General features: G+C 37.9%; 2 protein-coding genes and 1 pseudogene across 3 annotated transcripts; 1 reads left to right on the plus strand and 2 right to left on the minus strand.

Annotated features, from left to right (window-relative positions):
- Window positions 1-347: 347 nt before the first annotated feature.
- Window positions 348-52,217, minus strand: stx7l (syntaxin 7-like). Of its 2 annotated transcripts, XM_066699218.1 has the most exons (10): window positions 52,129-52,217; window positions 36,638-36,760; window positions 21,589-21,658; window positions 20,289-20,379; window positions 10,241-10,378; window positions 9,673-9,725; window positions 8,398-8,494; window positions 7,968-8,040; window positions 5,248-5,330; window positions 348-1,708 (listed from the first exon to the last, which is right to left on the minus strand). In XM_066699218.1, the coding sequence occupies exons 2-10, from the start codon at window positions 36,720-36,722 to the stop codon at window positions 1,613-1,615; spliced, it is 786 nt and encodes a 261-aa protein (XP_066555315.1). In that variant the 5' UTR covers window positions 36,723-36,760; window positions 52,129-52,217; the 3' UTR covers window positions 348-1,612. The 2 variants fall into 2 exon arrangements, with proteins under 2 accessions (XP_066555315.1, XP_066555306.1); XM_066699209.1 differs by lacking the exon at window positions 5,248-5,330.
- Window positions 52,218-55,728: 3,511 nt separating this feature from the next.
- LOC136758731 (trace amine-associated receptor 13c-like) lies at window positions 55,729-56,777 on the minus strand (annotated as a pseudogene).
- A 2,029-nt stretch (window positions 56,778-58,806) lies between these two features.
- Window positions 58,807-59,771, plus strand: LOC136758738 (trace amine-associated receptor 13c-like). Its single transcript, XM_066713352.1, has 2 exons — window positions 58,807-59,242; window positions 59,683-59,771. Exons 1-2 carry the CDS (start codon window positions 58,807-58,809, stop codon window positions 59,769-59,771), a joined length of 525 nt encoding a protein of 174 aa, XP_066569449.1.
- The last annotated feature ends 12,318 nt before the right edge of the window (window positions 59,772-72,089 follow it).

The following is a 72,089-nucleotide window of genomic DNA, read 5'->3' on the forward strand; positions in this document are numbered from 1 at the left end:
CCTTTTGTTTTAAATGACATACCCCTTAGTTAAAACCCATTAAAAGAGGTTTCATAGACTAATACCTTGCATTTTGGAAATTGGTTACAACAAACCTAATTAATTATTTAAGGGTTATTCTTTGAGTGCCTTTTCCAAAATGGTTTATTCATATATTTTGTAATGTGCTTGAAAACATGAATAACCGTTCTAATCTAACTGGTAACAAAAAAGGTACAGCATTAGAAAACAATTACTTTCAATATGTAATTTACTTTTTAACAATAAGACATAATATTTCCATACTAAGACAGTGCTAATGTGAACACCATTGTAATAATGCTAAAAACAAAAAACTAGTGACAAAATTGAGTTGAAAGATTTGTTTTTATTGTAACAGTTGGCATTTTAAAGTACAAAGGCAAAAGGCCCTCATAAGTTACTTACAAATCACACCTTGATTATTCATATTAATATTATTTCATACATTCAGAATATTAAAATTTACCAAATACAGATGGAGCATGTTAGGTGGAAGAGTCGTGTGAAAGGTTCCTAACTGCACTTGTTAGTCAAACTAGTGTCACTGCATACAAACAAATGTATATGGAACACATTTTTAGTAAGTCCTCCTGCCCAGTAAAATAAAAATATGAATATATAGATATAAAAAAAAATCATGGAATTAACATTGTATTCCACCTGTTGCAATTACCACAGCATTAAGCAAATATGCTCATATTCTTATGGCTTGATACTTGTTATTGTTGAGGAAGCACAGCTAGCAAATTGTTTTTGTATTACCATGGCATCTGATTTTAAAGCTAGGCGTGTGTGAATACCACAATGATATAGTAACAAACACCTCCCCTGCACATTTAACATACAAGCACATTACACACACATAATGACAATCACATATAAACATGGTAATATTGCTTGAGACTTGGAATAATGACATGCATGGCTGTTCGTATGACTGAAATGTAATATATAACAATGGTGATAATCACAGAGAAGCAAAAGCATTTGAGTACTATTCACTATTCACATTTAAAAGAAAAATCTACATTCCATTAAATACAACAATGGTGATTATCTGAAATGTGCTTGACAGACAACCATACTTTAGTATTGATCACTTGGACAATACTAATAATTAAAAAAAAAAATTCTACATTTAATTGCTGAACAAATACGTATGCAAAATTGGCAATCTTCAGTCAATTTATGGCAGATACATTGAGCTGTGATAATTTAATCACTAACCAAGCAATGTGCACATTTGGAATGTTAGCACTTTCCCCTGTATTTTTATTTTATATTATATAAAACAAAATAACAGTCAAAGTTTAAAGTGTTACACTTGTTAACTTGTATTGGATAATCATATTTAAATCTGGAATCTCCTTTGCAAACTTTGGCTGCACTGGATTGGCCATAACTTATAAACTATGAATACATATTTCATTATAAAGTACAGTGATAAAAACATATATGGCTGGTTTCACAGACCTTGATTTGCACTAGTCTAGGACTACTGTAGCTAAAATAACATTGGGCAGTGCATAACTAGTGCCAATCTGGGTCTGTGAAACCTGCCCATAGAGTGTCAAATTGTAATTGAAAATCTTCACTTTCTCAAAGATGCCCAGATGATTAATCCAATCACCACAGCAAGTATTACGAGAACCACAACAAGAATACATATCTTCTTTCGTGACTTGCGCTGTAAGTAAACAAAAATCAAAACAAAGCATGTTAAATTATATTATATATATATATATATATAGGAACACACACACAAAACATTAATAAGACCATCCAATACCCTTCAGCATATAGTTAATTGTCTCCCGTTTAAGACAGTACACTATATAACCAGATGCTGATGCTACCCCAGACGCACACGCCAGCCAATTTACAAAAAGGCATTGGCTGTTGCATGCAAAATACATTTGGATGCAGGCCTTCTCTTAAAGAAACTATGTGCCTGTACCCGATAACTTGTTTTTTAAGAGATACCAAAGGTCCCTCGCTCACTCTCAAGAAAAAGCATGAAGTAATGTATAAAACAGAAATAACATGGATCATTTAAAATAAGAACTTGAATATATAAAAAGTCATTATAGGTGATTGATTAAATAATTAACATTAAAACCTGATGGATAATTGCCCTCCATGACCAGTTTCAGTGATTACTGCTTCATGGTAATTGTTCATCTTGGTTAATTAATTTAAATGAATTTTCTACAGCAGCACAAGTCCTTTGTAGCTAGAATTTAATAGGTAAGTATGTTTTGTAAATTGCCCTGGACAAGGGCTTCTGCCAAGAAAGAAATAATAATAATAATAAAAAACAAATCCTTATACAGTGCATCCGGAAAGTATTCACAGCGCTTCACTTTTTCCACATTTTGTTATGTTACTGCCTTATTCCAAAATGAATTAAGACTGTTAAACATTATAAAACAAAACAAAAAAAATATTTTCTAGGCTAATCATTAAGGTAATTAAATGCAATCAGATGTTGGGTGGAGTCCTAATAGGGTGAGACTGACAACGTTTGCCTTGTTTCCACTTCTGAAGTGGCCATAGCTGGCCATGTGCAACACAGCCCACGTTTGTGAATATTGCTGTAGTACTGCATTTCTTAATTTGAAAGCACAGAGGGAAAACAATATAAGTAATATACAGTGAGGGAAAGAAGTATTTGATTCCATGCTGATTTTGTACGTTTGCCCACTGACAAAGAAATGATCAGTCTATAATTTTAATGGTAGGTGTATTTTAACAGTGAGAGACAGAATAACAACCAAAAAATCCAGAAAAACGCATTTCAAAAAAGTTATACATTGATTTGCATGTTAATGACGGAAATAAGTATTTGACCCCTTCGACTTAGTACTTGGTGGCAAAACCCTTGTTGGCAATCACAGAGGTCAGACGTTTCTTGTAGTTGGCCACCAGGTTTGCACACATCTCAGGAGTGATTTTATTCCACTCCTCTTTGCAGATCCTCTCCAAGTCATTAAGGTTTCGAGGGTGACGTTTGGCAACTCGAACCTTCAGCTCCCTCCACAGATTTTCTATGGGATTAAGGTCTGGAGACTGGCTAGGCCACTACAGGACCTTAATGTGCTGCTTCTTGAGCCACTCCTTTGTGTGTTTTGGGTCATTGTCATGCTGGAATACCCATCCACAACCCATTTTCAATGCCCTGGCTGAGGGAAGGAGGTTCTCACCCAAGATTTGACGGTACATGGCCCCGTCTATTGTCCCTTTGATGCAGTGCAGTTGTCCTGTCCCCTTAGCAGAAAAACACCCCCAATGCATAATGTTTTCACCTCCATATTTGACGGTGGGGATGGTGTTCTTGGGGTTATTCCTCCTCCTCCAAACACGGCAAGTTGAGTTGATGCCAAAGAGCTCGATTTTGGTCTCATCTGACCACAACACTTTCACCCAGTTCTCCTCTGAATCATTCAGATGTTCATTGGCAAACTTCAGACAGGCCTGTACATGTGCTTTCTTGAGCAGGGGGACCTTGCGGTCACTGCAGGATTTCAGTCCTTCATGGCGTAGTGTGTTACCAATTGTTTTCTTGGTGACTTTGGTCCCAGCTGCCTTGAGATCATTAACAAGATCGTCCCGTGTAGTTCTGGGATGATTCCTCACCGTTCTCATGATCATTGAAACTCCACAAGGTGAGATCTTGCATGGAGCCCCAGACCGAGGGAGAATGACAGTTATTTTGTGTTTCTTCAATTTGCGAATAATCTCACCAACTGTTGTCACCTTCTCACCATTGGAATCTGATTGATTGATTGTTTCTGTGGACAGGTGTCTTTTATACAGGTAACTCCAGGTAGAGTGCTCCTAATCTCAGCTCATTACCTGTATAAAAGACACCTGGGAACCAGAAATCTTGCTGATTGATAGGGGATCAAATACTTATTTCACTCAGTAACATGCAAATCAATTATTAACTTTTTTGAAATGCGTTTTTCTGGATTTTGTTGTTGTTATTCTGTCTCTCACTGTTAAAATACACCTACCATTAAAATTATAGACTGATCATTTCATTGTCAGTGGGCAAACGCACAAAATCAGCAGGGGATCAAATATTTGTTTTACTCACTGTATATAAGTAATACTTGTTTGAATACTTGAACACCTATAGCCATTGCTAATGTTGCAATATATGAACATACATTGGTATTTCAGTATTGTGTTCCTTATATTTGCTTGCTTAGGAACAACTGATATTTGAATAACTTTTCAGAAAGTCTTATACTTTTAATACTTTTGCAAAGACTCCACTAGACCTCTGAAGGTGTGCTGTGGTATCTGGCACCAAGACGTTAGCAGCAGATCCTTTAAGTCCTGTAAGTTGCGAGGTGGGGCCTCCATGGATCGGACTTGTTTGTCTAGCACATCCCACAGATGCTCGATTGGATTGAGATCTGGGGAATTTGGAGGCCAAGTCAACACCTTGAACTTGTCATTCATCAGACCAGGCCACCTTCTTCCATTGCTCCATTGTCCAGTTCTGATACTCACGTGCCCATTGTAGGCGCTTTCGGCAGTGGACAGGGGTCAGCATGGGCACCCTGACTGGTCTGCGGCTACGCAGCCCCATACACAACAAACTGCGATACACTGTGTGTTCTGACACCTTTCTATCAGAACCAGCATTCACTTATTCAGCAATTTGAGCTACAGTAGCACGTTTGTTGGATCGGAACACATGGGCCAGCCTTCGCTCCCCACGTGCATCAATGAGCCTTGGTCGTCCATGACCCTGTCGCCGGTTCACTGCTTTTCCTTCCTTGGACCACTTTTGATAGGTACTGATCACAGCAGACCGGGAACACCACACAAGAGCTGCAGTTTTGGAGATGCTCTGACCCAGTCGTCTAGCCATCACAATTTGGCCCTTGTCAAAGTCGCTCAGATCCTTACGCTTGCCCATTTATCCTGCTTCTAACACATCAACTTTGAGGACAAAATGTCCACTTGCTGCCTAATATATCCCACCCACTGACAGGAGCCATGATTATCAGTGTTATTCACTTCACCTGTCAGAAGTTATAATGTTATGGCTGATTGGTGTATTTTCCAAGTCTGAGGTTTTGTCTAAGGACAATGTTGGTATAACTGTCCCTGTTATTTATGTTACAGCTGATGATGATTTCAAATACCACACAAAATACCAAGTTCATGAAGTGTACTTAATTAAAGAGTGGTCAATCTGGTAGTATTTACCTGGTAGTCTGCAGCTCTTGCTAACTGCTGTGTTGCAGACTGTACATGTACGTCAGCACACTCTACATTGGCCTCTATGCTGTCTGGGTAAAGAGAGAAAAGCTCACATAATTGACATAATATATTATTTTAAATAACCTCTTCAACTGTAGACAATGCCACTAAAGGAAAGACAAAAAATCTAACAAAAATATGTTTATCTTTCTTATTATTTATTTTTATAAAAGTTACATTATTATCTTTAAGATATTTTGTTTCCTTTCTTTAGGAGCTCATCATCCTTTGATACTAATACCAATAAACACTATTATACACTCACCTAAAGGATTATTAGGAACACCATACTAATACTGTATTTGACCCCCTTTCGCCTTCAGAACTGCCTTAATTCTATGTGGCATTGATTCAACAAGGTGCTGAAAGCATTCTTTAAGAAATGTTGGCCCATATTGATAGGATAGCATCTTGCAGTTGATGGAGATTTGTGGGATGCACATCCAGGGCACGAAGCTCCCGTTCCACCACATCCCAAAGATGCTCTATTGGGTTGAGATCTGGTGACTGTGGGGGCCAGTTTAGTACAGTGAACTCATTGTCATGTTCAAGAAACCAATTTGAAATGATTCGACCTTTGTGACATGGTGCATTATCCTGCTGGAAGTAGCCATCAGAGGATGGGTACTTGATGGTCATAAAGGGATGGACATGGTCATAAACAATGCTCAGGTAGGCCGTGGCATTTAAACGATGCCCAATTGGCACTAAGGAGCCTAAAGTGTGCCAAGAAAACATCCCCCACACCATTACACCACCACCAACAGCCTGCACAGTGGTAACAAGGCATGATGGATCCATGTTCTCATTCTGTTTACGCCAAATTCTGACTCTACCATCTGAATGTCTCAACAGAAATCGAGACTCATCAGACCAGGCAACATTTTTCCAGTCTTCAACTGTCCAATTTTGGTGAGCTTGTGCAAATTGTAGCCTCTTTTTCCTATTTGTAGTGGAGATGAGTGGTACCCGGTGGGGTCTTCTGCTGTTGTAGCCCATCCGCCTCAAGGTTGTACGTGTTGTGGCTTCACAAATGCTTTGCTGCATACCTCGGTTGTAACGAGTGGTTATTTCAGTCAAAGTTGCTCTTCTATCAGCTTGAATCAGTCGGCCCATTCTCCTCTGACCTCTAGCATCAACAAGGCATTTTCGCCCAGAGGACTGCCGCATACTGGATGTTTTTCCCTTTTCACACCATTCTTTGTAAACCCTAGAAATGGTTGTGCGTGAAAATTCCAGTAACTGAGCAGATTGTGTGGTCTGGCACCAACAACCATGCCACGCTCAAAATTGCTTAAATCACTTTTCTTTTCCATTCAGACATTCAGTTTGGAGTTCAGGAGATTGTCTTGACCAGGACCACACCCCTAAATGCATTGAAGCAACTGCCATGTGATTGGTTGGTTAGATAATTGCATTAATGAGAAATTGAACAGGTGTTCCTAATAATCCTTTAGGTGAATGCATTTCTGGAGTTCATTTTAATAATTTCCCACTATTTTAGTTTAGTACATTTAACATATTTATTTTCAGATTATTATAATATATTTTCGCATTTAATTTAATACTTAACAGAGGCAGAGTTTAGGCTTCCCTTCCCTTACAGATAGGTCCTTACAGATAAGAAAGGTGACAATGTATTTTTTTTTATCCCCCCATATATTCATGCATGTATGTCTATTACTTTTGTATTCAAAGACTTACAAGTTTAAGATCTATACCATAAAAGACAAAAGTTAACATCAGATAATTTATAACAAATTACAAGCTTGATGGTTTACATATATTAGCAGAACTACTTCAACAAACTCAGGGAGAAAGTTCAAAATAAATTTAAAAACCCCACAGGACTCTTTTCTCTAACAAAGGGCGCAGGCCAGCTCTTTGAGGACCCTTAATTCTCAGTGGGGTTTATTAAAAGCAATTAGAGATCTGTTTGTTCAACACATTTAATTGATGCATTTAGGACTGTGACATCATCAACAGTCAGTCTGACACTTCATTGTGTATGTGCAAGTGTGGCTCTCTCAGGGGGCCATCTGAACCGATTCCACACAGAATTCTAGTAATTAAATCATGCAGTCTGTCCAAAGTTAGTTTACTGTGAAGTCTGCATTTAGTTTTCAATGTGAAATGTAGAATACAAAGCACAATGCTCAGGGTTAACTCAACTTACCAGAGCAGTTATGAAAATGCATCTACATTTAAGTTACATGAAGGTCAATAAATGAATATAGAAGAAGACTGTTTTCATTCTTCTAAATACCTTTTTATATTTAATATAATGGTTCGCTTCACCTTTACTGTATGTATCTCCGTAAACTGAAGATAATTACAGGAAATTACGGAACACTGCACATAACCTGCTCTGACTACAATGTCTGGGTAAATGTATCTTTGCAAGAAATTAGTTTCAGATCACAACTCCACATTTAAAGGAATCTGGAACTGGAGAAACCACAAGATCTTTGCACATGAAAATCTTTAAATCATTACCCCCTCTTCAAAAATATATCAATTTTAAAATAAATAAAAATAACTGGTTCTAGTAATAATATATGTTTTAGAAATATAACTGCATTACAAAATGAGAAAGAACTGTCTGTAACATACCATATGATCATTTCTGCTTTTAAATAGATCGAGACAGTAAAACAGAGTCTTACCAATAGTGTCTCCCTGCTCGTGAATCATCATTCCCAAATCTTTGAAGATTTCATTAATATCCAAAATATCAGACTGATAAAAAAAAAAAACAGTTAAACATACCAATTTTATACTTTTTCTTTTCAGTCAAGTTTTGAAAATAATACATAACATATACTTTTTACATGATTTTACTACTATCCTACAATATGTGGCTAGGTAACTTAAAAGCCAATATAAGATTAATATATGCTGCAAATAAAACAAAATAGGCACCCCAATTTGTGACTGTGTCACATTATAAAGAGCAGAACTGTACTAATGTATAAGAATATTTCACCCACAAGGATATTAAATATATCCCAGAGAGGTCAAGTGAAATTTTTAGTAACCAATAAACTATTTTAAATCCACTTAAAGACAAGGATTTGACATGTAATCAGTATTTACTTCAAGTTGTCTGATGGTGGTTTCTCTTTCTTTGATAAGCATAAGATCCTCTTCTGTAATGGCATCTGCTTGGGTTTGTACATAGGAGGGGGGTTCACTGTTGTTGAAGAGAGGGACGAAATATATTAATTCAGAAAGCTCATAACATTAATACAGAGCAATTGTCATATCTTAAACTATATAAGTGTCAGTTCAAAATGATATTATACTATATTAACATTATATTTTGGCATTTTATATAACATTTGATTTTTAAAATGTATTTATGTATGCAGCCATTAATAAATGGCAGGGACTTTAAGACTGGGGCAGGGATTAAATCAAAACTTTGACCCATACACTAATAGAAAACTACAGCAGAACTGTATTCAGTTGTGGCTTAATTTTTAGTTAGATGCCACTTTCTTCTAATTATAAATGTAACCGCTATGATATACAGGTTTGTAGTTTTCTATTAGTGGGTGGGTCAAAGTTTTGATTTAATCAGGCCCTGGATCACATCAGTAACTACAAATCAATCAATCATCCTCACATGCCCTTCAGTTTCATTAAGGCTCAGTCGTACTAAAGATGGAGGTGAGGGCAGATAGTGTTGTGGAAACCTGAGTTTCTAGTATCTGGACTGTTTCAAAACCAGAAAGGAATGCTTAGTGTTTCAATGCGACAGATTGTTTTCTACTAAATTTCATCAATCATTTAAAAAAAAATTATTGTACTTTTTTATTTTGTAATAACAAATATGCCTGGATCAGAAACATTAAAATACACATTTAAATGTTTACTGTATTTCTCAACGTACCACATATGTCTTCAAATAATATCTATCTTATAAACAGACATAGAGACACAGAGTTAAAAACATCAATCCTTTGAAACTGACCTTTGTTATTGAATATAAATGGTGTGTGTATGTGTTGGGGTTTTAAATTCACATAATAGTTTCTGCATGGTTAATCCATGTAATGAATATAATTTTTTCTTCGTATTGTTTTTCTTTTGTCACATGCTTCTGGGCATTTCACTGAGGGAACACAAGACTAAACTACATTTTCCTCATGATGTATGTTTAGGTAAACTTATCATGAGTAAAATGATCAAACTGTTATATGACCATTTCATGTTTTTGAATAAGACTCAGTCTTCCTTTGCAAGGGACATGTTTACTGTATTTTTGTTAAAGTATTTTTATGTGAAGCTAAACTGCATTCATTATATATTCTGCCAGCAAATATTGAAATGTGTGATCGAGCAGTTTGTACATGCGACATTGCTAACCTCTCAGAGGGTAACACATTTCCTCCTTTGAAGCCATCATCAGGAAAGCCACCCTACACACAAAAAAATAAACACTCATTAAAGGATGACTAAGGCCTAAAGAAACTACTTTTTCTTACCCTGAATTATAGGTGTCTTTCAGAGGGAACAATTAGCTGAACAGACTTTTTCCTCCAGCACTCATAAATCACACTTCAACACCTGATTAGCAACCATTTGCTATCCTGTATATGTGAGGAAACTCATTAAGTTGTTTTTGAACATAGATGTTTACTCTCCATAGATTGCTTGGGTTCTCTGATCTCTGTGATGTGGTACTATTACTACATTGTATGACCTGCTGTTTTGATGATAAAAAAGCCTTATAATTTCAAATAATATTGTTTAAACGTGTGTTAAAGTAAGTTCGTGTGTAATACCTGTGTAAATAAATTGGTGATATGGCATTAAAAGCTTATAGCCCGTAGCCTCTGAGCCTATTGTCTCTAAATATACTACTCTCCAATGCTTAAACTTTGTGATGAACAAGCACAATAAAAATGATTTAAAACACTCTTTGACAACTTACAGATACCCTTGAGCTGGCACGCACTCTGGCAACAAATTCCTTCTCTTTCTGAGCAGCTTGCCTTTGAATTTTTTGGAAGATGGCCAATGTATTTGAAAAATCATTAACAAGGCGATCTTTTTGTATCTTTCTCTGGCGCTGAAACAAAAGGCAAAAATTATCAAATATCTTATAAACATGACACACGTCTCTACCTGGTTTAAAGAACAATCATACACTAGTTAGTGTTAAGGATTATGGTTACAAGTAGCTTTTCCTTTACATTATTATTATTATTATTATTATTTCTTGGCAGACGCCCTTATCCAGGGCGACTTACAACATAAGTGTAATACAAAGTGCAATAATACAGTTAAGTACAAGGCAACATTGTACTAATTTAATTCTTAATATAAGTTTAATTTAACTATCTAAACTGTCTGAAATCTTTAAAATAAATTACAATTATTATTTTAACTTGTTTTGAAGTCTTCACAGGTTTCTGGAAAGACTAAGTAACAAGTAGGCCTATTTTAATATTGCAGAAGATAATATTCTAGGTATACAAAATGTAAAAAAAGGTTTTATAAATATGTAAATTACAATACTTCTTACAATACTACTAGTGTAAATTATTTTCCTAATTGTTGTGCAATGCGTTTTATTGAGTTGTTTGTCAAATGGAATGGAATAATTATTAATTATTTAAGTCCCACATTCTTCCAATGTGCACTGCATTTACCATTAAGAAATTTAGCTTTTCTGTGCCTCAAGGTTTCCTGTTAAAAGTGGCCACAGCTACAAAAACAGGAAATTCAAGTCCTGTATTCCTCAACTAACTGTAAAGTGTGGAGTTCTTGGAATACTCTGGGAAAAATAAACACCAATAACAACACAGCTGTGAACAACACATTAACCTTTTCATGTACTCATCCCTTTTCACATTTTTCTATGTGAATTATGGTTTAGTGAGGCAGTTTCTTAAATAATTTCAAACTATATGAACACAGAATTTGGGAAACAATATGACATATTCAGTTTTCACTTAGGCCTACAAATTCCCCTAAAAATAACGGGAATACCCAATCTTATTAATATAGGCTACTGTACAAAAGGAAGAATCAGACAAAACAACAACTACTGATTATTATATTTGATTATTGATTATATTTCCATGTCTAAGGGCCCTTTCGTACCTAGCTCCTTTATGAAAATCTGATTTAGAATTAACTAGCAATATATATATATGATTTCAAACCAGATAAACTGAATTTTTCCTGCAAGTTCAAATTCCCTTTCACACCAGAATGTGTTTGTTTACACCCTGCTTGTTCCAAATGAATCTAGATATGGGCCTGGACCAAAACTTGATTTTCCGGTCAATGCTGAGACAGATTTTCAATATAGTGAACATTTAACATGAAGGTCTCTGCAAATATTATGGCAAGCTTTTTTCATCAACATTTCAATGGGTCAAAAACCAGCACACCAGTTTCAAAAGCTGATATTTATATTCAGTCTGGCTGTATGTTTATTGTAATTATCATGTTCAAAATCAAAGTCGTCAACAAAAAGTACTCTAAAGAATAAAAGCAAATTATTCTAGCAGACATTTTCTTTTTTGCATTCCATTTTGAGAAGGTTTATACACTTTTGCGGCTTGTTATTTTCTTTACGGTTTCAGTAAAATTGTGCAGGTTGTTTTGATGAACAGCCAGGACTGAAATGCTGCTTTTCATTTTTAACTTGGCTTCCTTTATGTAATTAAAATGAAAATGTGATCTATTAACCTTGTGGTGCTGCACTTCTGATAGCATTAATTTTAAACGGAAGCTCGCAACATCCTTTCAACAGAGCTGGAATCGAGTCAGGTTGCTCCAATTTGTGTTATGGCCTGCCTCATCACCAGAAACGAGCCCCAGTGAGTACACACAGACAACCCTCCATCAGTGCCAGGAAATTAATACCTATTTGCAGACTTCCTAGGACTCCTAAAAACAGTACTGACCTGTAAACCCACAAACCCAGACTGCAGATCTCATAATTTTAAGCAAGTTATAATTTTTGGGTGCTCTCTGTATGCTAATCACAGGGAATAACATAAATGTGGTCTTAAGTATTTGATAATATTTGGAAATATAGTATATAAAGTAGTCTAACATTATGACATGTTTTAAAAGGTGTATCAAAATAATAAATATATTTATTAAAAATAAATGTATAAAAATCACACAATGTGTTAATCAAAATATATTGTGTAATTATAGTTAAGTTTGAATTAAAGTTCAAAATAAATACATAAAACAACATAACAGGAACTTTTCCACATGGTTCATATCTAATCCTGTTTGTAGCCTTCATCACATAAGGTTAAGAGAAAAAAAAAAAAAAAAGTTGCTCTTGCAGTGTGGCTTTACAGTGAGGGGAAAAAGTATTTGATCCCCTGCTGATTTTGTACGTTTGCCCACTGACAAAGAAATGATCAGTCTATAATTTTAATGGTAGGTGTATTTTAACAGTGAGAGACAGAATAACAACACAAAAATCCAGAAAAACTCATTTCAAAAAAGTTATAAATTGATTTGCATGTTAATGAGGGAAATAAGTATTTGATCCCCTCTCAATCAGCAAGGTTTCTGGCTCCCAGGTGTCTTTTATACAGGTAACGAGCTGAGATTAGGAGCACTCTCTTAAAGGGAGTGCTCCTAATCTCAGCTCGTTACCTGTATAAAAGACACCTGTCCACAGAAGCAATCAATCAATCAGATTCCAAGCTCTCCACCATGGCCAAGACCAAAGAGCTGTCCAAGGATGTCAGGGACAAGATTGTAGACCTACACAAGGCTGGAATGGGCTACAAGACCATCGCCAAGAAGCTTGGTGAGAAGGTGACAACAGTTGGTGCGATTATTCGCAAATGGAAAAAACACAAAATAACTGTCAGTCTCCCTCGGTCTGGGGCTCCATGCAAGATCTCACCTCGTGGAGTTTCAATGATCATGAGAACGGTGAGGAATCAGCCCAGAACTACACGGGAGGATCTTGTTAATGATCTCAAGGCAGCTGGGACCATAGTCACCAAGAAAACAATTGGTAACACACTATGCCGTGAAGGACTGAAATCCTGCAGCGCCCGCAAGGTCCCCCTGCTCAAGAAAACACATGTACAGGCCCGTCTGAAGTTTGCCAATGAATATCTGAATGATTCAGAGGAGAACTGGGTGAAAGTGTTGTGGTCAGATGAGACCAAAATCGAGCTCTTTGGCATCAACTCAACTTGCCGTGTTTGGAGGAGGAGGAATGAGCCCAAGAACACCATCCCCACCGTCAAACATGGAGGTGGAAACATTATGCTTTGGGGGTGTTTTTTTTGCTAAGGGGACAGGACAACTGCACCGCATCAAAGGGACGATGGACGGGGCCATGTACCCTCAAATCTTGGGTGAGAACCTCCTTCCCACAGCCAGGGCATTGAAAATGGGTCGTGGATGGGTATTCCAGCATGACAATGACCCAAAACACACAACCAAGGCAACAAAGGAGTGGCTCAAGAAGAAGCACATTAAGGTCCTGGAGTGGCCTAGCCAGTCTCCAGACCTTAATCCCATAGAAAATCTGTGGAGGGAGCTGAAGGTTCAAGTTGCCAAACGTCAGCCTTGAAACCTTAATGACTTGGAGAGTATCTGCAAAGAGGAGTGGGACAAAATCCCTCCTGAGATGTGTGCAAACCTGGTGGCCAACTACAAGAAACGTCTGACTTCTGTGATTGCCAACAAGGGTTTTGCCACCAAGTACTAAGTCGAAAGGGGTCAAATACTTATTTCCCTCATTAACATGCAAATCAATTTATAACTTTTTTGAAACGCGTTTTTCTGTTTTTTTTGTTGTTCTTCTGTCTCGCACTGTTAAAATACACCTACCATTAAAATTATAGACTGATCATTTCTTTGTCAGTGGGCAAACGTACAAAATCAGCAGGGGATCAAATACTTTTTCCCCCCACTGTATATACACTAGGAGGACACTGTTGTATTCTAAAATGAAAAAATACCTTTCAAACATTCAGTATTGCACCAACACCATATAATTTAATCAATTCTAACATAGGCAGACCTAATATAATATACAAATAATAATATGTATTATAAATAAATAAAAAAACAACACTGGTAACATCTGTTCAGACTATACCTGTAATACAGCAGCCTGATCTGCTGGGCTGCTCAGCACTCTTGTTTGTATGTACTTTCTTATTAAACTATGCTTCCCTATGATTCTGATTACCTTTGAATTGTTATGACAACCTCTCCCTTAGCACATACTTATTACTTACCTGTATTAGGTCTGCACTTGTTAGCTCATTGTATTTTGTACTATTTCACTGAATTTGTAATGCTTTGAAATGTGTATTGTGTAAACTGTAAGTCACCTTAATAAGGGTGTTTGCCAATAAATAAATACATATTATTATGATTACACATAACAGAATATGTGGTTTGTGTTCCTTTAAATTGTAACATTGGGAAAAACATGATGGTGTCATTTCAATCCAGTTCAACCAAGCATGTAACTACATTGCCACATAATTAAATGATAATTGTTATTTAGTTAATTTTAATCTCTCAATAGTAACACAAATGTATCGCACCAATTATTGTTTTTTGTCAGTCTGTGGGGTTGTAAAAGAAAAAGAAAACGAAAACATTTTGACATTAGCAGCATCAGCCGGCTCTGTGGCTCTCAGTGCAACATAGTCAGTAGCACTTTCCACAGCAGCGTTTACCCTACCATTATGCTGCCCCTCCCCCCCTACACGACAATCTGCCAGCAATCCCCGCCGGCAACAATTCAGTACCAGACCACCTGACCTATGCATAATTTCTGGGGGAAACACAGCAGCAGTCTAACACAGCTGGGATTTAAAAATTTTGCTGGAAGCTAAATGTGTGCCTCCCCTGTCCAATAATACAATGTTCTCATTTGTATTGTAAGGTACTCTGTTGCAGAAGCCTCTACCATTCACTATAATTCTTTGAACTCTCCAAGGACTTTTGGTTGGGGTGGGGGGGTGCTACTATTTTAAGAACTGTTTTAAATGTAGGCTTGTATCGACTGATCAGTTTGCCAGTTTTGAGGTGCAGGTATTTAAAGTGGAGCCGACTAGGCCGGACATTTGTGCACTTATTTATAGACTTCCAACTTATTTACTGAACTACAACAAGGGGTTAATTGGGGAATTTTCTGAATTTGTATCTACATTGGTTCCTTGTTGTGACAGCCTTGTCATAGTAGGTGATATTAATATTCATATCTGTTGTCCTGATAAGCCTTTGGTACAGGATTTTGTAGCGTTAATGGATTCGTTCAACCTTACTCAATCTGTAGTAGGGTCTACGCACAAGCAGGGTCACACTCTGGACTTGGTACTGTCCTGGGGTGTCCCGGTGTGTGAGCTGGCTATAGAAAATATTGGGCTATCAGACCACTTTTTTATTATGTTCAATGTGTCTTTTGTTGGCCTATTCCTGACCCTGTGACAGCTGGCCGTTGTGTTCGGTCCATAAATGCTCTGACCGCTCTTAAGTTTTCAGAGGTGTATTATTCTCATGCCCTTGCCGCTGATCTGTCTCCATCTAGTCGGGACCTAGATGAGCTGGTAGCCGACTAACACCGTGTGTAATGACATCTTGGACTGCACTGCGCCAGTCAAACAGGTAAAATCGAAAGCTGTATCTCAGCCCTGACTCAATGTCGAGAGTCGATCTCTTAGACAAAAATGGAGACAAGCGGAAAGGAAATGGAAAAAAGATGAATATGTCAAAAACACAATGTGTCATATCATTGGTATGTAGACGATACCCAGCTGTATATACCTTTGAAAATGTAATAACTCCACACTTGTATCTCTGCTTGCTTGGTTGAGATAAAAGGGTGGATGGCTTCTAGTTTCCTACAGCTCAATGAGTCCAAATCTGAAGTGGTAATCTTTGGCGCCTCCAAGTTACACAATCAGCTTTCCCGTCATCTTGGTCCTTCAGCCGCCAATGTTAACACTAAGGCGAGAATCCTTGGGATGATCTTTGATTCTGAGCTGAAATTTGATAAATCAATGACTTAGTGAAGGGTAGCTTCTATCAATTGAGGGGTATTGCAAAATTGAAAGGCTTCTTGTCTTAAAGATATGGAAACTGTGATTCATGCTTTTATCTCATCCAGAATGGACTACTGTATTCTCTGTATCTGGGGCTATCCAAAAAATTGCTTTTGCGGATGCAGTTGTTGCAAAATGCAGCGGCCAGACTGTTGACTGGCACAAAGAAACGTTCCAGCATCACTCCGGTCCTGGCTTCTCTGCACTGGCTTCCTGTTGATTTGAGTTCAATACAAGATTCTGTTAATGGTGTTTAAAGGCTGACATCGACTTGCTCCAGTTTATATTTCCAGTCTATTGCAGAGTCATCAAGCTGCTAGATCCTTAAGATCGTCACAGAGTTTTAAATGTCCCTAAATCCAGATTAAAAACCAAAGAAGATCGTGCTTTCTCCGTGGCAGCGCCTCGCCTCTGGAATAGCCTCCCACTACAAATTAGAGCAGCTGACTCGACTGAATGTTTTAAATCTATGTTGAAGACGCATCTCTACTCTGTTGCATATGAGTGTTCTTAGATGTATGGAGTTTCCACTGTGATGCATCTGATGAGTTTTGTGTTCTGTCTATTTGTGGTTATGTGTTTTTTGGAACACTTGTGTTGTATTTAAATGTGCTAAATGTTGATTGATTTATTGATTGATTGAAGGTAGGATTAGGACGTACATCTGTGTAACTAGTATTTTTTCTAGACCTCAGCACCTTGGCTTATTTCACCCATTTTATTTTTTTATTTACCACAGTGGCTTGTAAAAGAGGATCACCATTCTTTTAATTTTCAGAGTTGCATGTCTTGGTATACTAAAGTTCCTAAGCTACAGCTCTAGAAAAAATTGAGAGCACTTAACATTGATTTCTGAACTTGGAGTGGTCTCTTCATTTTTTCAAGAGCTGTAAACGCAACAAAACCTTTTCCAAACACAACAAAATGCCTTTCCACATGAAACAAAAATACGTTCACAATGGAAATGAGGTAATGGAGAAGGCAGAACAGCTGCTGTGACATGCGAATGCCATTTATCAATGCTAATCATGTAAAAATGCAAACTCTACAAATAAAATAGTTTTAAATTTGATATACAAATTATTACACCATGTCAACTAAAGACACCCCCGGCATTTACAACCTAGGGCTAATTGATTTCTGGAGAAACCCTTATTTCCCATAGGCACAATGTTATAAACAATGGTTTTGTACACCACGGTTTTGTGCATGGGTAATTACTTATGCATTCAATTATTGTCTCTTTTGTATTTGTAATTAATTGAGAACAATTTGCAGATTATATTTTTCACTTTTCACATTTTCTGTATTGATCAGTGGCAAAAACACCTGATTTAATCCATTTTGATTTCATCTTCAGATTTTCATGTAACACAATGAAATGTGGAAAAGTCCAAGGGGAGTGAATACTTTTGAGAGCCACTGTATATACAGACGGGTGTGAAATTAAAAGAAAAACCCACAAAGTGTCTCAGTAAGGTGTTGGGCCACCATGAGCCACCAGAACAGCTTCAATGCTCTTGGCACGTATACTTTGAGTCTCTGGAACTCTAATGGAGGGATGGAACAGCATTCTTCCAAAAGATATTCCCTCATTTGGTATTTTGGTGATGGTGCCAGGCCAGGAAAATGCCCCCCACAACAGAACAGAGCCTCCGGACCCCCTCACTGTAGGGGTCAAGCAGTCAGGCCTGTACCATTCTCTTGGTGTCCCCACACATGCACTCACCCACTTGTTGAAAATACTAGCTAGTTGAGCAGTCTTTGTGACTGAAGCTCCTGCCATTCGGGCCCCAATAATGACCCCTCTTTCAAAGTCACTGAGATCCTTTCCTCTTGTCATCTTGATCCAAAATCAGAGCATGATAGGATGTTAATTGCTTTATTGCATCATGTAATACACCTGTTTGCAGGCATCTACATTCGTTATGTTTCTCCACTCATTTATTCAGGTTTTTCCTTTAATTTGTCACCCGTCTGTATCTCGAAATACAATTTAAGATATCTTAAACCTAATTGCAGATATCTCAAACTCCAGTTCAAGTTATCTCAAATTCAATTTTCGTAAAGTATCAGTTGTCCACTGTCTAGGCGTCCACTAATGGGCCTATTAATATTGTAACAGTTTTGCAAACTGTCTAGGTTTCAAGCATGAGAACACACTCTTATTACAAACAGGAACCGCTTTTTATTCAGTAACCATATTTACGCCACTCTCAAGGGGCTTTCTCGCCGGACGTGGTGCAGCAGAGGGGCAGAGTTAAGAACTGGCAAAGCAGATCGGCGTACAAGAAATAAAATATTTTCAACTTTCGCCATGCCACGCCTTGAGGTGAGCCATCAGCCAATTGGAAAAGAGTAGCAGGCTCAAAATAGATAAAATGGAAGAAAAAGATCAGTGACTATTTTGATATTTAATATATATATGAAAAATATCAATACATTGAAAATCCATTCAACTTGCAGAAGCCAATAGTCCAAAAAGTGATGTGAGCAGCAGGTTCTTAAGGGAGCTTTTCAGGATTGCAGTTCTAGCGTTAACGCTAGAGTTCAATAAACTTTTCCTTGATATTATAATGTAACCAATATATTAAAATAATAACAAAGTGCTATATCCCGACAAATGTTTTGTGATAAAAGACTATGGGTGCTGACCACTGCCATGGCCACACAGTCAACCGAAAGTCCTGAGGACCACTCCTAATAATCCTTGCGCCCCACTGATGCTGGGTCTCAGCCTGTGGCCCTGGGTTACACTAACGTTACAATATTATTCATACATTACTTGGTCTAAAGAGAAGCAGCATGGAAGACAGATTCAAATAAATTGTATCATTAGTAGAACAAGAAAGCTTTGTGTTTATATGACTGAACATTTGTAACAAAACATAAAACAAAAACAAAACAAAATAAAAACTTAATTTATATTTTAAGATAATTATGGATATGAAATAAGTATTGCTTCATTCCAAAAGGTATTTTACAGTTGACATACTGTAATAATTTGAATGAATCAAATTAAAAACTATTTAGTTTGTGTTTATGTAAAATTATTACTCCCTAATTTTCAGTAATTTGCATCTCAAAAGTTTCTCCAAAATACATGGATGGTTTCACACATGAGGGTGAAATTTGCTATACATTTATCAACTGAACTATTTTTTTAAATATGTGTATAGTGGATTTGAGATTAATGTGATAGCATACAGGATGAAATGTACTACAGACTGGCACCAAAAGTGCTATGGACAGGCAACAGTTCACAGGCACAGGCTGTTTCAGAGCTCATATAACAAGAGCTGGGGTGATAAACTTGCTCCAGTTTTAATAAAGTAACCCATTAACTAAGAGAAAGATCCCAATTTGTAAGATAATATTAAGTTATCATAGTTGCTGCAATAATCCAACACAGCACACAAGTGGTGTGTCCTCAGGGGCTAGGATATCCAGGGACTGAGCTAAGGAAGGTAAATCAATCAGGTATATCAGACTACATAACTTTATATAATTTTGTATATTGTACTTAATTTTATTTACTGTTGAACTGCTTTTTATTTTTACAAACAAAAATGTATTTCACTATTAAATCCCAAATAAAATTATAATTAGCACTATATGCCTCATATTCAAAAACTGAAGTAAACTATAAATACTGCTTACTGATAAACAAGATTGTTTAAAAAAAATCTGTAATTTTTGTACCTCTCTTTTTCCCCAATACTACAAATTAAACAGTGTCTGTAGTCCTGTTCCCCTCCCACCGCACCACCCAAATGTTTATATTCCATGAAATACTCAGATAAAAATTAGTGGTTTTAAGAATGCAGTTACCTTTGTTTATTTACGTGTGCTGGAAAACTGCTGGTTTAAGGAAAAGCTTTATGAGATGCATTTCAGAATAAATGTATATATGTGCACCTGTTCAGTTGTCACAGGCAGTGAACCAAACTCCTTCATAAACCGGTCAGTTTCTTTCGCCAGCTGGTTTACAGATAGCTGTTTCTGTTGCCTAGAATTTAAAATGGAAAAAACAGGATCATGCATTTAAGAACTGTGATACATTTGCATTCATATTGTTTTAAGAAATGTTTGATTTGTGATTAAAGGTACTGCACTGTACTGCACATTTATTGTCATTTCAGGAAACCATACTTCCTTTCGAAACACAAATTAGAAAAAGGGCAACATTAAGAAATCTACAATGCCAAATGTCAATTTATAGTATACAGTGTTGGGAGAGTTTGTGAACCCCTTAGAACAGGGGTGCTCAATCCTGGTCCTGGAGATCCTCAATCCACTTACTCGCATAGGTCACCCTAAATCACCAATTTCTTAATACTGGGAACACGCAAGTTATTTGTCAATTAAGCAAGTCAACCAAGGGAATTCTTCCCTCAGGAGGCTGCAGGTATTCAGATAATTGCTCCAATAGTTTCTAAAGGACTGAATTTACCACACCACCTGCTTCATTGATTAGGATGAAATACTTCCAGGTGTTTATAAATTGTTGAAACAAGGGTGACCTCGAAAACCTGCTGGATAGGCTCTCCAGGACCAGGATTGAGTACCCCTGCCTTAGAATGATCTGTATTCCTACATTAATTTGACCTAAAATGTGACCCAATATTTATCTAAGTCTTAATAATAGATAAAGAGAATATGATTCAACAAATAACACCACATTTTTCTTTCACTTTTTCCTGTCTTTATTGAACACATTGATCCAACATTCACTGTCTTTCTTTCAAAAAATATATGAACTTCTACGATAATGAGCTCTATTAAGGGGATAATTTGAGTCAGGAGTTCCTCACTGAGATGACAATCAGGTGTGCATTTGAGGGGCCCTTCCCTATAAAACAAACACAATCTTTGGATGTCACCATCGGCATTGGCTCTTTACGATACAGGTTTGTGAAGTTAATCATGACTAGTAAAATGCCTTAGTACTGTAGTACTTTAATTGCAAAAAATTTCGTAGCTTTCCCTCATGTTCATTCCTTTCAGTGTGCTCATTTTCATGTTTACATACAGAGCTACAAATGAATGCATACCCTTTATGTATTATACATAAAGTCAACGTTTCAGGTTAATGTAACATTGCACATATCATAGAAACTGCTAATTTTGGTTGTCACCTTTGTTCACCTTCTGTAAATTACCACTTCAACCAATCACTCTCTGCTGCAATCTACGGTACAAAACAAAGCAAACTTACAGCTGTTGTCTGAGTTCTGTGGTATCCTGTGGAGTTCCAAGCTGGTTGACAATTCTCTGAATTCCAGATGCTGACAAAAAAAAAAAGGAAATACATAAGTCATTACTCAAGGGATCATTCTTTATCAAGGTTGCTTTTCCAGAAAAGTAAGGATATACAAATGTATACATCAAGCTAGGCAGACCTGGGGGAAAAAAACTCTGACAATGGCTTATGCAATGTAACTGTGCAAAATACAAGACCATTTTCATGTCCTAGCAACATAAGTGATTTAATTTTACATTTAAAAAATAAATAAATAAGTTGTCCGCAAAATCAATGTCCTATGGTAGGGTGGTCGATCATTTTTTTAAAATTAATTATTTAAAGCTGTTATACAGTTAAATGGTTAGATTATCCCTTAACTTAGATGTATGCAATACCAAAAAAGCTAAATTATGACTTTACCCCTAATAAATCTGTCTTTTTATGCACCAAGTCCGCCATCTTGGATTTTCTGAGTCCAGCGTTTGCTGAGAAACGGCACCTAAATGCAGCTCCGCACAGCCGCTCCGAGTTTTCAGATTGGAATGTAGAGGCAGAGCGGACACACTGATCCTCCTGCATTCCACTGCCACAGCCGCCCGCCATTCATGCAGACTGCAGCAGCGTGGTGTGTGTATCGGCACCATACAGCTTTGAGCATGACACAATCACAGTGTCATAGGACTTTACAATGGGTTCGTAGTGTGATAGTATTGCAACAAAAATACCAATTTATACAATACATTAAATAAAAAGTTCCTACAGTAGAGTAATGAAAATAGAATAGGAAAATTAGGTGAGGAAGTAAAATTAACTGTACATGCAAGTTTATTTTTTAAACCGATCAATCAATCAGATTCCATAGTACTAATTTATATACAAGTATGTATTTATTATTTTAAATCAACAACTATTGGTCATCATCATGTCCAATTAAAACTGCTCATCTGTTGCCAGGAGAATTGCAATATGTTTGCAGCACATTTTAAATTAATGTTGTAAAAGTCGGTTAAGGAAAGTTTGTTTTTTTCAACACCACATTTTGTTTTTAATGACAATGCATCGTCTACAAAGGTTTATTATGTTTTGTGCATATTATTATGATTATTAGTATTAATCAAATTGAAAGCAGCGTCGCCATACAATACTGCTGCACTTTTTCTTTTCAATTTGTCAGTTTTTGCAAGTTTGTTGAGATGTCACTGTAAATTAAATATACATTTCAAAATATACAATGATAATGTTGCCTTTGAATGCATAGACTAAGCCCAGTTTGTACCTCAATAAATTATATTCCCAAATCTATACAGCACCACTTCACTGTTTTACTGTTATATACAAATCCGAGTGATAAGATTTGTACTACTAAGAAAACTATATACTGCGATTTAGAAACACCAGGGATCATTTTATGTGAAGCACATATCAGACTATGTATATCCAAACTATTATAATCGCATAAAAGGAATGGAGGAGCATGAGTTGTAACTTGATTGGGTGCTTTTTCATCTTCTGTGTCCCTTTGCCAGTTTGGAAAACACTTTCATTTTTTCACATGTAAATGCAAGCACGTGATTGCTTATACGATTTCTACTATCATATTACCTAAAATAAAATGTTTAATTTATGATATATCTGGGTATTATTATTGTTATTTATGTGAATGATCTGAGAATATAGCAGCCAGCTCCCCATCACCAAACTTCAAATGCTGCATATCTAACAAAGCGAATATCATCAGACCTGGAATTGGAATTGGAAATTAACAAGCTTCTTAAGAGGAATTTCACAACTTGGCAGTGAAAAACAAACCAACTTGCAAGTACAACTGGAAGTACAGTGAAACTCTGATACAACCTTGGGACCATAACATTGGTATGTGATAACCAAGGTATGTAATAACCAGGTACTGTACCTGCATAACATCCCCCAAATTAAAAAAGTACTGTACTGCAAAAACTAGTACTGCTTGGTTAACGTACATATACAATGTGTGTAAAGTAGCATAAATGTGTATTGCATTAGAAACCCCCTCCCCCATCTGATCAGAAATAAATGGGACATTTTCTTATTTTGAATTATAGGCTTATTTGGATGTTTTAATAGCGTACAGAGTCTGGTATTATTTACTATTTGTAATTGTTGACACATAAGTTATTTATTTTAGTTTAGACATTGTCACTTTGAAGTAAATCAACCCACTACATTCAAAATCGTTTACAGTTCTGTATTAATGGCAAGCGCTAAACGAGTGTCTCTCTCGCTCAAAGATAAACTACTTTATCAGTGAAATCAAAAAGGGAGGAAAGCAGCCACAATTACATAGCGAACATAAGCAAAGAGCTTGGTGTTATTACATGTTTTGTGATTACCATACCAAGTGCAGATCAGTTCATGGTTAAACCTGAAGAGCTAAAGTTTAATCCGCAGAGGACTAGCGGGCCAAAAATAGGACCGCCCAGGGGTGTGGCTAGAGGTCCAAAATCCCGCCCCCTTTTTAGCCTTAAAATGGGTTTTATTGGACAAATCTGCATAGCAACAAATTGTTTTAACCAATAGCAGAGATGTTCATTGATGGAATGAGCCATTCAAAAGACTTTTAAAACAGACAGAGGTTTTGTATTGGTTAAAAAAAATACCCGTCCCTTAGAGAAGACAGGAAAAGATGGCAGCTTGCTGAAAATGCACACTAGATGAGAGCGCTTTTAAAGGAATCAAATGGGGGATGTTTTGAACATTGTACTGTGTCTGAGACTGGTAAAACTAAATTAAACAAACTTTTTAGTATTGTAAACTTTTCATTTGGCACTGACGATACAGATTAAGACGTTTCTAGTTTATTTCCGCTGGTCAACCTAAATGTCAGAATCTCCTTTTCAACATAAATAACAGATAACGGATAAATTGACACAAAAGAAAGCTGGGAAGATTAATAAACACACTGTAGTAATAATCCAACATGTATTTTAACACAGCAACCCCGACCGGCCGATTTCTCCGCAAAGGAGAAAGAAAAGATCTGCCCCAAGCCGAACACACGCGTTTACAATCAATGCAAAGTAAGCGATGTACATGTATTATTATTATTTGTAGTAGTAGTAGTAGTATTGTTATTATTAAATATTACTGGTAGTAATAAAGACAACAACAACAACAACAATCTGTACATTTTGAAGAACACACAGCACAAGCCGACGGTCCGATTTAGTTTCATTTTTGTTGTTTTGCGGTGTAATTCTGATAGTTTCTAGACAGGTGCACTACTTGCAAAACTTATTATATCTCTTGAACAAGTATTTGTAAACATCTGTGTTTTTTTGTATTTTAAAAAGAGCATTCTGGCAATTCATATGAATATGATTTTCTAAGTGTTTATAAACCAGATTATTTCTGAAAACTGGGTTGTTTTGAAAATAAAAATGGTGTCTGTATAAGTTTAGTTTCTTTGCCAATGCACATTTCTGTATTCATTTGAAAAATAAACGAATTATAGACGAATGAAAAACATCAGTGTCTTATGTTTCTTGTGATATATAGGTTTCATATTATGCTTGTATGTATTTATGTAAAATTAAGTAATTTGCTACGCTATGTTAAGCGTAATTTTCTTGAGAGCACTCTAGGCCTGACGCGTAGAGCACCCCCTGTGGGCCTAGTGCTCTGAGGGTTAAACAGCAGGAGTCCTGCAGTGTACATCTATGAAAGATTTCCTCAACAAGTAACATAGAACATGCAGTTCGTATATTAAAGTGCACTGTATGGAGTTTATTGATGTATACGCTAACATAAAGATTATCCTTTATGCTCTGTGATAAACGCGGTTATCTTTCAAGTCAGAAGCACTGCCCAAGGGGGAGGGGTTTCTGCGCTCTTCCGTAGGAACCTGATTGAAACGAAAATCAAATCAAAATTGGCCCCTGCACTCATCACTTAGAACAGGTCCCTTCTCACTTCCTGTTTTATAAAATGTGACGTCAGCGCAGGTTCGTCCTCTTTTGCTGGGAGCTAGGACTCCCATGCAACCTTGCAACCCTTGGACAGTGCTTCCTTTTTCACATAACCAGGGTTGTATTCGCAACCTATCGTTAGGGAATGTTCGACCTCCTTACATATGGTGTGACGGTTAATCTGCCAAGAAATTCTGGCATTTTTGGAGACTGATAAACTTCATTTTTTACCACAAAAGGAGGACAGCTTACACATAAAAGCAAGGTAAATTTACACAGATCATCCATAACATTATGAACACCTGCCTAATATTGTATAGGTCCCCCTTTTGCCGCCAAAACAGCCCTGACCCATCAAGGCATGGACTCCACTAGACCACTAGAAGGTGTGTTGTGGTATCTGGCACCAAGACATTAGCAGCAGATCCTTAAGTCCTGTAAGTTGTGAGGTGGGGTCTCCATGGTTCGGACTTGTTTGTCCAGCACATCCCACAGGTGCTTGATTGAATTGGAATTTGGAGGCCAAGTCAACACCTTGAACTCGTGATTCATCAGACCAGGTGGTCCAGTTCTGATGCTCACGTGCCCATTGTAGGCACTTTCGGCAGTGGACAGGGGTCAGCATGGGCACCCTGACTGGTCTGCGGCTACGCAGCCCCATACGCAACAAACTGCGATGCACTGTGTGTTCTGACACCTTTCTATCAGAACCAGCATTCACTTTTTCAGCAATTTGAGCTACAGTAAATGGTCTGTTGGATCGGACCACACAGGCCAGCCTTCGCTCCCCATCTGCATCAATGAGCCTTTGGCTGCCCATGACCCTGTCGCCGGTTCACCGCTTTTCCTTCCATGGACCACTTTTGATAGGTACTGACCACTGCAGACCAGGAACACCCCACAAGAGCTGCAGTTTTGGAGATGCTCTGACCCAGTCGTCTAGCCATCACAATTTGGCCCTGGTCAAATTCGCTCAGATCCTTATGCTTGCCCATTTTCCCTGCTTCTAACCCATCAACTTTGAGGACAAAATGTTCACTTGCTGCCTAATATATCCCACCCACTGACAGGTGCCATTATAACAAGATTATCAGTGTTATTCACTTCATCTGTCAGTGGTCATAATGTTATGGTTGATTGGTGTATCTCTTACTAATATAATTGATATACATAATAATTGCCATCTGTACCCCCCTGGAATTTGAAATTATATATTTTTTAAACTGGCCATCTTGCATCGAAAACTAAAGAATAACAATAGGTTAAAGGCCATGACGTTAAATAAAAGTGGCTTCGTAAGTGCCTGTGTGGAATCAGAAATCACAAAAAAATCAGAAATCACAAAAAATCCTATGGTGTGACGATAATCTCCTATAGTGACAGGTATTTGAGTGTCACACTATAGGATGTAGTTGTCACACCATAGGACATTACATTTCCATGTGTTTTATTAGTCGTCTAAGATGTACTATTGAATAGCCAGTATTAATGTTTTATATGTTTGAAATACTAATATGTCAACAGAGCCAATTGTATTAATTGTCAAGCAAGCAAATGTTAGCAAGGCTGTTTTTACGAGTGCTGATGCTGCAGAAGTCACTCCCAGCAGTTGCTTCAAGGTGTTCTGTGGCTTATCTTAAGGCTGGAGAGGTCACATCATAGTTACTGATAAAACAGTTGCTATGATGACCATGGGACCAGACCTCTCCCAGTATATCCAAGGAAGCCATCTGGTCTCCGCATCCCACACCTTCCCCCAGGAAGACAACCATGAACATTACAAGAGCCAGAGACCTAACCTCGAGATAACACTTCTTGGAAAGCATGTGACTGGACCCTGCCCACAGAACCACATGTCATGCATTGTATAAAAGCTGTAAATATCTTGCTGTTCAGAGAGACTCTGCTCAGGTGGAGAGCTTCCATGTCAGAGCCTCCCAGGCCTGGCATGTAAAATAAATGCATTATCCTCTGTGCTTGAAGACTTCAATTCTTTACCTGGGTTCAACAACTATGTATTTGTATAAATCTGTAAAGACAGTATACATGATTTACCAATAATTCACATAGGATTTTAAGTGATAAATATATCATTTTAAAATATAGCTTATGCTTTGATAGAATGTTTTACTAATAGAGCATAATACCTGTCTTTCACCAACATATGATAATCTTTCTTTTTTCCATTTTGTTCTAGCTGGTCATAATTAAAGAAAGAATGGCAAGACTGAGCAAGGATGAATAATGATTCTTCCAAGAGAGAGTCCAAGCTAAGAAGGTGGATGTTGGAAGGTTTGTTTAAGTCATATATGAGAACTATCTATATGTCAGACAACTTATGAAGAGCTCTGAAGAAGTGGAAGTGAGCTGCATGAAGCAACGATAGGTTGCGAATGCAAACACAGGTATCTGAGAAAGGAAGCACTGCCCAAGGGGGAGGGTGCATCCACTGGAACTCATCGAAGAAATGTGTCTATCAAAGATGCCATTGGCCCCTGTGCCGGTCACTCAAACAGGACCCTTCCAATTCCTGTTTGTATAAAAGGTGACGACAGCACAGAGACTACCTCTTTGTACCAGGAGCTTTAACTCCCGTAGTAGGAATGGTAGTAGGAACAGGCTGTCAATGTTTTCACAACACTGGCACAACCGACGAATGATGTCATTTCCAGTATCACCGATGCCCTCTGAATCATTCATGTTCATATACATGGCATATCCAGAACGACCTCTCTTCAGTCTCAGTTTTAAATACATGTTTATTTGCAGGGTAATCACGGTATCCACTCAATCTGACTACAGTTGTAAGAAAACACCTATAATGCTGTACAATGCATGTGTTTTTCAAACACATGAAAGACTGTAGACAGGTAGAGATCGCCACTTGAGCACGAGACTGACTGATTGTAAAAGGCAGGCAGAATTATGCGTTATGTATTTAAATGACCGGTCAAAATAACCAGATTTTGGCTATTCTAGGTAAATGTGTTTATAACTTATTTATGTTTGTGTTTATCCAGATAAAACGCTGTAGACATGTTTAATACATATAGTTAGGAAAAGTCAGGAATGAGTATGTGCAGTGTATTTAAGAACACAGATTAATTTAAATTTTAATAAGCAAATTGGTCAAATTGACCAACTAGTGGTTAACTAGTGTTAAAACGCTTCCAAAAATATAAAACAAATTGTTTTGGTAATGGTTACAACAGTTACACATATATATTTTGTATTTAAATGTGTTTTTACAAGAACAATCATTATATCTATATTTCTAAAGAACACATTGTTGTTATACCATAGGACATTTTTAGGGCACAAATTAGCTAAATCCTGCCCCACATTTTTTTTATTAATTAGATCTAATGTATTCTCATAAAGGTAAGACTCTATACAATCAATTGGAAGGTTAGTTTTGGTGCTTTTTTCAATTATTAGTCTTCTGCCCAACTACAGTAGGCCTCAAAATATAGGGACATGTTATGGGTAATCTTGCTCTACCTTTCTATTAAGTTACAGATTGTGGACCAATGCCGAGGTTGCTCAGAAAAATAAAGACAAAATGCATGCTACAATCATTGCTGTAAAATATTTAGGTTTACAAGTTTTATATCAAAACTGCATTTTTTATTATTTAACTCTGTGTAATACATCAATGTTAGTCTGACATTTGAAACTAAATACAGTTGTCCCTTGTTCCGCAATCTCACTTTATGCATTTTAGCTATAACCCAATACAGTTCAATAATTAATGGTTGATTGTGGGTGAGTTTGGCTTGTTGCACAATCACATCCTCAGTGCAGATTTCTGCAGTTCTGTGCAGATCTGCAGAATCCCACTGATTCCATTGGTTCCCCAGCACTACACAGTGCTGGGGAAATCTGCGCTACACAAACACGATCTAAGTGTTCACTGCAGCTGTAGAGACCTTGGCATCACAAACGGTATATTGCGTTCCGTCATTTGTAAAACATATTATTATAGTGCAGTGAATAAGTACATGTTTAACTTAAATTACAAAACATTTTGTCCCTGCCAACAGGGAGAGAAGTGCTGAAATTGCTAGAGAGATTCAGAGCTCTTCAGCTTCTTACAAAACTCTACAGGGAGAGAAATAATGTTGTCCGTCTGTCCCTTCACCTGAGCTGAAAATTGTCAGTCCACCGACCAAGGGCCTTCAAGAGAGCAAGAAAATGATAAACAAACAAAATGCATCTCTTTACAAATTTTAGCTAGGGATGCAATACACAGTGAGGGAAAAAAGTATCTGATCCCCTGCTGATTTTGTACGTTTGCCCACTGACAAATAAATGATCAGTCTATAATTTTAATGGTAGGTGTATTTTAACAGTGAGAGACAGAATAACAACACAAAAATCCAGAAAAACACATTTCAAAAAAGTTATAAATTGATTTGCATGTTAATGAGGGAAATAAGTATTTGATCCCCTCTCAATCAGCAAGGTTTCTGGCTCCCAGGTGTCTTTTATACAGGTAACGAGCTGAGATTAGGAGCACTCTCTTCAAGGGAGTGCTCCTAATCTCAGCTTGTTACCTGTATAAAAGACACCTGTCCACAGAAGCAATCAATCAATCAGATTCCAAACTCTCCACCATGGCCAAGACCAAAGAGCTGTCCAAGGATGTCAGGGACAAGATTGTAGACCTACACAAGGCTGGAATGGGCTACAAGACCATCGCCAAGCAGCTTGTGAGAAGGTGACAACAGTTGGTGCGATTATTCAATACAAAATAACTGTCAGTCTCCCTCGGTCTGGGGCTCCATGCAAGATCTCACCTCGTGGAGTTTCAATGATCATGAGAACAGTGAGGAATCAGCCCAGAACTACACGGGAGGATCTTGTTAATGATCTCAAGGCAGCTGGGACCATAGTCACCAAAAAACAATTGGTAACACACTATGCCGTGAAGGACTGAAATCCTGCAGTGCCCGCAAGGTCCCCCTGCTCAAGAAAGCACATGTACAGGCCCGTCTGAAGTTTGCCAATGAACATCTGAATGATTCAGAGGAGAACTGGGTGAAAGTGTTGTGGTCAGATGAGACCAAAATTGAGCTCTTTGGCATCAACTCAACTCGCTGTGTTTGGAGGAGGAGGAATGACCCCAAGAACACCATCCCCACCGTCAAACATGGAGGTGGAAACATTATGCTTTGGGGGTGTTTTTCTGCTAAGGGGACAGGACAACTGCACCGCATCAAAGGGACGATGGACGGGGCCATGTACTGTCAAATCTTGGGTGAGAACCTCCTTCCCAAAGCCAGGGCATTGAAAATGGGTCGTGGATGGGTATTCCAGCATGACAATGACCCAAAACACACAGCCAAGGCAACAAAGGAGTGGCTCAAGAGGCAGCACATTAAGGTCCTGCAGTGGCCTAGCCAGTCTCCAGACCTTAATCCCATAGAAAATCTGTGGAGGGAGCTGAAGGTTCGAGTTGCCAAACGTCAGCCTCGAAACCTTAATGACTTGGAGAGGATCTGCAAAGAGGAGTGGGACAAAATCCCTCCTGAGATGTGTGCAAACCTGGTGGCCAACTACAAGAAACGTCTGACCTCTGTGATTGCCAACAGTACTTGGTGGCAAAACCCTTAAGTCGAAGGGGTCAAATACTTATTTCCCTCATTAACATGCAAATCAATGTATAACTTTTTTGAAATGCGTTTTTCTGGATTTTGTTGTTATTCTCTTTCACTGTTAAAATACACCTACCATTAAAATTTTAGACTGATAATTTCTTTGTCAGTGGGCAAACGTACAAAATCAGCAGGGGATCAAATACTTTTTTCCCTCACTGTAAATATTTATTTCACACATGTCAGAATCAATTAACTTTATGGGGGATCCTTGTACACATATCCATACAAATTATACAGTGAACTGTGATTATTTTTTAAATAAATAGTAATGAAAGGTGGAGTCGTAGATTTCTACTTTTCTTAATTTTGTTATTATACAGCTGAAATACACTCTTCAGTTTAAATGTCTGAATTCAGCCAGAGAAATAATGTATGTGACAGCAATGCATATACAACATTATTCTTATATATAATACACAACAGCCTTAAAGCTGAAGTGTAATTTCATAACTGAGTGGATGCATATGAATTGTTCCCATATAAAGATTCCTCACATTTCCCTGCCATTTAAAAAAAAAATTCCCTACTTTGACTAAGACCAAGTAATGGAATAATCAGACACTTTCTACATGTTTTCGAACACAAGAGTAAGATTTTAGCAATATACACAGTACTGTGCAAATGTTTTAAGCAGGTGTGAAAAAATGCTATGAAGTAAGAATGCTTTCAAAAATAGACATGATAATAGATTATATGCATCAATTAACAAAATGCAAAGTGAGTGAACAGAAGAAAAATCTACATCAAATCAATATTTGGTGTGACCACCCTTTGCCTTTTTTTGAATGAACTCGGCAGGTATGTTGGCTCAAACTAACTAACCGCAGTTCTTCTGTGGATTTAGGCAGCCTCAGTTGCTTCTCTCTCTTCATGTAATCCCAGACAGACTCAATGATGTTGAGATCAGGGCTCTGACACCATACCATCACTTCCAGGACTCCTTGTTCTTCTTTACGCTGAAGATAGTTCTTAATGACTGTCGCTGTATGTTTGGGGTCGTTGTCATGCTGCAGAATAAATTTGGGGCCAATCAGATGCCTCCCTGATGGTATTGCATGATGGATAAGTATCTGTCTGTACTTCTCAGCATTGAGGAGACCATTAACTCTGACCAAATCCTCAACTCCATTTGCAGACATGCAGCCCCAAACTTGCTTCACTGTTGCCTGCAGACACTCATTCGTGTACCACTCTTCAGCCCTTCAATGAACAAACTGCCTTCTGCTACAGCCAAATATTTCAAATTTTGACTCATCAGTCCAGAGTACCTGCTGCCATTTTTCTGCACCCCGGTTCATGCGTTTCTGTGCATAGTTGAGTCGCTTGGCCTTGTTGCCACGTTCGGAAGTATGGCTTTTTGGCCGCAAGTCTTCCATGAAGGCCACTTCTGACCAGACTTCTCCGGACAGTAGATTGGCGTACCAAGGTCTCACTGTTTTCTGCAAATTCTGAGCTGATGGCACTGCTGGACATCTTCTGATTGCGAAGGGAAGTAATGCGTCCTTCATCTGCTTCAGTAAGTTTCCTTGGCCGACCACTGCGTCTACAGTCCTCAACGTTGCCCATTTCTTTGTGATTCTTCAAAAGAGCTTGGACAGCACATCTGGAAACCCCTGTCTGCCTTGAAATGTCTGCCTGGGAGAGACCTTGCTGATGCAGTATAACTACCTTATGTCTTGTTGCTGTGCTCAGTATTGCCATGGTGTATGACTTTTGACAGTAAACTGTGTTCAGCAACCTCACCTTGTTAGCCGAGTTTGGCTGTTCCTCAACCAGTTTCATTCCTCCTACACAGCTGTTTCTGTTTCAGTTAATGATTGTGTTTCAACCTACATATTGTAGCGTGCCAGAGGGTAGTGTAGTGATCTCGAGCCTCGCTAAGAGGCCTGGGCCTTTTAGTGATGCAGTAAGATCGCTGCATTGTGGCGCAGGAGGCCAGGGTGCGATTCCCCATTTCGCTGTGACCCGAAAATCCCCAAAGTGTTACCCTGGTGTCAGAAGTGTGTGCCGAACCTGCGACAGAGCCAGAGGCCACTGAGATGCGTACCCCAAAAGCGTGAAGCGACCCAACTCCAGTTGGGGTGGAGATATGAGAGTAGCAGGGGACGTGCTAGCACCGAGGTGGGGGTAATGTAGCAATCTCGAGCCTCACTAGGGGGCCTGGGCCTTTTAGTGATGCGGTAAGATCGCTGCACTGTGGCGCAGGAGAATGGGGTTCGACTCCCTGTTGTGGCCGCTACCCCGAAAATACTACATTGGCGTCAGCAGTGGGATGACGTAACCCACATCGGTTATCCGGGCAGTGAGAGCCTGAGAGCCTCAGCTGTGGCCCGATGATGGTGGAGCAGCGCGAGGATGTGCTGTGATGACAGGGAGTGTTGAGAAAAGCCCTTGTGTGCCAGTGAAGGCAGAGATGAGGTTGCACTCTAATTATAGAAGGGGGTAGTGTAGCATGCCAGAGGGTAGTGCAGTGATCTCGAGCCTGGCTAAGAGGCCTGGGCCTTTAAGTGATGCGGTAAGATCACTGCACTGTGGCACGGGCGAACGGGGTTTGAGTCCCCGTCATGGCCCCCACCCCCGAAATCAGAGCTCTACAGTGCGAGCGTTTTGCTCGCATTTGTGGGAAATGTAGTTCGGTTGTGGATTGTTGCAATTAACCAAGAAGCAACGAAAACTACAAGTCCCGTGAATGACGTTTATGACCCAGTGCTGCAGCGGTTCATGTGGCTCGATATCCAATCACCTAGTCATTGAAACACACAGATACAATAGTACTCAGAGACAGCGGGCTGCAACAACGTAGCGATAATGTAAATTATTAAAATCTACTAAAATCTTAAAATGTAATTAATCATCAATTAGTTGGGTCAACCTGGGGAGCAGCTCCTAAAAAAAACCTTGAGAGATGGCGAAGGCAGCAGCTACACCTGTGGAAAGTATAGGAGCACATCACATTGAATTTACACTGAAGACAGTTTGCTGCAACATGTGCAAAGCTGAACTCACATAGAGATCATGACAATGACGCAGAGCACTGAAGAGAGACGAACTGGAGCCGCGATGGCAGGATGGAGACGCTCAGCTGGTGCAGGTACTTATACTTTTCTGGATCCGAAAACTTATCTGTCAAGGACGGCACGTTGGATCTGTTTAAACCGCACAAAGTACTCAGCCTTTCCCGTTACTTGAACTTGTGTGCGTCTCGCAAGCTATGTCTGTTTCTTTACCTCCTCAACTACATTATTATTATACATTTTATTTATAACACGCTCTTATTATACCCACACACTACATTCAAGCAACAGTCAAAACAGACACAGTAATAATATGCAAAACAGCAGGACAGACAGACAACAAAATAAGCAAGACAACAATCAGCTAGGTTAGCCAATAAAGGAGAGCAAGCAATAAAAAGTCTGAAAAGATTATTTTAAAAATAACAGAGATCCTTAAATTTTTTTTTCAAAAAAGTGATTAAGACATTTCTTTAAATGTACAGGTCGCGCCTCAGAGCCTCTGGAAGTCCTTTGCACAGCCAGGGCACATTATACTATACGATCAAACTAGTGCCATACATATAGAATTCAAAATATAAATATATATTATAAATGAAAAAACAAATGGAAAACATTTGAGTTTCCAACGGCACTGCTGTGTGTATGTGTATTTACACAGGGATGTGCAGAGGTGGGGGGCAGGGGTGCCCATTTTCTTTCCCCTGCCATTTTTTCCCCCCCGAAGTGCCCTATATATGACCCGACTGACACCCCCCGCCGGACCACACTTCGCTAGCTGCCCCCGTGGCATGAATTGCCCCTTTTTGGTTTGAGCCACTGCCACTGGCAGGTTAAATGCAGCATTAGTGTTGGCAAGAAATTACATAATTCAAAAGAGATGGAAGCACTCAGAACTCAGAGCTCACAAATACTGCACTGCCTCAGATCTCAGGGGTTGTTATTGAATTGGAACCAAGACATCAGTTTCTGTCAGTGACTCTGATGCATTGACCTAATTCGAAAATACCCACGGTCAAAAGAAAGACTACAGCAGTTTGTTTGGGGAGGTAGATGAGAAACCAGAATCCAAGGACGATCAATCAGAGTATAATAATAATAATAATAATAATAATAATAATAATAATAATAAATAATAATAATAATTCTTAGCAGAAGGCCTTATCCAGAGAGATTAAAATTGTGAAAAAATATAACATTATTTTTACATAACATTACCCATTTATACAGCTGGGTATTTACAGAAATCTAGGTAAAGTATCTTGCTCAAGGGTAAAACAGCAGTGTCCCCCAACTGGGATTGAATCCATAACCTTCCACTTAGGAGTCCAGACCCCTAACCACTACTCCACACTGTGCTATCTATTCTACTAAATGTCATCTAAAAATAACCAATTCGTTTTAGGGAAAATACTGAATACAACTTGAAAACGTCCTACTGCATAGAAAACATTTTCTGCTAAATTCCTGCCTCCCATCAAATTCCTGTCATGCCGCAATAAAGAATTACTGTAGAAAATCCTGAATTAACAATAGCTTGAATCTATTTTAATGAGAATTAACTGTTTATTCTTCACACAGTTTGGCACTAAGAAGAAAACTTAAATAATGTTCCCGTTTAAGTTATTAATCAAATGCAAACTAAGTATAAACTCAACAAATGCCACAAAACTGTAGGCTACTTTCTTCCTCCAAATTACTACTTGATGTGGATGTTGCCATTAGCATTTCTTCAGAGCGTACAGACTGATTTAATGATGAAAATAGTATGAATTATCTTTCTGTATGTATGTTTTTTTTTTTTTTTTTCTGTGTGACAATAGGTGTCTGTAAAAAAAATCCTATGAAAGACGTCTTGCACTTTAAAATGTTCTCCTTCTTTAATTAATAAATAAAATTACCCTCAGACACTGTCTAGTCCTGACATGAACCAAATAACATTTGTGAAGTACATATTGCATTAAGACATACTTAATACAAAGTTCAGTTTCTGATGTCTAATTCAATTTTTTATGAATAAGTCTAATTTATTTGATGAAAGCAGTCCATGGCAGCTTCCATTTATGCCTGCTTACAGTGAAAAATCATGCACTCTTTAGCTAAGCTTTATATCAAATTGTTTATGAGCTAATGAATTTGGGCAAGTTCTTTGTACTAATTCTACTGGAAGAGGTTAAAGGCCACACCATAAGAGGATTCCACCCCTTCCACAATACTTAAAAGTAAAACTAGCTTTTTTTTGGTAACAAATTAAATCAATACATAAAAACACAAAAGCTAGATGAATATGATTTAAAAGAAATTACAAATGGAACAACATGGAAAACAGTTAAAGCTTTGCATATCTCTACAAGTAGCCATTACAGTAACTAAAACATCATTAAACATACTGGGACAAACTTACTCTGTTGTGTGATCTTTTGGATGTTCGAGCTTATTATTTGTGCAAGCTGATTTGGATCCCGTGGTGTCCCAGATTGGTAAGACATCTTGAATTATTAGATGTTTCGTCAATGATTCATGCAGCCTTGAAATAAAGCACAGAAAAGGAATCAGAAATCTGTATGCATTTACCCATTTGCTTAATATTCTCCTCTTGGGAGATGTTACTGTTTACATGTAAACATAACAATAACTGTTCTCTACAATTTAGATAATAAACATTTAATGTAGGCCTAGAGGCTCTCTTATCTACTGTGTTACTAAAATAAAAATAGCTTTTGTATCTAAAACTGATCCAATTAGAAATACATTTTTAGTATTAGGGGCCTGGGATTTGAATGTTTTTTTTTAAGCTGTATTCTAAGCTTCCAGTCCCAAGAGACCAACAGAGCTCCTCATTAAGCCACCCACTAAGTAATCATTAACAACTATGTCATTGCTTTAATTTAATCATGTCAGTTAGTAATATGAATACTACAAAATGTGTTTACATGATACAATTAAGTTAATCATGGTTTTGTTCTTAATAAATTGTACTCATATTATTCAAATGATGAGTAAATAAATGATTTGCTTCCAGGAAAACATATGTACCTGGGTCAATGACAAATAAGGTTTTCAAAATGAAAAAAAATAAAAATGCACAGCAAAATGGATGTAAAGTACATTTTTATGTTCACAAGAATGTATTCTGTGTATTCTTGTTAGTTTTATAGCTTTTAAGATGGCTTTTTTTTTTTTTTTTTTTTTTTTTTAAGATTTCTGATTTTACCACACACGAAATGTTAGGTGGCACAAAGGTATATTAATAAAAAAATATATACTTTTATGCATTTCCCACAACTGGATACAAGTACATATGAATCATTGTACTGTCTAAAATACATAAGACATACTAAATTTCCCTTTACATTATTTATTTATGGAGCTTTTATTACATTTCTTAGAAATGGACATTTATTTATGTTTTTAAGCATCCAATTTCCCATAGGGAGAAAGAAAAACTGTTTTAAAAGTGTAAAAATGATTTGTATACATTGTATAAGGTGTTAAAGTTATATTTATGACTTGACTTTGCAGTTGCAATGAAAATTGATGTTTTAAAATATAAATTTGCTGGTTGCACCACCTGACCATGACTGGTTGTGTGACATGCTCAATAACAATTGATTATCACAAAATAACAAGAAAGAAGTTCATGCATTTCATTCTGGTTTCTTTTAACATTTTCACATGTTTTAAACTTCTTAGACTGATATTGGAATACCACTCAGATTGAAATTTGTAGAAGTGAAAATAGCATAGGAAATGAAGGAGTAAGGTATAATTGAAATAACCTGACCTATGCAGAAAAGTTTAGAGAAAATTTGTACCACAAAATGCAAAAATATATATCAAAATCAGTGTTTTCTTGAATTACATAAAATCGTGAAAACATCTTTTATTTAATATTTTAAAAATACGTTTGCTATATGAAATAAGCCTGACCATAAATTCAGTGTACTACATACATTAACTATCGAACATGAAACAAAAATTAATTAAAATAGATGCACTTAATTAACTTAATATCATACAGAAAGATTATTACGATCATTCAAATGTATTTCATATATTCAAAAACATGAATTAACATGACTTTTTTCCATTGGTGTAACTGTAATTCTGGTTGCAGCTTTTGACTTATTGGTTGCGCCACCTGACTTTTCAAACTCAATTCAAATCTAACAAGCATTAACTTGGACACCTATATCAACTTTTGGGCTTGAAGTAAAGTGTATACATACATTTTTAAATAAAATATAAATTGCTACAAAACCATTTTTGTTTTGTAGTTTTCCAGGGGTCATACCACCTGACATGGTAACTTGACCCACCCTCAATATGGCTCAAAAATGTCAAATTATCAAATATTTGTGAGAGAATTGCTAATCTTGTTACTGCAGCATAGGGGTCATTTGGGGTCTTCTTTTGTGATGCCATATCCTGTTCATAGTTTTCTTAAAGTGATATTACATAAAAATGCTTTTTTTTATGGGTTGTGCCATTTGAAATTTGGAGAAATGCATTTTTCGGACAAAAGTTTTTTACACTTAATACACTGTTTCAGAACTTTTAATAATTTAAAAGCCATTTAATATACAATTATGCCAAACTATTTGATTAAGAATTGTATTGAGTAAAATAACCTTTTTACTACAAATTTGTTCTCTGCATATATGTTCGGACAGTTGCACCACCTGACATTTTGGGGTTTTGGAAAACTCAAAAAATGTATTATATTTAAATATAATGAAATTGGTTTCATATAAAGTAGATATCATAGAATAATTTTATATATTACATGTATTTCTTAAAAAAATGTTGAGGAAAATAATGGCTTCAGACACAAAAAATGCATGTCATGTCATTGACCCAGCTGGTAAACAGTGAGATTTTGAAGAGATTTCTCCTTCAAACATTTATCCCTGAATTTAAAAATAATGTATATACCTATATATATATATATATATATACATATACATACATATATAAACTCACCTAAAGGATTATTAGGAACACCATACTAATGTTTGACCCCCTTTCGCCTTCAGAACTGCCTTAATTCTACGTGGCATTGATTCAACAAGGTGCTGAAAGCATTCTTTAGAAATGTTGGCCCATATTGATAGGATAGCATCTTGCAGTTGATGGAGATTTGTGGGATGCACATCCAGGGCACGAAGCTCCCGTTCCACCACATCCCAAAGATGCTCTATTGGGTTGAGATCTGGTGACTGTGGGGGCCAGTTTAGTACAGTGAACTCATTGTCATGTTCAAGAAACCAATTTGAAATGATTCGACCTTTGTGACATGGTGCATTATCCTGCTGGAAGTAGCCATCAGAGGATGGGTACATGGTGGTCATAAAGGGATGGACATGGTCAGAAACAATGCTCAGGTAGGCCGTGGCATTTAAACGATGCCCAATTGGCACTAAGGGGCCTAATGTGTGCCAAGAAAACATCCCCCACACAATTACACCACCACCAACAGCCTGCACAGTGGTAACAAGGCATGATGGATCCACTAGTGTTACACTAGTGTTAGTAATTATCTATTATATTAATTTGTTTTTTAATTATTAAATGCCTTATCTATAGACATCTGTATTAAAAAAATGTATCAGCCCACTACATTTTGTGCTAGTGGCATGATTTTACCACCCCTCCTAAGGTTTTGATTGGAACAGACACCAAACAGATGTACAAAAAGTATATGAACAAATATTATCCTGTATTTTTGGTTGTCTGATATGTTCTTTCTATTATATCCACAATGTCTGCATGCATCTGTGGGTGTTCATGAGAGTCTGAATGTCATATTTTTAAAAGTTGCATGCTGCAGCCATGTGTGGGTATGCATTTCATTCTCTGGCACACCCAACATAATTTCTTTATGATGTTTTGCTGTTGTAGACTTGCACAAAAAGGTGTTACAGTGAAACAGTGAACAGTGAGTTTGTTAACTAAATACGGTGCTTTAGATTTGTGGTTGCGTTCGTGTCACGCAGATTTCCTCAGATCTGCGCTGCTCCACCAATGGATCTCTACAATTGTGCAGCCTTGTGTAGATCTGTGGAATTCTGTGCAACACGAACACAACCTACAACAAACGTAAAATAAGCAGACAAACAAAAACATTTTCAATGTAATTAGATTGTATTTCATCTGTCAAGACTCATGGTCACTGAAAACCAACTTAAATTGCCTTAAATTAACAGTCCGTAAAAAATAAGTTTCTTGTAACCTGAATCAGAAAGGAGACACCACTGACATGATTGCTCTTTCCACTCTTTAAACATAGTAACGCGTCTAAATTAAGCTAATGCAATTTTTCTGCCAAAGGTAGGTTATTTATAAATGCAGAATATTGAGTGCAAGAAAACATGTCCCTTTCATGTACAGATTGAACATGATTAGTGGAGAGCGCACTCCCATAAACAAATTAGTTTAAATTAGTTTAAATACTGCGCATTCTCATCCAAAGAGTTTTACAAGACCCACCCTATATTTGTGTGTTTATATGCATCTGATAATATATCACAACCCTGATAATATATCTGTAGTTTCTATTCAGTACTACGATGGACAAAAAAAAAAAAAAAAACGTGCTTAATGACACTTAGTGTTTCAAACTCAATGTGGGAAAACAATAGTAAAATCGCTCTAAATATTATCAATTCATATGTTATATTAAATGTTATCTACAATTTGCATATAATGAATAAGTAAGGCAGCCAACAATAGTTTAAAAAATATATACTTTTTGTTTGTGTTTGTGATGACTGCAAAGCATGTGACAAAATGGCATCCACAAAATGGCAAATTTTTCCTGATTAAATAAAAAATTACACAAAAATTTTAAGGATTTCACAATTTAAATTATCATATTTATTTCTTAATTCTGTATGCATTCTAACAATGTATGTTTTTTTAAAACTTGGTGATCACTCTCAGTGGTCATGTTTTGGGAGAATGACCCTAATTAATACAAATACAGAATTGTTTTAACAAGACATTTAAACATTTGTACTTATAAAGATAAACCAATAATACGTTGCAAGAAAGGTTCTTCTACATTTAATACATCACCATAACATTTTTCATATCTTGTTCATTTTGGTTTTAAAATCCATACTGTTGTGTCAGCTAGCATTGTAGCATTGGACTAGATAAAATGTAAACAATGTACAGTGTTGTGTAATATAATGCAAATGTAAAACAAAACATTTGTTTCGAAACACATCTGCTGTTTGGAATTTCCTGCCAAGTGTACAGAAGACCCCCAAAAAACATAATGTAAGCTGTGTCACTGAAAATTGGTATATCACAAAGAAACAAGTAATCTCCGGCATCATTTAACCTACTAAATTCAAATTACAATGCATTATTTATTAGGCTTAATGGATCAATTGCATAGAAGTGAAAGCAGCGTACTGGAGATGATCCCGTGTTTAGTACGTAGCTCAGAACTAACTCTCCTTGTTTGTTGCATTAACCCATTTATTTACATTCATCATATTAATATTATTATTATTATATACTGAAAAATAGGCTATATAATATTGATACAAAATCTGAACTGTACAATGGAGTCTTTTATTATAGTTAACCCAAATATCAAGGTTACTGTGTTCCAGTGTCTTTATTTACTACTTTCAGTATAGTTGTGTTGTTTTTTATGTTACTATCTATATTCAAGTAGATATAGATATAGATATAGATAAATAAAACTTAACAAGTGATAGTTTTGAGGTGATTTCTTGCATTATAAATCACAATTTGACATCCACCTCAAATTTGTCAACATTATTTTATTAGGCCATATTTAAGAACAACATGTAGGCTATTCATATAATGATGTAGTGCACACATTGTACACATATGATAACATGCATAGGTTTGTTTGTCTTATTGCTATGCAAAATCAAATAAGCTAGTTGTTTAAATTTTTAATTTAAGTATCAATACGCATGGAATGTGATGCATCTTGTTTGGCATTTAACACTTTATTGACAGGTCTTTCCTCCGTTTAAGCGATATCTGTGGGTTTGTAAAAGTTTAAAGGGTTGACATGTGACAATGCCCTAAACGTATTGATAATGAACACCTCACTAATCAGAATCAGGTGATCAGAATTTTGCCACAGGATTAATATCAACAAAGGTGTAGCCAAAGTATACGTCCATTAAGCTGTCTAACAGCATTTCACTCCACGGAATTGTAATGGGGCTTGTGCACCATCGACGAAATGTAACATGACTTACGACAGCAATAACACAATTCTGACAATGTTCAAAAACGACTTATGACAGCTCATAGCAACGGAACTCTGTCGTAAATCGGAATGCGCCTGTATTTCAAAACACCATTGTAATAGCGCTGTGATTGGTCGAATGACGTCACTGATCGAGGCAAGCATTTGACCTTGGAGATGGCGGAGGGACGGAGATCTTCAGTTTGATAGGGTATTTTACAGAGGTGGGTAAATCGATTTTTGTTATTATTCAGTTGTATTAAAGTTAGTTTTAAATTAAATGTGTAAAATAAACAAGCATTTAAGTGATATATAGGCTACAGAGGGATCTACCGTGTGATGCATCTATGGGGTTATAGTCGTACGTCTCAAGACAAAGTCATGAGGCTCTCAACAGTGCTCCATCGCTATTGGAACATGTTTTAATTGTTCATTTATTTTATTAAAAAAACACTTTAAAACCTAGTTACATTAACCTTGAACTTGTTTTTTTATTGAAACCTTCGACTGAGGAAAAGTCCCTAGTATTTAATAGGCTATGTATTTATTTTGGGGGGATTACTCTTGCTGTAATTGATGTGGGAAAGTAACAGTAACTGAGTAAAATGCTCAGGAGACTACCGATTCAACAAAGTGTGTATGTAATTTAAAAAAAAAAAAAATCTGATCCTATCAATAACTTAGTGAGACACCATGCATGAAGCCGAGCAAGACAAAGAGGGAGAATCATGTAAATTCACGACCCCACAAATCTCTCACCACCGCAGCCCCCCATTAAAGCTTTGTGAGCAGTTGACTAAGTGCCTCCGGGTGATTTTGTATGGAAAATATTTTATACAATATATTTAAAGCAGTGTTTATGGTCTACCAAACCCTATGCTTGCATTTAAATGGTAAATAACATTATGTAGGTTATTGCATTCCACATGTTTTACTAGAGATGTCCAGAATTATAGTATTAGATTTGCAAAGGATATTCTTTGATATGGATAGCAAATGAGACCAAAATACACACAGGATTAATTTTTTTACCCACTCTTTTGTACACAACGAACTTCTGCTATACATATATTAATTCATGTTTGTCTTTTGCACATGCATTATAAATGAAATTTCAAAATGGACTACTGGTATGCCAGTGGTTAGACAAAGCAGGACATGGAGAGGTGATGCAGGTCTTCAGGGGTTAGTACTGAAAGTATACAAATGCCAGTATTGTTCAGTAAAAAAAAAAAAAAATCACACTGAACAAATACTTGCAACATCTTTAGAAAAACCAGGAAGCAGACTTTAGTGTTCTATGTGGTGTTCGTGGTTGCCCCCCAAAAATGAAACATTCTTCTTTTTATGATTTCAAGGACACTGTATTTGAGGAGGATGGTAATGATTTTTATGAGTCAGTGGACCAGACAGAAGAGTCGGATGAAAATAATTATTTCACTTTGGAAAATCTTCTTCGTGGTTTTATTAGACATGTTGCCATTTTCATTTTGAAGCAACAAGAACTGAATGGTCTTCCACAAAGTAACCTGGAGTCTATAATTTTAACCGGTAGTTTTAGGGGAAGCTCAATTTTTCAGAGCATGAGATAAAACACATTTAACAGAAGATTATTTCACTCTGAGGACAATAAGCAGTCATAAGTACCATGTGGAAGCTACAGAGACTTGTATGGAGTCCATACATGTCCATTGGAAGCATGTCCATTGGAAGAATTGGAATAATTCAGTACACTTGAATGTTTTCCACCAGACCTAATGTATGACTTCCTTGAAGGCATTGTACCCCACTTCCTGTCTTAATTAATTAATTAGAAAACTTCATGAAGATGGAATACTGACACTACAGCAGCTTAAACAAGAACTGGAAAGCTTCCCTTTTGGAAACAACTTAAAGTAAAACAAACCAGCATCTGTTCCAGTTAGCATCTTAAGAGATAATGGCACATTGCCAGGAAAAGCAGTAGAAAGATTGTGCTTATTTCAAATTCTGCCTTTCCTTGTTGTATGTACCAAGTGACAATAAGCAGTGGAAAGCTTGTCTGCTGCTCAGGGATATAAGATACATTATTTTAGCACCAACAATTGCTGTACCCTGGCTTGTTTACTTACTCCTTATTACAGAATTTCTTGGAACTTTTAAATTAACTCTTTAAAGGGAAATGCACACCAAAATGTCACTTCTTGTTACACTATCCAGGGTTAATCTCTCAGTTTGGCCCACTCAGACATCTGTGGTGCATGCGCTCTGAAAGTAAACAAACGTGGCTCATAAACTTAATAAATTTAAAAATATATGTGCCAGTTTAGCTGTAAGGCATGAGATGAAACACTGTTGGGAATTTACTACTCTTGACCACTTCAAACAAGACCTTGAAACACAAGGTGGTAAATGTGTGCCTCTCCGATCACTTCCAGGTGTTGTTTGTTTGTGGACTCGGTAAAGGATGCTGCAGATCCAGAAGGAAATGTGTGGAAAGTTTCATCTCTTTTACATGATAGAGTGAAGTATGCATGATTTGCTTATTGTTGAACTGGTACATGAAGAGGAAATTCAATTTTTTTATTGAAATTGTAAGTATTCTCCAATTCTGAAGTGCATGGCTTCTCACTGGCAGGCTTTTGTACTCCAAACGCTACAGTCACCATCTCCATGCATATCTTGTTGAAGATACCAAAGAACTCATTGTCATTAAACCAGGGGAGGAACTGGATCAGAAATCAATTGATTTGTAGAAACTTGATGATAGTAGTTCTGCTGCCATCCTTCCCTACCGACCATGCAGTGTCAAGCACTATGGACAATACAAATCTTTCCTGTTTAAAGCTAGGGTATGCAATCCTGAGAAGCCAGCAGTTAGCAAGCTTGTTTTGAAAGCACAGAGCCCGCCCTCGCTTCTGAGACGTCTCCAAAGCCACACCCCCTCTATCACACATGCGCACACACAGAGCAGAGTCTCAGCGCCAGGAGGAGAGACGTGTGGGCAGAATCGATCGCAACAGTTTCAGATCACCGCATGTCTCATTCATAGGTTAGACATTACAATAATAACGAACGTAAACATCTTATTTACGGTTATTATGTTTTTAAAAATAGTAGCTGCGGCTCGCGCTCGCTCTGCACAGTCAAGGTTCCCGCGCTGATGATGTGTGATCATCTGTGCGAACAAGTTGCACGGCGGTATGCAAATATAGATTGACAGACAGGAAGGACATCCTATCATTACATTCGGACCGAATGCAATGATTGGTCGATCCTTTTTTAGTCCTGTCCCTTCCACAGAAGATATATATACACTCACCTAAAGGATTATTAGGAACACCTGTTCAATTTCTCATTAATGCAATTATCTAATCAACCAATCACATGGCAGTTGCTTCAATGCATTTAGGGGTGTGGTCCTGGTCAAGACAATCTCCTGAACTCCAAACTGAATGTCTGAATGGGAAAGAAAGGTGAATTAAGCAATTTTGAGCGTGGCATGGTTGTTGGTGCCAGACGGGCCGGTCTGAGTATTTCACAAATCTGCTCAGTTACTGGGATTTTCACGCACAACCATTTCTAGGGTTTACAAAGAATGGTGTGAAAAGGGAAAAACATCCAGTATGCGGCAGTCCTGTGGGCGAAAATGCCTTGTTGATGCTAGAGGTCAGAGGAGAATGGGCTGACTGATTCAAGCTGATAGAAGAGCAACTTTGACTGAAATAACCACTCGTTACAACCGAGGTATGCAGCAAAGCATTTGTGAAGCCACAACACGTACAACCTTGAGGTGGATGGGCTACAACAACAGAAGACCCCACCGGGTACCACTCATCTCCACTACAAATAGGAAAAAGAGGCTACAATTTGCACAAGCTCACCAAAATTGGACAGTTGAAGACTGGAAAAATGTTGCCTGGTCTGATGAGTCTCGATTTCTGTTGAGACATTCAGATGGTAGAGTCAGAATTTGGCGTAAACAGAATGAGAACATGGATCCATCATGCCTTGTTACCACTGTGCAGGCTGGTGGTGGTGGTGTAATGGTGTGGGGGATGTTTTCTTGGCACACTTTAGGCCCCTTAGTGCCAATTGGGCATCGTTTAAATGCCACGGCCTACCTGAGCATTGTTTCTGACCATGTCCATCCCTTTATGACCACCATGTACCCATCCTCTGATGGCTACTTCCAGCAGGATAATGCACCATGTCACAAAGGTCGAATCATTTCAAATTGGTTTCTTGACCATGACAATGAGTTCACTGTACTAAACTGGCCCCCACAGTCACCAGATCTCAACCCAATAGAGCATCTTTGGGATGTGGTGGAACGGGAGCTTCGTGCCCTGGATGTGCATCCCACAAATCTCCATCAACTGCAAGATGCTATCCTATCAATATGGGCCAACATTTCTAAAGAATGCTTTCAGCACCTTGTTGAATCAATGCCACGTAGAATTAAGGCAGTTCTGAAGGCGAAAGGGGGTCAAACACAGTATTAGTATGGTGTTCCTAATAATCCTTTAGGTGAGTGTATATATACATATATATATATATATATATATATATATATATTTTTTACATTTAGACCACTTAAATTATTGATTGCTATCAGGATGTGAAGACTTTCAACCAGTATAACAAAAAATGTTACTGAAAAAGTTTGCATACCCTACCATTAACAGATGAAGAAGTGGATGGAGAGACTTTGTTAGGATCCTTAAAGAACCTTAAACGTATCTTAAATCAACCGTGATCATGATGGAAAAGGGTTCTTAAATAATCCTGTGCGTTTATGATGTACCTAGCAGTTTTTAAACAAACCCTTTAATGAAAATAAACTCACGAAGAGCCCAAAGGTTCTAAATAGAATTGCTGAACAACCTTCTAGTTTTAGAGTGTAGTGCATACAGTTAAATAAAATAAATAAATAAATAAATGTGTGCCAACAAGGTGTAAAGAGAAACCCCCCAATATAATGTCAAGCCCACCTCAGCCCCCCAGTGAGAAGAGGCTGGCACCACCCCTGCAATCAAGGATCCAATCTATTTTGAAATAAATATAATCCATTGATGGTAGTCCTTCTATCTCACGGAGTAAAGACTGCACGTATTATTTTATATCCTGATGGATTTCTGATGAGTGATTTGGATTCATAGCGCAGATTTTCTATTGAGGGGAAAAAACGTGAATTGAGTTGAATAAACTGCAACATTATTGGCTGAAGCCGTTTTATGTGAGCCTAGAGTTTTATTTGTTAAAATAAGTGTCTGCTCCTATTGGCTATAAAGACTGAAGTGGGTTTGGCACAGTGTATGATTGACAGTTGGTCTGTTCGTCTGGAAGTTCATTGGTTTATACATTTGTTTGGAAGTTGGTCTGGTTATCTCGAAGTGAATCGGTACGTCTGGAAGTTCGTTGGTTTGTCTGTAAGTTTGCATGGAAGTTGGTCTGTTTGTCTGGAAGTGAATTGATTTGTTAGGAAGTTTGTCTGTTTATGTTAATGAATAGCCATATTAATTACATACATTTTGTGTGTAGCTGATCAGGTGTAGCAGGCTGAAGCCTTTCAGTTTGGTTGGACAACTCCAAATTCAGTATGGCAAGATCAGTTGTCAGTTTTAAAGAGGAAGAAATACAAAAGTCTCCAATTCATGAAGTATGCCAAGAAAATAACTGGTGCAGATTTGGTTAAATATCTTTGTGAGACACTGGAGCACTATGGACTTAGTATCTGCAATATAAAGAGCCAAGAAAATAATGGCTATGCAGCTATGCCAGGCATATAAATTAGGTTACAGGCAGTAATCCGCAAGACATGCGATAAAGCATATTTCTGGGTCGACAACCAAAAACTGGAACCGGACTACCGAAAGCTTCTTGTCTTGATTGATGAAGCACATAGGCATGTTCAATGTTGAATTTGAGTTGTCATTTGCTCTTCACTAGGTCCAGGTCTAAGGGGGAGGGATCTATGATGGTTGTGATTGGTTGTTCCACTGAGTTTGGGAGTTTTGTGTGGCTAACTGATTTGCAGATGAAAATGAGTGGAATGCTAAAATTGCATTGTAAAATAAATATAATCAAGTAAAGGCAAGATACATGTATTAGGGACTTACTCATTTTTTAAATTGTAGTTCATTATAATTTTATTTACGTCAAGCCCTGTGTGTTTAATAGTTAACAAGGTTTTGGCATGACTGAGAATCTTTTTAGATTAACTTATATAATATTTGTGGTGGTGAGTTAGCTATACAGTGGTACTAATGAAATCTGTGATGATATGTTTTTAGTCATCCATTTAAAAAATACAACCATTAAAAGCAAAATTTTAGACATGGTAAGTTCAATAAGATATGCCACTTTATTTGCTTTTTGAAGATCGCTCGCTGTCTTATTCACCATTGGAAGGGAAAGTTTGCAGTAACGTTATTTATTTTATTAATTGTAGGGTAACTTCAAGTAGTCTAGGTAGGGATAAGCATTGATATTGAGGAGGAGGCCATTTCTCTGTCTGGATGAGAGTCCTTAAACATTTGCAAATTGTTCTTTTACAATGTAAATCTTTGTTTCATTCTTTTTGTGTATTTGTTATTACTTGTATTTTGTATTTGTGTAGTTGTACCGTTTGATTGACCAATAAAACATAATTGGAAGGTGAATTTGAGTCTTCCTATTTCTAAAAGAATTTTGGAACAACGCCACGTCCTGCCCATCAATGGTAATACAGGCCACTGCGGTAAATTCTTCTAAGGTATATCGACTTTAAGAATCTGTCACTGGCACAGCTCTAATGAAAGCCTCATAATTGCTGAAATCACTTAGGCTACTGTATGAATATACATGGACCTATGTCTACATTTGTAAATTATTAAAGTTAGCTTAAAACTGAAACATAATTGTTTATCTGGAATGCATCAGTTATGTGTTGACTTCTCTTTCAAGGCCCAGATCACAATCAGTGTGGTGAAATGAAAGGTTATTTGACTGCTGAAACAATTACTGGGAGAGAAGAACAAACAAAAAATGATGAGCAGCTTTCTGTAGCTGATTATGAGCTTTTAAAGAAACAAGCTATAGGAAGTATCTATTTGTCAAGAAAGGCACCGTGCATTGTAGAATGCATTGCACAAAAAAAACAAAAATGCTGATTTGTATAGAAGAGGTAAGTAAGGCAGGATATGCGTTTAATCAGACTCTTCTACTGACAAGGTAGTTGGTAATGTGACTAACATAGTCAGTGTGGAGAATAATAAATATGTAAATGCTAATGATATTCTCCAAGCTATTAACTCTGGCTTAGAAAAGGTAGACCTTCCAATAGACAAATTCACAGATGCTAGCAATGAGCCTCATTTAGTTTGTTTTAACTTTGACGGTGCTGCAGAAATTACTGGGTTTAGAGCAGGAGTGTCTACTCAGCTTCAAAGTAAAATGCCTTGGATTATACCAATTCATTGTGTTAAAGCTTGTTATTTTTGATTCAGTGAAAGAGTTCAGTTACCTTGCAGAATTTGTATGAAAGACTTCAAATTATACTACTTTTCCCCAAAAAGAAGACAGGAGCTTATGTATGTGTGTGAAACCATTAATGTCAACATACCTTGCCACTTTCGCATTAAGTCAGTTTGATGAGTTTCATCAAAATTACATCTTGTATGTACAATTGGAACACTTGAGCAGCAGCAGTTCTACAGATGAAGTTGCCAAGGCAAAATAACTGCTCCAGACAACATAATCTCTTAGGTTTGCACAATTCCTGCATATAATGCAAGACTTCTTGACCGCAGTTACAAACTTCTCTTTAAAGTTTCAAAGGCACAGATACCTCGTCTGATATTATGGTGGATCTAGATGTCAAAGAAATGTTGATCTGGCATAGAATGGTAGTGAAAGCATGTACTCTTCAAGTTCCAACTAACATGCACACCGATGCTAATGGCAATGCCATTTAATTATCAGGAGCTTTTTCAACAGAAAAAATCTATGTAACCTAATAGAGTATTTACACACCATTCTATGTATGTCCCAGACGTTTCACACAAAATCTCAAAAAGGTGAAAGGTCAGGAGATTATGGAGGGAAGGAATGGGAACAGTAAAGGATAAAAGTAAATGAGGATAGTAATATTTAAAAAAAATAATGAAGAGCATGTTTGTGTTTAACTTACTACTGCGGCCTGGTACAGTTATGTAGTTCATAACCAACACCTCCCGCAAAATATGCAAATAAACGTATTTATGAAATGTACGTGTATTAATTCATTAATTAATTCGTTTTCAGAAAACAATGACTGCCCTGTTTGTTTGAAAATGGACAGTGAAGTGAAATTTCTCATAACCGACACTTCTCAAAAACAAGAAATGTATGAGACGTTACTGTCGGTTATGATTTGTATTTATATTATTTACTTGTGTAAAATGTTCAAAACATCCCCTTGACTCCTTTAAAAGGGCTCTCATGCAGTGAGCACTTTGAATGTGCAAACATTTTCCCATCTGTACTATGCCTTTTTTTTTTAAAAAACTTGATTAAAATAGTTTGTGGCTATGTAGAATTGTCCAATAAAACCTTCAAAAGGCTAAAGTCCTTTGGGGACCCCAATGCGAGAGTGGCAGGGTTTACAAGTGGAACGTGAGCGAGAGTGGGGGGGTGTTAAATTACTATTTTTATTTTTGTGGGGGGGTAGATTTTGGGAAATTATTAGGGTGATATTAATAAAATGTAAAAAGCAATATAGTTAACACTACAAAAAAAAATGTTATTATTATTATTATTTTTTAATAATTGTACATATTATTATATTACAAAATGTTAAAACTGAACACAGTTGTTAGAAGTAATTTCTAACAACTGTGTTCAGTTTTAACATTTTTTAATATGAGATTGTGGGGTTAAGGCATTACATTAAGAACACACTACTAATTAAACTAACCCTGACATTAGTAGGGAACAGAACAAAAAAGTGGTTGCTGACTGAGTGTAGGTTTAAAAAAAAAAAAAAAAAAAAAACACTAATCTCCACCCCAGTTGTAGTTTCGCTGTAGTTTCGCTACAGGCTTTGTGCCTGCTTGAAAATCTGTGACCAGACTGTTTACCAAAGTTACATGACCTTGCCTTCTATTAGTATCATTATACTATTCATAATTCCTATTATTAAAGACACATAATGGATAATGCTAGATCAAATCTCTGCTGCTTGTGCGCATAATGTCTTGACACACCTGTCTCTGTCGAACAACACAATCACTGTTTTTCTGACGGGAACACCGGGTTCATTGCACAACAAAATGCGGAACTAAATTCACTCAGCTGAGACACACACAAGAAAACACTACGTTAATGACAGTCTTCCGAGTAACAAATACGTAGTAACTAAACTTAAATACAGAAAATGTAGGCTATTCGCTTGAAACATTTACATAGCAAAGCAATATATCAATAATAATTCAATAGTTTCTAATATCTTTAGGATTACACACACACACACACACACACACACACATATATATATATATATATATATATATATACCAGTTTGCTACTGTGAGTACAGGCACTTAACAGCATGACATTCAGCAAATAGTTTATTTCTTGTATAGACACGAGTCATGTACTTCGTAGGACGTAGTATTATGTTTCAATTTACTTGTATTTTGATTGTTTCTTACCCTATTCTAGCAGCTCGCTCGCTCGCTCTTCCGCCTTTCCTGCTTATCGAGTCATGCAATTGTCAGCTGATCTAACTGTGCGCCTGCGCAATACATCTTCAACAGGAGACGCTTTTACTTGCAGGAAATGGGTATTGAATTCCTATAGTGTAAGGGATTGAGAATCAATAGAGAGCTCCAGGTCAAAGAGACATAATAATAATAATAATAATAATAATAATAATAATAATAATAATAATGTCTCTGAACAATATTACTGCTAGTAGATTGTTTATTATTATTACTGTTATCATTATTCAAGTTTTTTACAACCTATAGACATCTCTTCATAAAAAATCTCTATTTCTATATCAAATATATATGTATGGTATGTTTTATTCTTCAATCTAATATGTGATCATATATATGTGTGTGTTTGTGTGTGTAAACCTCAGGGTTCAGTGACATCTGATGGCCTCATACTTTATGATATCACAGGACCAATCAATGGAATTATATTCCTCACATTATATACAGTAGCTTTCAAATTAATTCATACCCTTGAAGACACAATTACAATTTGATTTAGCAATAAAATGCATGTGTGCATTAAAGTGTACTACTGATCTAATAAAAATACATAAACAGGTAACACATTGTATAATTCATATAATTCAAAAGTAGATAGTTTAGTTTTCACTTGGGGACTGCTTTTTTTTCATCCATAACACATATTTTCTGTTGGATTGAGGCTCAGTGATGGAGATGGCTAATCAAGATTTTTGTTTTCTTCCTTTAAGAATCTGACCATTGATTATATGTATTTTTTTTATATGTCATCCCACAAGTTGTGGGAACTTCAGGTTTTTGGCTTAAATTTCTAGGTATATTTTTTAATTCATCCATCCCTTGCTTTTAACAAGAGCACCTGGACAGGAAAATGCATTACAGTCTCCAAAGCAAAAAAATAAAAAATAAAATAAAAACAGTGGCTTCATAGTCAGAATATGTGTTGCATCTGACCACAACACATTGTTATAATTCACTTAAGAGCAACTTATATTATATTTTTAAGCCCTTTCTCTTTGGATAAGCAGACTAGATGTATATTTGGTGCAATATAATGTTAACATTATAACTATAGAAATGCCAACCCCCCGTGAAGTATAGGGGTACATCGGTTTTTATTCTCTTATCCTGATCCTGTTTCAGAGACAGCTCTAGCATGGGGGCCAGGTGTACCCCCCTAATGCCATTGCCCCCCCAACCTAACACACTCCATTAATGTATTTCTTGCATCTATTATTCATTTTCTTTTAACACTTCCATTTCAATTTAAAGTTAAACTTTCAAACAATATGATTAACTCCTGAATGTTGTAGATTTTGAAATTCTGTTTTTTAACTATTGGCAATTGCATATCTTATTTGTTTGTACATTTATAGGCAAAAATAGTGTGTAACATCTTCAAAATAGTATGCGTAAACATTTTAATGTTTAAAATATTAGTTTTCATGTAAAAGAAACTCCATACATTTTCTTCTTTCCTGATCTAATAGGCTACTGTTAGTCATGATTATTTGTATTATATTTATTCCCTTACCTATCATAACATCCTAGACCTAATCATAATTAGATTACTAAACATATGGCTATGTATCACATTATTATTATTTTGTACAGTGCCTGTAGAAAGTCACTCACTTTATTTTTTTTGAGAATTTTTTCCACTTATGTACACACTATATTCCACAGTGTGTGTGTGTGTGTGTCACACTGCGAGGGTTGCCATGATGCCAGGCTCTTGATATAGGTGGGGTCTCAGGAAATCGACACAGGACTATGGGGTGTAGTGTAGTAGGTGCAGGTTTATTATTACAGTGCCCAAAACAAAAGAAAACAAACAAAATGGCCTGGCTCCTGGTTGAGCCTAACTAAACAGTGAAATAAATCTCTCTGTATAAACTGATCAAAAACAAGGAGTCAGACACAATCCAAAATGCAAAAGTTTTGAGTAAAAGTTTGTTACCAGGTAGTTCATTCACATTTCTTCTCTTTTTTTTTTGGTCTTTGTTTTCACTCCTTCACACCAACACAATCCACAACAAAGACTTCCGGCTTTTATGCAGGAAGCTGGCCAAAGGGGCTTCTTGCAGGTCAGGTGCTTCCACAGCATGAATCATCCTTCTAGGGCTTCTAGGAGGTGTAGTGTTTGCCTGCCGGCCACGTAGTGCTACAAACAGCACTAAATTACAATATATATAAATATATATATGTATGATACACATATATAAAATATATTTAAAATTCAAAACTATCATAATTGGATAAGTCTCCACCCACTGAGTTAATACTTGGTGGAAGCAAATTTGGCAGCAATTACAGCTGTGAGTCTGTTAGGATATATTTCTACCAACTTTCACACCTAGATGTGGCAATGTTTGTCCATATCAGTAGCAAACTGGCCATCTGGAGCACTGGGAGAAATCCAGGTGAGCCAGGTGTCCTGTCGGCCGGTGGTGATTTGTTGTTGTTGTTTTTTTTAAATAAGTTTTATTAAATATCTGTAATAATACTGGACCGGCGGCACCAATCCCCCCCACGGACTGCACTTTGCCATCACCGCAACCACCCACCATGGACCACAAAGTGATTCAATGTCCAGGGCGGTGTTTTGCTCCCAGTCCCCTCTCCATATCCTAAATGTGTCTGTCTTACACATATGAAATCCGGGAGAAGCAATAATAGAAGCATTTTACTTTATAAAATGCAAACATATTAACAAAACATTACATCAAATGTGTTGCTTTGATTTTGTTATCAGACTTCTGAAACCAAGGGCAAATGAGGAAAAATAATGGGAGTGACAGCAGTGAAAATACTAGTCATCTGAATCCCCATGGAATACAATTCACAGAATCCTGTGTTGATGACCCACCTGCTAATAAACTACAAGCCTGTAAAAAGTGACAGCATTTTATTTTTGTAAGATGCTTCTTTCTTCTGCTCAAAAATGTAACTCTTAACAATAAGTTTTTAGTTTGTTAATAATGGGTGGGTCAAAGTTTTGATTTTATCAAGTCCATTATGTTTTTGATTGTAAGATTATCAAAATACTTACTAGTTGATTACCACCAGCTGATTATTAAAGCCTGACTACTTACGTGTCACTAATATTCCCATTTAAATAAAGTACATGCTGTATAGTAGCAATAACAATCAGTTAAGCACTGAATATGCAATATAAATTAATTAACATTGTAGAACAAAACAATACATACATAGAGAATAATAGGTGCAAATAGCTAGGACTGCAGTACTACAAATGTAAATATTTGTTGGGAAATCTGCCAGAGCAAGGGAAAGCAGGAGGTGGGTTGGTGTGTGCAGCTTCTTGATGAAAGAGTAATATTTAATTTAGGCTTCAGGGAAGTTACAGTAGAAAGAAAACTGCAATGTGAACAAGTTTGTTAGAAGATGGCACATTCCAATCGGTGCTTCCATCTCAGATGCAAGTCATACCACTCTAATCACATTTGGCATTGCTAAGACAGAAACTGAGCCTACTGAGGGTCTTAAACATTCAGTTGTAATTTCAACATAACAATTAGTAGAATGTTTTTACATTTTCTGCGGAAACAAAGTGAGCAAAGACGATCCTGGTTTAAATATCCTTAACATTATGATCGATTTCAATGGTGTCTGAATCCATGGGTAAAACAAAGCATAGATAATGGGATTTGCAGTAGAATTTAAATATACTAGCCAGACTAGAAAATTAATCAACACAGAAGAAGAAGACTGGCTTACATTCTCATTAACTAGAGTACAGATGTAATATGGCACCAAACAGAAGAGAAAGACAACAACTAAAATTCCTAATGTTTTTGCTGCTTTTCTTTCAGATGCACTAGATATCTTATTTTTGTTCTTATCTGAACTAATAACTTGCGCATGCCTTTTAGCTACAATGAAGATTTTAACATAGAGTGTAATCATAACAGAACAAGGAAAAAAAAATACAACTAGCAAATCAACTATTCCCCAGATTTCGTTGATAAAGAGCTGACAGTCAAATATATGAAGGCAAATATCAAATTCAAGACCTCTAAAATTTCCATTAAAACAAAGTGCCTAATTGTATAGAAATGATAATGTCCAATTAAGCAGTATAACTGACCATGTTCTAGTGCTTGTTATTTTGTTTGAGTAAAGGGTCACACACAGCAACGCAGCAATCAATAGCAATGCATGCAACATTACTTATTGAAACAGATGTAAGAACAAAACAAAATATGTTGTAAACTATACATAATGTTTTACCAAAATACCAGCATGTTTCTATTAATACAATTAAGCGAAAAGGCATCACAATGAGTCCTACTAGAAGTTCTGCCACAGCCAGAGAGAGGAGCAGCAGGTTGGGAGATAGAAATGATCACCAGCAGGTTTCCACACACTGTCAGCATCACCACTGCTGCTGCAGAAATATACATCACCACATAGACTAATGTAGGTCGCACTTCCTTAGAGCAGGATACGTTTGAAGGCTGGAAACAGTACTGCACTGCTTGAAGTTCCAGTTATTTTATGTTGTAGGGGAATAACATCTCCCAAATAAATGGTACAACAGGTGAGCTTGTACACAAGGCATTCAAATTCAACGACATAGCGCTAACATTTATATGAATGGAGGGGACACTGGCTCCTCCTGCTGGCATATTTTCATTGGACTTAATGACTCCTGTTGTATGGATTGTGTGAGAAGCCTAGAGAATAGCCACTCCACTTTGATTGAAATCAACTGGGAATAAAGAAACATCAAGATTAGATTTCAGATCTTGAAAAGAGGTGAAGTTTAAGTAATGAAATTTTGAATAACAAGTTCTAGATTAAATTCAGATGAACCAGGAAGCAATTAATGAGAATGATGAATTAAAAAGACAAGATGTCTAATGTCGATCATGTCAATCATTTGAATTACCTCTATATGTGTGTGTGTATATATATATAGATATAGATATAGATAAATATGTATATATATACAAACACACACACAGTACTGTGCAAAAGTTTTTGGCAGGTGTTAAAAATGCTGTAAAGTAAGAGTGCTTTCAAAAAGACTTATTTAATTTATCAATTAACTAAATGCAAAGTGAGTGAACAGAATTAAAATCTACATCAAATCAATATTTAGTGTGACCACCCTTTTCTAGGTACACTTGCACACAGTTTTTGAAGGAACTTGGCAGGTAGGTTGGCCCAAACATCTTGGAGAACTAACCATAGTTCTCCTGTGGATTTAGGCAGCCTCAGTTGCTTCTCTCTCTTCATGTAATCCCAGACAGACTCAATGATGTTGAGATCAGGGCTCTGTGGGGCCATACCATCACTTCCAGGACTCCTTGTTCTGCTTTATGCTGAAGATAGTTCTTAATGACTGTCGCTGTATGTTTGGGGTCGTTGTCATGCTGCAGAATAAATTTGGGGCCAATCAGATGCCTCCCTGATGGTATTGCATGATGGATAAGTATCTGCCTGTACTTCTCAGCATTGAGGAGACCATTAACTCTGACCAAATCCTCAACTCCATTTGCAGACATGCAGCCCCAAACTTGCTTCACTGTTGCCTGCAGACACTCATTTGTGTACCACTCTTCAGCCCTTCAACATACAAACTGCCTACTGCTACAGCCAAATATTTCACATTTTGACTCATCAGTCCAGAGCACCTGCTGCCATTTTTCTGCACCCCAGTTCCTGTGTTTTCATGCATAGTTGAGTCGCTTGGCCTTGTTTCCACGTCAGAGGTATGGCTTTTTGGCTGCAAGTCTTCCATGAAGGCCATTTCTGACCAGACTTCTCTGGACAGTAGATGGGTGTACCAGGGTCCCACTGTTTTCTGCCAATTCTGAGCTGATGGCACTGCTAGACATCTTCCGATTGCAAAGGGAAGTAAGCATGATCTAGATGAAGTAACGCATGAGAAAGACCTAGGAGTCTATGTGGACTCCTCACTTTCTCCATCCAAGCAATGTGGGGAAGCAATAAAAAGGCAAACAGAATGCTAGGGTATATTGTCAAAAGTGTAGAATTTAAAACAAGGGAAGTAATGTTAAGACTGTACAATGCACTAGTTAGATCTCATCTGGATACTGTGTGCAGTTCTGGGCTCCACACTTCAAGAAAGATATCGCTGCTCTAGAGGCAGTTCAGAGGAGAGCAACCAGACTTATTCCAGGTCTGAAGGGAATGTCCTACTGAGAGACTGAGGGGACTGAACCTTTTCACCCTGGAACAGAGGAGACTACATGGGGACTTGAACCAAGTCTTCAAAATCATGAAAGGCATCGACCACATCAACCAGAGGAGCTTTTCCAGATCAGCAGGGACATATGCACCCGGGGACACAAATGGAAATTGGGCTTCAAGGCATTCAAAACGGAAAACAGGAAACACTTCTTTACACAGAGAGTAGTCAATATCTGGAACTAACTCCCCAGCAATGTGGTAGAAGCTGAAAATTTGGGAACATTTAAAAATAGACTGGATAGGATCCTTGGATCACTTAGTTATTAATGGACACCAAACGAGCACGATCGGTTGAATGGCCTCCTCTCATTTGTAAACTTTCTTATGTTCTTATATTTTTTCTTTTGTGTGAATAACTGTAAAATTCTATACTGAGCTCTCAGATCAATGGAAGAATTTGAAGCAGTGCAGTACTGTTTCCAGTCTTCTAACTCCTCCTGCACTAAGGAAGTGCGACCTACAGCAGTCTATGCGGTGATTTATATTTCTGCAGCAGTAGTGGTGATGCTGACAGTGTGTGGAAACCTGCTGGTGATCATTTCAATCTCTCACTTCAAGCAGCTCCACACACCAACCAACCTGCTCCTGCCCTCCCTGGCTGTGGCAGGCCTTCTAATGGGAGTGACTGTGATTCCTTTCTGTTTAGTTGTATTAATACAAACTTGTTGGTATTTTGGAGAAACTGTGTGCATGTTTTATAATATTTTTAGTTTTGGCCTACCGCCTGTTTCTGTTAATCATGTTGCATGCATTGCTATTGATCGCTATTTGGCTGAATGTGATCCCTTACTTTATTCAACTAGAATCACTGTTAATATAAACTGTTTGATGATAATGCTTAACAACTTGTTGTTACTGCTATATAATGTATCACTGATTTACTTCAATGGAAATATGAGTGGTGTTCAGGAAATTAATTTTTGTTATGGAAATGTGGGGGATAGTTGATCTATTTGTTGTATTTGTATTGCCTGGCTCTGTAATGATAATACTCTATATAAACATTTTTGTTGTGGCAAAAAGACATGTTAAAGTAATAAGTGCAGAACAAAAAAGTAAAAATGATGAAAACAAAAGTAAGAAGATTACGATTACATCTGAAACATAGGCTGAAAAAACATTAGGAATTGTAGTTACTGTCTTTCTCCTTAGCTTGGTTCCCTATTATATCTGCACTCTTGTTGATGCTAATGTGAGCTTTTCTTCGTCTTCTGTGGTAATTAATATTATAAATTGGCTGGTATATTTTAATTCTGCTATTGTTTTTCCCATTGTTTCAGAAGTCTGTGAAATTGATTGTAACGTTAAAGATATTTAAACCAACATCATCTTTGCTGAATTTGTTTACATAAAAACTGTAATTATGTCAGTTCTCAAACTATTTAAGCATTAGGTTTATAAATATCACTGTTTAAGATCTAAACCACATGTTCAAAGAGTTGGTTGATTCCTTAATCATTCTGGAGTCTTAATTATGTAAGTAGAGTATGTGTGTATTATGTCTGTATTCAGATATAAAGTGGCCATTAATTGTGCTATTAGCAGCCTTGGCTCTCTGCTGTTCTCCGCTCAACCCGAACTAGTCTGCGTGCAGCCGAACAGAAGTGGAAAAGGACCAACCTCCCAGCTGCCCTCGAAGTCTACCACTCTAAGCTGTCTACATTCTCCTCCTCACTCAACTCAGCCAAGAAGTCTTACTTCCAATCACTCTTCGAATACACTGTCAACAACCCCCGCAAACTCTTCTTCACCCTCTCCTCCCTCCTTGTCCCCCCTCCCCCTCCTCCTCCCTCGTCTCTCACTGCTGATGATTTTGCCTCCTTCTTCTCCTCCAAGATTGCAGACATCCGCAGGCTCTTCAACAGACCCCCTCCTCTCCCATCACACCCAAACCTCCCACGATCAAGCTTCCTTTTCTTCATTCTCACCTCTCTCAGGTGCTGAAGTTTCCCCTCTCCTCCTACATCACAAATGTGTGCCCTGGACCCTCTCCCTTCTCGCCTCTTCCAAGCGACCGCTCCTGATCTTCTCCCCTTCATCTCCTCCCTCCTCAACTCCTCACTCATCTCTGGCTGTTTCCCCTCTGCATTTAAACAAGCTGCTGTCATCCCACACTTCAAGAATCCAACCCTTGACACCACCTCTCCTCAGAACTACCGCCCTGTCTCCCTACTCCCCTTCGTCTCAAAGACTCTCGGGGGGGGGGCGGTCCACTGTCAGCTCTCTGAATTTCTGTCCCAACACTCACTCCTTGATCCTCTGCAATCTGGCTTCTGCACAGCTCACTCCACTGGGACTGCTCCCCTGGCAGTCACTGACTCCCTCAGCTGTGCTCGGGCGGCCTCCCTCTCCTCAGTCCTCATCCTCCTTGACCTCTCTGCAGCATTTGACACCGTCGATCACTCCATCCTCCTCTCGTGCCTCGCTGACCTTGGAATCTCTGGGACTGCTCTCACCTGGTTCTCCCACTACCTCAGCGACCGGACCTACCAAGCAACATGGCGAGGTTCCTCATCCACCCCCCAACCTCTCCTCACAGGTGTACCCCAAGGCTCCGTCTTGGGTCCACTCCTGTATTCTCTCAACACTCAGTCCCTGGGGACCCTCATCGCATCCCATGGTTTCTCCTACCACTTCTATGCTGATGATGCCCAGATCTTCCTGTCTTTTCCCTCTTCTGACCCTCTCATCCCCTCTTGCATCTCTTCCTGCTTGTCTGCTATCTCCGCCTGGATGCACTCACACCACCTCAAGCTCAACCTCTCCAAATCGGATCTCCTGTTTTTCCCCCACTCTTCCTCAACTTCTGCTGACCTCTCCATCTCGATCCCCTTGGAATCCACCACACTCTCTCATTCTTCTTCTGCTAAAAATCTTGGAGTCACTCTCGATCCTGCGCTCTCCTACACCCAGCACATCACCACGCTGACACACACCTGTAGATTCTTCCTGAGCAACATACGCCAAATCCGTCCCTTCCTCACCGACTACTGCAATTCCCTCCTGGCCGGTCTACCTGCAACTACTACCCACCTGCTCCAGCTCATCCAGAACTCTGCGGCTCGTCTGGTATTCTCTCTGCCCCGATTTGCACACGCTACTCCACTGCTCCACTCCTTCCACTGGCTCCCGATACCGGCACGCATTCAGTTCAAGACTTTGACCCTCACCTACCGCTGTCTTGACCACACTGCACCAAGCTACCTTCAGTCACTCGTCTCTCCATACATCCCCTCCAGACCACTGTGCTCTTCTAGTGCCAGAAAACTAACTCTACCTCCTCTCCACTCCCCTTCCTCCAGAGCCCGCTCCTTCTCATCCCTGGCCCCTAAATGGTGGAACGACCTTCCCACCGAAGTCAAAACAGCAGAATCCTTGACCTTCTTCCGGCGCTTACTCAAGATACATCTTTTCAGACAGTACTTGTAATATTAGTCCTTTTAATCCCGTTAGATAGCACTTCACAGAGTTTTATTATGCTTCTTGCATTTTTTATTGTTTTCCTCCTTGCTCCCTTTCCCGTAGCCCTTGACTGTGACCCTACATCTTGACAGCACTTAGCTTTTACCATCCAGGATGTATGACCTCACTTACTGTACTTGCCTGTGTAAATTGGAAGTTGTAAAATGTATTATATTTTGAATTGCTATGTTTTATGTAAATTGAGTTTGTAATGTTTGATGCCTCTACTTAACTGTATTTTTGCACTTGTTTGTTTGTTTACTTTAACACGTGTGGTGCTAGTCTGAACATAAAATGCCTGTGTTGCCACTGATATGAGAGGTGACCGTATGTCTCTAATTTAAAGTTTTTATACAGAACTCAGCCAAACTTCTTGGGCTCTGTAATTCACAAGGTTTTAAATACAACATACGCCGTATATTTCTGGGGAAAAAAGAAATTCGTACACAAACCGCCATTTCACCTCAGCAGCGAGAGCGCGCGCTTATTCCAGCATTCCATTATGCAATAAGCAATGATGACCCGCAGGTTTCACTGGAATTTGAATGTTGTATTTCTTATTTCCTCTTTTAATTTAAAGTGTTAATGCATGCTTTTTGTTGTTGTTGCATATGACTGTGGGAGTCATTTGAACTGTAAATGTGTATTATAGCCCATATTATGATGAAAAATGCATTAATGGTTATGACAGACAGGAAACTAATAAACTGAATCTTAGCTGTGGATTTTTCTTGCTTTTATTTAATATCTGTTTTGTTAAAAACCAAAGCCAATAGCAGGTGTGAATAACCCAGTCTTGATGCACAGATGATGATGATGATGATGATGATGATGATGATGATAACATGTATTTATTTAACATGCCAGGCCTGCAAGGGCCCCAACATGGGAGCTCTCCAGCAGACTCTTTGAACAACAGAAGTGGACAGCTTTTATACAATACATGACATGTGGGTCTGTGGGCAGGGACAGTCAAAGATTTCCCAAAGTGTTGTCTTGAGATCAGGTTTCTGAATGTTTGTGGTGGTCTTCCTTAGGAGGGGGGTCATCATGGAAGCAGGTGTTTTCCTGTTGTGGCATACAAACTTCCGAATCTCACATTTCTTTAACAATGTACAATGAGGTAATCAATCACTATAATCTAACATCTTCAGCCTTGAGAGAAGAACAGGACACCCCAAACAAACACTAAGCAAACTGGTATCTGTGGGCTATTTATCTGTTTGGGTGTTCCTCTTATCATAATGAACAGAAGTCAAAGTTGAGAGAACAATGTCCAGAGGATATGCCCTAGCCTGTTGCTAGCTTGACAAATCTACTTTGCTGGGTCTACAATATTATTATTTCTAATATAGACATTGGAAGCGAAGTATAGAAATAAAACATTCAGTAGATGAGCAGAATTATAGGTGGCAGGATTCACACTGCCGTTTGCAAGAATCGTGCATGACTCAGGACACAGCGAGGCTTCAGAGAGCTATTTGCTTAGTTTGCAAAACGTGGATTCTGTAGTTGATGGGATACAAAAAGATGAGGAAAATGAACGACTTGACCTCAGAATGTAAAGCTCGAAGACCGGAACATATGGGGAAAATAGATACACGGATGAAGTGTATATGGACTTAGTTGCTAATATGGGAGTTAGCACGCATAAGGCATCTCAGGTTGTTAGAGTAGTTTTTAAAAAACTGGGTGGTACACAGATAGAAAGACTAGAGAATTCTTACAGAAAATGATTTGACTCTCTGCACAGATGGGACATCAAAAATAGGTCACAAGTATTTTTTAAGGATGGTACAAGGATGCATTTAGGAGTTGGGGACAGACATCATTCTCTGCTCAGTGTACATTTGATACTGTCAGAGAAATGGTTCAGGACATAGTCAGAAGTGGGGGGTGTGACTTGAATGTACATTTTTGTGAGTGAAATTATCACAACAATTACAAATCTTGTGGGGGACAGAGCTGCAACTGATGAAAAAAACAATGACATTTTGTCTCAGTACAGATCAGATATTCTTCCAGAGAATATCTTTGGAAGACTTTGAACAGCACAGTGAGGCTGATAAGGCTAAACTTATCACTTGTAAATGAGCTTTTCTGTGGATTGCATTTAGTTTATGGTTTGGCCTACCAGGCTGATGTAACACTTCTATCTGAGAGAGATACATTTTTGGTAGAGACAAAGTAGTTAGTTTGTGCTTACATTGGGCACACAAAACAGTAGGAGAAAGTGGGACAGTTAGAGTGATCAGAACTGTAATCAAGGCAGTGCAGGAAAGAGGCTGTGAAAAAAGTGGAAAACCAGTGCAATTCAAGACAGTTCTGTTAGGAAAGGATAAATCTGAATGTGTGCCACTGGTACCATTCAAAGGTAACAGAATCAACGTTATGTTTTTCAATGCAGCTGTTTTTTTTACCTGTAATCTGATTTGCTGTAATTCAGTAGAGAAATTCAGCATGAAATCAAATTGGTGGAAGATGTTTTTGTTGATCTAAATGTTAGACAGTACTTGGCAGGATGTAGGGCATTTGCATTAAATTGTAAAATTGTGACAGAGCCTCTTTTGAGAGTGTAGTCAAAGGAGCATGTTGAGATGAGTGACAGGTATCAGGAACTTGTCTTCAAACTGAAGGCATGGCAGATTGCCACATTTGGTTAGAGGAGAAGTTCAATTGTTTGATGAGGTAGAAGTGAGTGTGTAGCCTGTCCTTCAGAAACATACAGAGGAGCAAGCTGCAGATTTTGACAGCATGACTGTGCAGGTAGTGGAGTTAATTCTAGCTAGTCTTGTTAAAATGTGCTGCAGGATGTTAGCTGTTCACCTAGACAAGGGATGGCAAACCTTTTTTGGTTGGAGTGCCCAAAGTTTGGTTTTTATACTTTGCTAAGTGCCAAAGGGTGCCAATGATAAAATAGGGATATAAAAGTTTATACAGGGGCTAAAGGGATTTTTTTAACCAACATGTATATGTATTTTTTTGTTGTTATTAAGTTATTAAGCAAACATGCCAACAAAACAAACCACAATACAGAAAAATCTGAAAACTATGGACAGATAGAACAACCCCCCCTACCCGTTTAGTTTGCACTTGCACTCAGTCATCATCAATGCACCTTTTTCAATGTATATTTACTTAATATCTACTGTTTTTACATTTTGCAAAATAACTAAAACTGATATATTAATATGCATTGTGTAACACTTATGTTTTAAGAAACAAATAATACAGTGGTATAAATCTACCTTGATTATCAGTGTGCACAAATCTACTCTACAATCAAAGTAAACGGTAAACAAAATGCTTTCCCCCTGCGTGTTCAACAGACACGTCCATCGCTGACCGCAATTCATCACAACAGGACAGACTTACAGTTTCTGTCCTCTTCCTCCTGCTCCCAGAGTGCCGCACTGCAGCATAAACACTCATCATAACACTAACATATCGTCCCTGAAGTGCAGATTGTTGAGAAAGAAGACGAGAGCGACAGGAAATGCTATTGCTTATTTTGTAATTTGCCCAAAAGGTCAACTTATGTGAAGGTAGAGCTACATTAACTTTAACAAATGTGATTTTTGTTATTCTTCTTTCAGAAAACTTGAAATAAAGTGTTGATTAAATGAAAAGTTTCCACGGTTGATTTTTATTGTGTGGGAAGAATTCCCTGCTGTTTGTACACTCACCTAAAGGATTATTAGGAACACCATACTAATACTGTGTTTGACCCCCTTTCGCATTCAGAACTGCCTTAATTCTACGTGGCATTGATTCAACAAGGTGCTGAAAGCATTCTTTAGAAATGTTGGCCCATATTGATAGGATAGCATCTTGCAGTTGATGGAGATTTGTGGGATGCACATCCAGGGCACGAAGCTCCCGTTCCACCACATCCCAAAGATGCTCTATTGGGTTGAGATCTGGTGACTGTGGGGGCCAGGTTAGTACAGTGAACTCATTGTCATGTTCAAGAAACCAATTTGAAATGATTCGACCTTTGTGACATGGTGCATTATCCTGCTGGAAGTAGCCATCAGAGGATGGGTACATGGTGGTCATAAAGGGATGGACATGGTCAGAAACAATGGTCAGGTAGGCCGTGGCATTTAAACGATGCCCAATTGGCACTAAGGGGCCTAAAGTGTGCCAAGAAAACATCCCCCACACCATTACACCACCACCACCAGCCTGCACAGTGGTAACAAGGCATGATGGATCCATGTTCTCATTCTGTTTACGCCAAATTCTGACTCTACCATCTGAATGTCTCAACAGAAATCGAGACTCATCAGACCAGGCAACATTTTTCCAGTCTTCAACTGTCCAATTTTGGTGAGCTTGTGCAAATTGTAGCCTCTTTTTCCTATTTGTAGTGGAGATGAGTGGTACCCGGTGGGGTCTTCTGCTGTTGTAGCCCATCCGCCTCAAGGTTGTACGTGTTGTGGCTTCACAAATGCTTTGCTGCATACCTCGGTTGTAACGAGTGGTTATTTCAGTCAAAGTTGCTCTTCTATCAGTTTGAATCAGTCGGCCCATTCTCCTCTGACCTCTAGCATCAACAAGGCATTTTCGCCCACAGGACTGCCGCATACTGGATGTTTTTCCCTTTTCACACCATTCTTTGTAAACCCTAGAAATGGTTGTGCGTGAAAATCCCAGTAACTGAGCAGATTGTGAAATACTCAGACCGGCCCGTCTGGCACCAACAACCATGCCACGCTCAAAATTGCTTAAATCACCTTTCTTTCCCATTCAGATATTCAGTTTGGAGTTCAGGAGATTGTCTTGACCAGGACCACACCCCTAAATGCATTGAAGCAACTGCCATGTGATTGGTTGCTTAGATAATTGCATTAATGAGAAATTGAACAGGTGTTCCTAATAATCCTTTAGGTGAGTGTATGTATTTGTGTTTAATATTATTTTCTTAACTGTTTGCAATTACATTGGAAGCTATTTAAAATCAATGTGATGTTTATAAAACACTGACATAATTGTTTTGTTAGTGGTATATGAAAACAGCTGTAAGGAATAATGTAACTGCTGAAGTGGGGGAAATTCCACTCTGGTAATAGTACACAGTTTAAAGTCTTCTCCTCAAATGTTCTTGGGTATTGTCTTTGTGAGGAAGTTATCCCCTATAATATTCGGGATGAGCAGCCCAGGTTTAATTAGGTGGCAAGTTCAACAACAAAATAAAACATGGCTGAAAGCTGATGAAAAAAACAAGTACATATTTTATTTGTAATCCATGTATATTAATCAAGTCTCCTATACACCTAGAAAGATGTATTCAATTTGCTTGGGAGCTCTAATCCAGCCCATAGTGACAAGTCTAGAGTAAAAACCACACTAACCCACTATTTTCTATCCCCCTCCTTTATAGCCTTGGATCAAACCAATCGATCTATATTAAGGAGAACCGCGTTGCTTTTAACAAGGCAATAATACATTAACCCACATTATACAAAATACACCGGTTTAAACTGTAGACTTACAAACAACATACATATTACCAGCGTCGTTATTCCCATTAATGAGAGTTGGGTACGATTCTATTATATAAAACACATCAATACGATACCCCCCCCCACACACGCATATGAAAGTGGAGCATGGCATTGAAACAGGAAATAGTCCTCATATCAAAGGAAACCCTTCACTCAACAAAATCATAAAGGAATAACCAAGAGGAAACAATAGCGGACTGAAGAAAATACACATACTAGTAAAGAAAAACAAAAGCCGACAAAACAAATGCCCTACTAGATTTAACGCTGTAAGAAAGGAAAATGCTGTTTAAGACGTGATCCTCATATGGTTTTAGGGCAGGAAAACCTCCCCACGTAACCAAACCAGATAAGTATTGATTATGTAAATACCATACCGCTATCATAGTGATGTATATGCTAACGAACAGGTTCAGCACATTAAACAGTAAAACAGATCAAACACAACAGCAAAACAAATGACAAATAAAAACAATAACAATAATGATAGTATGCGAGGACATTTCCTGCTTAAGGGATGAGAGACAATGCCGCTTCATCACAGTCCTCATTCACTTCAGGTAAATGAAGATGGCAGAGGAAGGGGGGTCTCTGGTATCAATAGGATAACGCATTGTAGGTGAGGAGAGTTTGCTTACCAGTCTTGTATCAATAGCATATCAAAAGCTATTGATAAAGATGAGTAAGAAGACAGTCTGTCTCCGTTGGGAGGGGTAAATTAATCACCTCCGAGAAAGGTACGGGTGAGCTGTTACCCTTGGATGTTGGAGAGCAGGGTGAGGGCTCCATTGTCACTTGATATGCTAATAGGCAGCTAACATTGGATACTCTGGTGGGTCAGGTGGTCACTCTGGAAAGTGAAGTTGGACAGGGGTTCAACTCATAAAAGCTGACTTGTCCATAAAGTCTTTGTATCAGTTTTGCCTTGCTCTACCCGGAATACTTGTATAATGTGATCTATATTCTGGACTCTGTAATAAATCACATTGAACCTGAACTGTCTTAGTTTCAGTCACTTGTACAGGAGGTTCCATTTTCAGTATTATGGAAGTTACGTGAATTATTAACCAGTTAAAGTATTACAAACATTTCCTATACAATTGTGTACAGACAGTGTTTTTGGTTTCCCCCCCTTGGAGATTGTAGACGATTCCAGACGTAGACTGCAGTGTCTACTACATTCCTGCTTCACTGAGCCGGACCAAATCTTGGAGAGAACTGTTCCACAGTGTGGGTGGTAGGAACTAAGAGCACAAAGATTTTAAAAAATCCTCTCTTCTATTTGAAACTTTATTATTTTTTCTGGTATGAGAACTCATAAGCATTGTGAAATTGTACTGAAATAGAAAGCAAAGTTTATTTAAGTTAATTTCATTCTGACCATGTTCTTCCTATAGTATTGAAACCAAAGGGTGCATCTGAATTACATGGCCAGTCTCCTTCAAACCTATATGATTAATTTTGTTTTTGAAAATCCTATTGGAAGCTTTACTTGCACTAATGAAAAGTGAAGTACTGGGTTACAAATGCCAAAACATAATTTGTATCAAATGCCAGGAAACATTATTATATTTTCTCTCTGGGCACTAACAATACATTTAATGTGTATGGAGACATTTGTAACAAGCAGTAAACACTTCTACTTTAGTTAATGCAAGCATTCTATAGACTAAATCAGATTTTTTGTAGACAAAGGCTGTCGCTGTTCTTCTGGGTAGAAAACCAACTACTTGCCCAAATTGGAAACCACAAATAGATGAGAAAACTAATCAAGCTACTACCGTACAGAACACCAGTAGTGACAGACTAATGATAATGTGTATTGGCAATGCTAATACCTATTGTCAACTATTATACATGCCAATACTATTAGATAAATGCTTAATGTGTTAATCTGTCCTGGGTCAACCATAACAGCAATGCAGTTATCTTTCAAGTCGGAAGCACTGCTCAAGTGGGAGGGGTTTCTGTGCACTTCCGTAGGAACCCGATTGTAACGTCACTCTATCAAATCTGCCATTGGACCCTGTGCACATCACTCAAACAGCTCCCTTCCACTTCCTTTTCTATAAAATGTGACGTCAGTGCAGGTTCATCCTCTTTTGCCATTTCACCTAGACTCGGAAACGTGAGCCACCTCTCCCAGCTCCTTTCAATCAACATTCCTGAAACCCATGTCCACTTCTGCAATCACCCTCTTCTCCCATTCGCCCTGCACCTCTCAAACTGGTTTTCATTTCCACATATAAACTCCTCACTGTCTAACAGTATGGGAAAAATAATAATAATAAAATTAAACTTTAAACCACAAGCGCATATGCTCTGCCTCGCTCTCGTTCACCCTAGACAAACCCGATCTGTAAGCAGCCCCACCCTCCGCTAATTTAGATATAGATATCATTTGTATTAAATTAAATAATAATAAAGTCTGTTTGCATTTTTATGAATTGGAAAGAAATGTAAAATAATGCAGAATGTTTCATTTTCTTATTAGGATGGTGAAGTACAATCCAGTTTTTTTATTTTTATTATAATAATAACGCTATTATCTGGTAAGCAGAATTTCAAATCAAAACTCGACCATCATAGTGAAGAAATCTATTAAGAACAGATTAAATGCACCACTATATATATTAACCCGGATGTAGTAAATCTACTTTAATCTATACTATTTTACAGCGCATGTGTTGCATGATTACTGTTACCTGTTGTTGTTGTTATGTGATAGCAAATAATACTGTTTATGTGTGTGTGTGCGCATATCACATAATAACAACAACACAAGTAATAGTAATCACGCAACACATGCACCGTAACGGGTTGCATTCTGCATTCTGCGGGTTTCATGAAGTCTATTCTGCAGGCTTGCATGAATTCCGTGCTTTGTCGTCAAAATGTAGTTTAACATCAAGCATTTGTTATTTTGCACAGTTTTTACGGGAATACTAGATCTATTGTTATTTTTTATGTATTTAATATACTCAGGTTTTTAATGTTTGTCAGGTTGGAAGCTTGCTGATATTTCTTTGCTGTAATGTTCAGCCAGCTGGCTGGCAGTCTCGTGGAGAGCAATCTTGGTGAGGGCCTTAATTACATCCACATTTCTGTATCTCTGGGCAGCAAGGGACTCGTATCTAGATAACCAGCGGGTGGGACACAGTCATTTTACATTTTCTTACATTTTCTTTTTCTGATGCAAAATCAAATATACCACTCAACATTGACCATCTCTTTATGCTATGCCTGAAGATGTATAATCGTTGAGTCGTTGAGAGCAAGGTTAAGATTGTGCACTGCGCAATGCACATAATCAGGAAGCGGCTCTTTTTCGGATATTCTGGCCTGCACAACCGAATAGACCCCGCTCCTGTTAGCAGCTCCATCATACCCCTGCCCACAACATTTTGAAATATCCAGCCCATTATCCTCTATGCTGCGCAGGTTTTTATGTTGAAGCTCAGTTGCTGATGTGTCAACAGTCTCCAGAAATCCCCAAAACAACTCTGTGATGGTCAGATCTGTAGCAACATTACTTTCATCCCTTATCACTCTCACGTAGCGATAAACTTGGCTTAACTGGTCTACTTTGGATACATCGTCTGTGGTGTCCATAATAATAGTAAAAAATTGAGCTTCCTTCATCTCTCCCTGAATGTCACGCTCACTTAGCTAAGATATAAACCAGCTCATTTTGGATTTGAGGATCCTGCGGGGAATTCTTAAAGTTCTTTCAGAACTGGGTCGTAAAATGACAGCTATTCAATTATATTATAATTCCCACTGTTGGCCTGCCCCAGCTTTTCACAGTGCCCTCTGAATGCCAAGTTACATGATGCAAGTGTGAGAGTTACATTAACTATGCGCTCCAACACCTGTCGCCAGAAATGTGCTGCATTACGCATGCCTCTTTCCATTTCTCATATACCAAATAGGCACCCATGTGAATCTGGGTGAATTCACCCACGCATCAGAGAAGAAAGGGGCACTCCGAACTCTGAATAGCCATCAAGGCTCACAATACGCACAATTTAGCTTGGCTGAATGTATATGGAAATTTGATTCCAGCCTTGGTTGTAGTGGTGTAATACGACTCGGAAAAACACCGCCTTTCGTCATCTCTTGGGAATGGGGCAGTAGGCTTACATGAGCCTAATGCAATAATGTGCCGTTTAATGTTCACATCCACATTTGTTGCATAATGCCCCCTGTCAGTTGGATAGGTAAAAAGGCTCTCTGTCCCACTTCCACCTGTTTCCGTAACTGCCATGATTCCATCCTCGCCCTGCTCCTCTTCCACCCTGCCCGGCCCAGGGATAGCTTGTTTGGCCTGGCTTGTGCTCAGGGTCGTATCTGCCGATACCTGACAACCTGTATCCTCCTCTGTCAAAGTTGCTTCTTCTAGCACGATGGAACAACTTGGCCTTGGCTCACTTGACTCGCTAAAAGCTGCTGCTGGCAGAGATAAACCTACATCCTCTTCTGGTCCTGCTACATTGCTTGTGCTAGCAATGGCTGCACTTGAACTGCATTTGAAAAAGGAATCTAATTTAACTATCTCCTTAAATCCTTAAATCTCTTTTGCTTTTTCATTTTTGGCCTTCCTCTTTTGTGTTGATAAATTGCTGTTTTTAAAATCCCTAATTTACTATTCTCGACTTTCTCTCTTTATTTATTTTTCGGCTGTTGTCTCTTGATAGC

Source organism: Amia ocellicauda, chromosome 1 (assembly GCF_036373705.1).
Source record: "Amia ocellicauda isolate fAmiCal2 chromosome 1, fAmiCal2.hap1, whole genome shotgun sequence".
Taxonomy (NCBI): Eukaryota; Metazoa; Chordata; class Actinopteri; order Amiiformes; family Amiidae; genus Amia; species Amia ocellicauda.

What these genes read in the sequence shown, in the direction of transcription:
- stx7l (XM_066699209.1), bottom strand. Translation starts at nt 36,722, where the DNA reads ATGTCTTACCAATCTGGGACACCACGGGATCCAAATCAGCTTGCACAA. An exon ending in CCACCATCAGACAACTTGAA is followed by an intron (nt 8,041 to 8,397) that starts GTAAATACTGAT and finishes TTTTTTTATCAG; the next exon opens with TCTGATATTTTGGATATTAA. An exon ending in CGAGCAGGGAGACACTATTG is followed by an intron (nt 1,709 to 7,967) that starts GTAAGACTCTGT and finishes GTTTACTTACAG; the next exon opens with CGCAAGTCACGAAAGAAGAT.
- LOC136758738 (XM_066713352.1), top strand. Translation starts at nt 58,807, where the DNA reads ATGGAAGAATTTGAAGCAGTGCAGTACTGTTTCCAGTCTTCTAACTCC. An exon ending in AATCACTGTTAATATAAACT is followed by an intron (nt 59,243 to 59,682) that starts GTTTGATGATAA and finishes TTCTGCTATTGT; the next exon opens with TTTTCCCATTGTTTCAGAAG.